Source organism: Pagrus pagrus (assembly GCF_965226575.1).
Source record: "Pagrus pagrus genome assembly, chromosome: 14".
Classification (NCBI taxonomy): Eukaryota; Metazoa; Chordata; class Actinopteri; order Spariformes; family Sparidae; genus Pagrus; species Pagrus pagrus.
The window spans coordinates 25,330,547-25,391,494 of record NC_140198.1 but is presented as its reverse complement, the minus strand read 5'-3'; the positions used below and the strand labels follow the sequence as shown (position 1 = coordinate 25,391,494).

The following is a 60,948-nucleotide window of genomic DNA, read 5'->3' as shown; positions in this document are numbered from 1 at the left end:
TACTCAACTGTAAGCTCCACTGCAGCTACACTGTGAGGTGTCATTGAAGTAAAAAACACAAATAGCAAAATCATAGGAAAGATTTAAATACTTACACCCAGAATTTGATAATGTATATAATAGTCATTATACGTTAGTAATTACACACACACTTTCACAAAGATACCATTTAGCCCCAGAAACCGCCCCACCCCCGACCCCCACCTTCAGGAATCCCACCCCCTCCCTTCCTTCTCAGTTCATGACGGTGCAGTTTGATTGACATGCAAGACCAGGCCCACATCAGGTGAGGACGCAGCTGACGGCTGCTGCTCTAAGACTTTCCATCCTGCTTCTTTTTCTGGAATTTCCTGAACTGCGACTGGATGGCCACGGCTGCCTTCTCCGTCTCCGGGTTCTCCATGTCGATGTCGAAGTCCGGGGGGAGGTTGTTCTTCTTGTCATCTAGACAGAAGAGAGGCAGAATGGTGAGAATATAGAAGGATTAATGTTTCTCAGTCACTGTATGAATCTCCAGGAGGTGGGATTTTTTTGAATTTCTCGTTCATAATCAATGTACAATCTGTTCATGATGAACACAGTCTGAACAGATTGTAGATGTTCCTCAAGTTGCCCAGATGGCACATCTAATGCCCATTGGCTGATGGTGTATTGTTTTCATCCCAGTGCTGTACAACACAGCCGCAGTCTGTTCACCCAGTACAGAAGTGTCTGCTGCCAGACCACCAGACTACAGAGCAGCTTCACTCCTCAGGCTGTGAGACTCCTGAACTCATCCTCAACACTCCACTGTATGAAATATTTAGATTTTCTGTCCTTTTATTCTCTTATGTCTCATAAAGGGAATAAACTCAGTCTCGTTTTACAACCCCAGTGTTGTAAAAAGACAATAAATGGTAATCACGGATACTGGTGGGACTCCAGGATGCGATAAGGATGGAACACGATCACACAAACACTCGTCCACGGTTGCTTCAATAACGCCTTGGAAAAGTGGGTTTCAGGCAAAGAAGCATGTCGTGCCTGAGGAGCAGCGCTGCATGCACGATGGGTCAGTCAAGTTAAATTCATGGAGAAAGCGATGTGACTCCACGCACAGCGCTGAAAAGTTACGAATGTATCAGCTCCTAGAAGCTGTTAGAAAAACAAAACGCGTGGTGCAAGAGAGAAGTGCGTGCCAGGTGCACCATGCCATTGCAACGCCTCTGATATTCTTACACTAACCCTAACCATCTCTGTCCTCATGCCTAAACCTGGCCAACCCAACCAATGAAGGCAACGAGTACTAGCCAATCAGAGGCAGAGTAGGGCTGGTCATGACTTACCAACCCTGGGGGGAAAAAAAACTGCATGTTACACAGCTGCGGGTGATTCCCACAGAACAGCTCAGGGGCACAGTTTAACGTTAACAGAAGGGGTGGTCAGAAGAAACGACCTCAAGGATGAAGACTAACTGGTTGGTTTAGTAAATGCATATCCTTACTTCTGTTAAAAAGCAGAACACCGCTGGTTCCCTGATCCTTACCCTGGGAACCCTCCGGTCTCCTACACAGTGGCCGATCATAACTAATATTTTATGCTGGAGTGTGGGACTGTTCTGCAGTTCCTCCTTGATTTCAATCCTTGTCAGGGTGCAGAAGCCTCATAAACTGAGAGTAGACCATTATTTCACCCAAAAACTCCAAGGATGCCATCTGACAAAGGGTTAGTTCTGGGAAGGGAACAATTAGTTCACATAATCATAATTAAACAAATAAATTGAGTCATAAAATGTACACAGAAAATATGATTTCATTGCAGCTTTAACAGGCAGTTTTTCTCTCTGTTGCAGTGTTAACTGAGTGACATGTCATGAGTCGTGTCAGACGTAAACGTCATTACAGACCTTCAATAAAAGGACAGTACAGAAGCCCACACATCAGACACACCACCTGTCTGATAGAGAAGACGGTGGTCTTTTATGGCAGAGGACAAACTCCTCTAATAACCCACCTATAAATAAGGTGCCATGTTTTCCAGACTTATAATCAAACTTCTTTTTTAATATCCATACAGTATACCATCCTTTTTACCCTCCTGTGAGAGGAGAATGAGACATGCTTCAGTGAAAGCAAACAAAACGCTGCTGATTTAAATATTTGATATCACAAAGACATTTTCATACAAAGCAAAGCCACATTCTCTGTGCTGAGGAGCCCAAATAAAGAAAACAGTGAAGACTGAGGTCAGCGCTGAATGCTCAAACTCGCATAAAGCAGATGTGTCATTAAAGCAAGTGAACAGGTTCAGGTTTATGGGATGTGGCACAGTCGGTTGTTAATTCAAGCAGCATAGTTGTCATGCAGGGAGGTGCTCCGTGCGCGACCTGCAGTGAAAGGTGTGCACGCTGGCATAAATGGAGACTTTTCCAAATGGCCTACTTACGTTTAGCTGGAACCTTTTGTTGACCTTGGAGCCCTTGGATGACACATGTGACAACGAAAACAAATTCATATTTCATGATTGCAGAGGCCACACAAACCTCTCCACACACACACACACACACACACACACACACACACACACGCACACACACACGGCTTCCTTCTCTGAAATCACACCTGCTCCACGGGGTCGATGCCCTTTACACCACAGAGGACGTAAGACTCTATAAGCCGAGCACATCACAGTCTCAGTAATGTGTTGTGCTGCTGCATGAATGAATCAAATTGACACAATGGATGATGGGATTATTTCCATAAAAGGGTTTGTGAAAGGTCACGTTCAAATTGGTTCCTGTGAGATTTAAAGCAACCTAAGAGTATATGGACAATGATTGATGAAGGCACAGTCTAAAGAACACTGAGCAACCAAATCTCCTAAAGGTGACCTGTGAAAACTGAACCACAGCTCAGACGCTAATATATGAGCAAAGTATGGAAAAAGAAGACATTTCTCCCTCAGAGGGAGTGTGTGTAAGGTACTGTGTCTATAGGAAAAGGTGGAGGTAATGATTTTCATACAGACATGATGCCCTTTCGGTCAATCCCACCAGGTCATGACAGCCTTATTCAGTATCAAGTCACTGTTAGCTTGTGAGCTAGTTGGCAGCTGGATGGAAGATCAGCCATCCAGTCAGCACTGAAACAACCCTGAGTTTACTCCGCGGCAGGGATTTTGCATTTACACAACAACTGGTCTACCTGCTTGAAGGTGTGTCTTAAAATAATGACGTTCTTGTCTAAATGGACTAAAAGGACTACTGCTAACAAAGTGGCTAACATGTTTAATTTCCTATAACTTCTTCACAATAAAAGCCCCCGTTATTTTGTCATTTAAAAGCTTTTATCATGAAGCTACATTACAGGAAACGTTGTGCTTTCACCAGCAGTCACTAAACATGACTCCAAAAATGTTTGAAAGTGCAGACAGGACGAGAAAAAACTAAATAGATTCAGTTAGAAGCTATTAAAGGGACCCGAACACAGACTTAAAAACGTCTTTCTCTCAGGTTTCCTGCATCGACATGAGTTGAGTATCGATTTAAGGGGGAGACGGTGCTTGTTACAGGTTTGCCCAACTGTGGAGCAGGAAAAGTTAATCCACGTGGCTCGGTTTGACTTGGAAAAACGGCTTTAGTCTTGCATAGTCAGATCCATCTCCACAGCAGTGTCAGCGCTGGAGAAAGGTCTGGCTGCACCAATTATCCCTCTGGTGTAGGGGAAAGAAAAGCTCTGGCTTGTTTGTATGTCTTTAAACCAAATGGGATAACTAGGTTATCAGTGTTGATATTGCAATAACATCATTTCTGTTATCATTTATTGTATTTTTACTTTGTGAAGTGACATTGTAAAGTTTTTAAATAAGGAATCATCGTTATGAACATGATGTACAGTGTTATTGCTGGAAGAGGACAAAACATTAGGCTTGTTCTGGGCGAGTGTGATTATATAGAAAAATTGAATGAAATAGTGGATGACGGGTGTGCTTTCAGTCCCAGTCTCAGACACACAACTACCTCGTCATCTTGTTTGGTATTAAGACTCTTTTTTTGCTGTTTTATAACCTGCCCAATGAGACAAAGCAGGACCACTGTCTCCGTTTTGACAGCCGTCTGTATTGAATGACGTGACTGTTTACTCCGAGCTGCGAGGAGGTGAAAACAGGTCGGTTTGAGCTCCACCTCCACTGTTACTTTATGCTGTTTACAAGATTCATTATTAGAATGTAGGTCAGCTCAATTCATGTGTATTACTAACATTAAAACAGCCTCTGCTCCTAGCTGTCTGTCGAGTGGACAGACTGTTAAACCAAACTCCTTATAAAAGCAGGTGTTTTATGGTCAGGCCTTATTTCTTCATGGTAAAAACTGTAGTTTAAACTTTACAAAGGCTCTTTTTTGATTTGTGCGATCTACAGTCACATGTCATTTACTCAGTAACGTCATGAACTAACCTGTGATGAGGTGTTTGACACAGACGGGCATGTATGGACTGGCCGGGTCTCACAGTTTACCATTTTCCTCCTCACTGTGGATGGCCTAAAGCCACAGATCTCTTCTCTTTCTACTGACTTTCATTCTTTTGGGAAGTCAATAAAATCATAACCTTTGGGATTTTTTATTGTTTGACATGAAAAATGCATCAGAGTGGCTTTTAGGCATGTCGCTACTCGCTGTTTTCTATTTGGTGGCAGCACTTTCACAGTGTTTGTTTTCACCCAAAGGGAGGCGTGGTCGTTCTGGCGACAGGAAAGTGTCATGTGGCTGCCCTCATCTATCCTTGGCCCCAACAGTAGGTACCAAATGTTTCATTCAGCAGCATGGGTACACCATATATTTACACAAAATATAATTTGTTACTATACAGTTTTGAAACACAATATTTTTAATTGGAAAGACTAAGTGCCAAAACAGGGCAAGTTGCCTAATCCAAAGAAATGTTTCTGTGTATTACAGACACTAAATGTGGCCTTTTTAACATCTGTATTGTACAAGGGATACATTTTCCCATCACCCACTTCTTCCCCTTTTCCTCTTATATTCTAAGCTATGAGGTTTGATAATGAGACAATGCATAAAGCACTATATGAATAGAATATGAATAGAATTAAGGTCTTTCCTAAACCGTCCATTCATTAGAGTGACTCAGACTTCAGTAACTCTCCTAAATCAAAAACAATGGCGTGAAGAAAAAAGTGTAAAAAATGGACAAATGTCAAATGAATGCAATTCACGCTGGATCAAATTCAATTAAGCTGCTAAAATCCCCCCGATCACTGGCGGGATGTTTCCCTCCGGACTGAGCTGAGCTGCAGTGCACTTCATCATCCCACAAGTTGGGACAGAAATCCATTTCAACACGGGGAAACAGTGTTATCAGCGGCCCCAGAGACGGAGCAGAGGTGACACATGGTCTCCAGGTACACAGGGCTGCTTTCTGCCCTGAATGGCACTGTGGAGCCATTTAGCACTGAATGGGCTTCTATTAACCTGCTGCATCCATTGTGTTAGGAGAAGGTTGACTTCAAGCAGTGGGGGAGATTTTATTCAGTGATTCCTCTGTGTATTGTATCATCTGCCATGAAACCTAATTTTGTAAATGTGCAAAAAGCACTTACAAGATCTGCAGTATCTGCTTGCATGTTGAAACTAGTGAACCCAGTAACACGATACAACCTGCTAAACGTATATTCATGATGACATATCAGCTCTTTTCAAAGCTCAGTTAGCATCTGTTAATTCTGCAGAGCAGAGTGGAAATGTCAGACTCATTCACATTCACATTCGTCTCACCTGAGCTGAGGTCATGAAAAAATCTGAGCTTGATTAGAAACAGGCCTTTGTTCTTGCACACTCTCATTTTGCCAAGATGACAGTTCTGCACTTAACACCATTTATGAATTTCAAAGGATCCTGCTAAGTACTGCGAGCCCAATTTTACCATTTATAACTCAAGGGATTTGAATTACATTATTATGCCAACAATACCATGGCCCAGTTTGCAAAGTAGGTCTTCCTGTGAATTGTTACCATGGCAGAGGAAACCTTTTTATTGCCAGAAACAATGTGGTGTGTTGCAAACGCAAACGCAAAAGCAGAAAAGAGACATACACAAATCAACGATTGTGTTAAATTCTCTGTGATACAGAAAATCTTGGCATATTAAGACATTTTGGGAAATGTAAGCGTGGAAAGTGGACTGTTTCAACAAACTGAACAAACAAGCTGATGCATCATCTCAGTTTCAAGAGGGTCCTGAAACGTCAAGACTGTTTACCAAATATTAGATGGTGCACACAAAACACAACAAAATAACACACAAAAAAACATTATAAATAGTAAACAAAACAATTACAAAATTGTTGTGATATATACATTCATAATCAAAACATGTTTTTAATTGTAATCATTATAAGCAGGAGCAGCCTAATTAAATCAATGGCTGTTTAAAATAGTCCAAAAGATCTTATGGATTTAATGTGTGAACTTTAATCCAATCAGTTCAATCAATGGAACCAAGCCTTTTTCTTTCTTTTCTTTCTTTCTTTCTTTCTTTCTTTCTTTCTTTCTTTTTTACAAGTTTCTGTCAAGACAGAAACAGACAAAGTGGTTTAGAGTGAATTAAAAACTGCTTCAAATAAACTTGATAATTAAAATGTATTTATTTAAAAGGTCTTTTAAACCAAAGCAAATTTCCTCTGATATCTAGAGCCTGATGAGAGGGAGGAATGTGAAATTTAGATTCAAAATAGATCCTATTATATTACAATCGTTTGGTGCGTAGGTAGACAGACAGCCGAGTAAGATGACTGGATGGGCTTATTAGAGGCCTGGAACAGCCACAGTTACTGAATTTTCTTCTTTTATTTGTTACAGCATTTGAATTATTGATTGCTGTTGGGATGTTGAGAGATTTTCTGCAATATAACAAAAAGTGCTTCCAGAGTAACTTACCAACCCTAGATTTAACATCTAAAATGGGTCCTTAGCTGTGAAATCAACTGATCTGTGGAACATTTTAAATACATCTGAAACAATCATGATGGTAACTGAAAATCACACTTTCCATTGTAACCGAATAGCACAACTGTCTTTGTCCTGTTACTGTGTCATCTAAATGCTGTACGCGCCACACAAGCTTTAGTGAAAACAACACATCAGTAAGATTCTGCATTGTACTTCTGCTTTTGTACTTTTCAGACTGATCATGATGCTGAGTAAATACCTTGGCCAGCAGATGGTTTGCTGCTTCCAGTCGTTGCTCCAGATGCTTGTCTCTGCAAAGAAAACACAGAAAAACCCTCATTGAATTACTGAATCATTAATCGTTGTTACACACCACATGTGATTATGGGAATTCTGAAAACTTTCCTCCTATTTTTATAGAATATTTGCTCTTCACTCCACAAAATGCTCATTTGGAAGTTAAACATTTTAATTTCCAAGATCTTTAATTGCGAGTGAAGGCGTCATACAGCAGGAAGTCGTCCTCACAGTGAACATGTTCGAGGACAGCCTCTGCTCTGTGTGAGGGCAGCTGGGATGAGATGCGTTGATCTATAATCCATGTTTCTGCAGAAGAGGCATGCTCGCTCCGCCTGCTCTAACAGCTCCCGACTGTTCGCCCCATGACAGGCTGCTGCTGCTCCGCAACATTACAAGATGCTCTCAGCTCTGAGAAGAAGAGCCTCCACATGCAAAGACGTTACGCTTGTGTGAGAAGGTTTGCTGCAGTTTCGTCACTGAGATCTTAAATTTGTTTGCTTGAAGAAAGATCGTTTTGCACACTGAGCTTTAGTCTGTGGATCACATTAACCAATTATGTATTTAGCCTCCTGTTTTTTCAGATCAATGTGTTTAACAATACAAGAATATGATTCATACAACTGAAGGTTGCCAGTGTGAAGTGATTGTATTTCACAGCAGAGACATCTCTCCATCTTCCAAAGCTCAGCCTGAATTATTCATCCTGTGCTTTTATTGAATTTTTAAATGCCGGAGCAGTTTTGATGTATGGGAACAAAGCAACATAAAACTGGCAGAAGAAATCCTCCGTCTTCCTCCCATGTCCCCATGTGCCGTCACGAGAGCCAGTGGAAGAGAAACTTGTTTGGCAGCGTGGCCATCTGTCTTTCTGTTTACACACAGAACTCAAAGTGAGTCAATGCCGCTGGGATTCCCAGCGCCACGCTGACTCTCATCTGCTTGGCTGTGCTGTGGTATTCAGAGGGGCAGGACCGGTGCCACACAGTGATGGCACCATACATCACACCTCCACCCACCAGGACTCAAGCGAGCATTCAGTGGCAGCCAGAGCGGACGTCTGTGAGCAGGGCAGCAATAACGTTTGAGTGATCGTCTCGGCGCAGTTGGAAGATGCAGTGTAATATGGAGAAATCAAGACAAATGCGCTACAAGCTCAAATCAATAACCAGCTGCAGGCTGAACTTTCTGATGCTTGATTCTGCCTTTTCACTCTTTTTTCTTCTCTCGTTTATCGAGTTTCTCTTCTCCTTTTCCTCCCTTGTCGCCTCTCCTGCTTTAGCCTTTGGCCTCAACTGCCCTTCTTACACTCTGAGCAGATGGACCACGGCTGTGGAGCCACCGACAGATGTGAGAGGAGCTAGTCCGAGTTCAAAGAGTGACACTTCTTCCATATTAGGTCACATTACAGCGAGAAAATATTCATAGACTTCAGGAGAGAGTTAAAAAATCTCCCTGATCGCACTAAGAGGAGGTGTGGGTGCTATTTGTGTCTGCGGTGGGTGGCTGCGTTGTGATAAAAGTATCCTGAGTAAGATTATTTTTGTCTCTAGCTGTGACTAAAAGTCATATGGAGTCTTAGGAGGAACATTTGGTCTGTATTTATGCAGCGTTCATGTAATAAAGCCTGTAAAACGCCTGTTGTTGATGCAGTAAAATACGTTGGTGTTTGCAAGTCTAATCTCCTCTAATCTTTGATTTTCAGATTACAGTGAGGACTGAGGTCGGGAGTCAGCGACTGGACAGCAGCCCTGCAGCTGGCAGGGACTCATGAACCACTGTTGCCACCTGTAATGGTGTAATGCTTTCTTTCTTTACCCAGTCTTTCAGAAGAGCCAACAGATGCGATGAGGGTGGAGGTGATGGAGGGGCAACAACAATGTGACTACATTCTTATATAAACACAGAGGAAGTGAATCCTCTGCTTGTCTTCCTTTCTCCTCTCTACAGTACTTAGATCATCACCACCCTCCTCCCTCCCTCTCCTTCTCTCTCTCTTTCTGCCTGGATACAGTCGGAGCTTGCATAACAAGTCCAGTACTAAAGTGCACGGGGATAACTCTCCATGCTTTCTCACTACTCCCTCTTCGGCTCAATTTTTCCCCCCAGTGGAGGTTCCATCTCACTGATTTCAGCACATTCTTTGTCTCTCAACTAGGAGCAGGCAGAGAAGAAGAACAGAGTATTTGCATAGAAATTCATATGAGGAATTTCAAAAGCAATAAGTGACTTTCAAATGAGATGTTTGTCACAGCCCATCTCAGTCTTTGCTCAAGCTTGACGCTGCTTGATTCCCATCACTTGCTCACTTTTAGCAGCTGAGGAGTTACTGACGCTCTGTTTGCCGGCGGCATTTTTTAACAAAGGGCGAGGAATTCTGAGCGACAAGAGAGAAAACAGTAGTGGAGCGTGTGCAGCGATGCCGATGTTTGCCTCTTCACTTCAAATCAAACTGTAGGAAGACAAATCTTCACCGTGTTTGAGGTGTTTCCTCCTGGCAGGGAGGTTTTTCACTGTCCAGTCAGCAATATTATCTATGTTATGCAATAAAATGTAAAACAATGCTGCAGTATACGTACTGTGGATGCTATTTCTTCCTATGTTTATTATTCAAAAGAAAAAGTTGAATTCAAAACAATAAAATGTACCCTTGCACAGTACACTCGGGGGTTTTGCTGTTTCAGCCTTACCTGTCTGGTGTGAACAGAAGCTATGCTGAGTTAGCTCTACTGTCGCTGTTCACAAACATTTTGTTCAAACTTCTTGGGGAAGGAACTTAATTGAATCACTTTCTGAAAAGATCTGTTCATTAGTCTGTTCAGATGAGCTCTTAGTCAGTTGTTAGAGAACATGAGATGTACGCTCAGCTACTGTTTTTCGCTCACAGGTGGAATGGGGTGTGTACATGTCAGCAAATACACAACTGATACAGGCTTGCTAACCTTTAGCTGTAATGATTCAACAACGTTGGTCGTGGATTGCACTCCAGATGGCATTATCTAGACTGATATTATATGCATAGGCTAGCAGTTAACGTAGCGTGCACACACATATGTTCCTGTTTTGAAAAGTTGACAGTTACAAGGGTACACTGATTGAACTCACTGAATGCAGTATCACAGTTTACAATATGTGCAGTATAAAAAAAAGAAGGAGAACAAGGAGAATCCTTATTAATGTCACATATCACACAATGTACAACACGGTGAAAGTGGTACTCTGCATTTAACCCATCCTGCGGGAGCAGCAGGCACCGTACAGCGGCTGGGGAGCAACTCCAAATCTCAGCCAGTGCCATGATTGAGGGCACTGACTGGAGAATCAACCTTAGGTTCATGTTTTGATGGTGGGGGAAACCAGAGTACCCAGAGGAAACCCAAGCAAGCACGGACAGAAAGGCCACACAGGAAGGCCCTGCCCTAGCAAAGGATTTGAACGCAGGACGTTGTTGCTGTGAGTCAACAGTGATACACTGTACCTGAGACTGTCTCAGATACTTTCACTCTGAAGGAACACTGCATGTTCTTACTGAACGTACTACACAGTACACATACCCACCTCCCCCCCAAGTATCAAGTAATATTCAGAACCAGATACGTAATAGGTCAGGACTTCAGCGTTCAGTTTGCAAACGCTATCTTTATCCAGCTAAATTCTCTGCTCTCAGTTCACTCGTTAGTGAGATGAACTGGACGTTCAGCCATGTTTCAGTTCAGTAAGTGGGATTACGCACTGTGAGGGAACAGTGCATGTTCAGTGCATTCACTGGACATACTACGCAGTGAACATGAGCCCTTAATAAGATGCTGAGTCACTCAAGCCAGCCCCTCTCCCACTCGTGTCTGTAAGTCTTGGAGTATGAACATCATTTTTATCCAACTAAGTTCTCCTTTCTCAGTTCACTCGTTCGTGAGCTGAACAGAGTTTTAATACGCCGTACTTCAGCTCAGTGAGTTGGACTATGCAGTCTGTGCTTTGGTCCAGTGCTGAATGATTTGGAAGCCTTTGAAGAAAGATTTTCAATGATTGGATATAGGGATGGTAAGATTCACCGATTCGTATCGGTACATCAGTATGAACATTTAAGATGCGGTTGCATTGATGACAAAAGTGTGCATCGGTTAAAAATCGTGTATATCGTGTATAAAATCTCTGCATCAATAAAAACCGACTCGTATCTATACTTAAAATAAACTAATTTAGAAGTAGGACCAAGTGCTTGTTTGCGTTCTCATCACCACGGCCGTCAATCAGCCAATTCAGCCAATTCAGCCAGAGTCGTGTCCCGGTTATGTACGACAAAGTAAGACGAGAAGTGGCCGAGTCTCTGAGCAAAGCATGGAGAGTTGTGATTACAGCTGATGGTGGACATCTCGCGCGACTGACTACTACATCACTGTAACAGTATACTACATTGATGACGAGTGGGACTTGCAAAGTCACATTTTACAAACAAGAGTTTTCAACCAGTCTCACACAGGAATTCATCTAGCAGCTTTACTGCAGGATGTTTGCTCTGAGTGGAACATCAGAGATAAGAATCCAGCGTTAGTCACAGATAATGCAAAAAATATGATACTGGCTGGAACTGGTGCACAGCTAGAGCCCCACATACGGTGCGTCGCGCACACACTAAATTTGGCTGCGTAAAAATCCATGAAGTTGGACAGAGTGTCTGAGCTTTTAGTGAAAGTAAGGAAGGTGGTTACTTTTTTTCACAAAAGCCCACAAGCAACTGAAATCTTGCGTGAGATACAAGCCCAGTTACACCTGCCCAACCACAAGCTGATCCATGATGTTTCCACAAGATGGAATAGCTCCTTGGACATGTTGGAGCGTTTCTGGGAACAACAACTGAGGAGGACATGACACTGATCCAAGAACTAATCAAACTTCTGTCCCTTCTTAGAGTGGCCACCACACTCCTCAGTGTGGAAAAACACCCAACCATCTCAATGATCGCCCCATTACAGGCCAAACTCCACCAACATTTTGTTGTTTGTTGTGGTTGTTTCATATGAATCTTTAATGTATCGCCTCAGTGTTGAAGATGCACATCCCTAATTGGATACTAGTGATTCAGTTAACTCAATCACTTCAGTGGAACTAGCTAGTTCACGAGTGCAGGGGCATACATGTTGTTAAGTTGAGTATGTTAAGTTTAGTCTACCTGGCTCATTGATCTCTTATCTGACTGAAGTTTGTGAAGTTAGAATCCATGGCCCCGATCATGGCTCTGAAACATCAGTAGTAGTAAGGTGTTGAGGTAGCAGACAGACTTGTTATTTAAGTCCCACCCTCGTGTCAGTTTTATCTTGTATCTATAATATTCTCTAAACTATTTATCATACACAATTCTATACTATACTGAAGTCAATGTGCCACCGACCTTACATTGCAGATTATAACAGACTTACTTATCTAATCTGGTGCCTGCAAAACTCCAGTACAAGTGAAGACGCAGGAGTGTTTGGGTGAGTAAGAACAGGTCGAACAACTGAGAGAATGACTCAGACTGATACACTCACACATGAACTGCCGGTGTAGCACATCTGTAACTCCTCCCTGTCTGCGACTGTCCACTTTTCATTAACCCTCACACCTGTCAGCCGTGACCTTGACTTCAACCCATCTCTGCCTCATTTAATGGATCACACGTAACACAGAAGCTGGCGAGGGACGCCCAGCTGAGAGGCCTGCTATCATCATGATTAACACTGGCAAAGGAGCAGGTGCCACAGGAGCTTTGTCGGTATATAATTAGACAGACTGAAGAAAAGAAGAAGGGGAAGAAAGTTTAGAGCGCTTTTAGAGACACCACAATATAGAAACTTTGTGAAAATGCTTTACAAAGCAGCGGTTAGAAGAAGTTTGGTGAAACTAAGCGATTACACAGAAGTGCGCCCCTATAAAAGAGTTGTGAAGGGTGATTTGCAAGATGAGATTTGGCCAGGCTAAGCCTCTCAGGCAGGTCACCGATGGCAGGGGACTTTTTTTAATCTACATTTGGGAGCAGCCAATTGGGTGCCAAATATTTTTAATCTGGGCTTTGGAACAGCCAGTAGGAGCCCGCTGGGTTCACACAGGGTTAAAAGATGTGTGATGTAATGACCTGCCAGAACTATCCATGTGTTGAAGCTGCACTGAGGAGCATTTTATGTAAAAACATCACCATTGTAGCAACCTCAATCAACCAGTGGGACTCCAACAGATTCACATCCATCAAGGCTTCCTCCAAATTATTTCCAGGGTATGGCAGTAAATCTTCTCAGTGCTGCAGATGTGATGAATGACGGTATAAATCTGTCTCTGAGAGCAAAGTTACTAGTGTGGTGATCATCAGTGTCACAGCAAGCTACACCCACAGGGAGGCCATCTTAAAGTTCAGTATTCAGCTATGGTTAGCTAGGTTAGATTTTATTTGGGCCATGTCTCCGGTCACGTCTTTAGCCAGAGCAGTGGATGAGTGCTGAATCCAGAGACATGTCAACGCACCAACAATCTAAAAATAACTGAACTTTCATTTAGACCACATACATACATCTGCCATTCAGAATAACTTTACAGACTTTGACACATGATTTCTGGGTATTCTGGGTCCTTGAACCTCGTGCCGTCATTTGGGGTCAGCTGAATGGAAATTGGCCTCAAGCAAAAGCGTTCATCCATCCTTTCTATAGAAGCTTTTGCTGTGCAGCATTGCAGTAAAATCCTGTGTCTATGAATGGGTTATCCATACAAAGACACTAATATCAGAGTGGTATTGTATTTTTGTTCCAGTTTGAATCCGAGCAGCTGCTACTTATAATACAGGCTGCTGATAACACACAGGCAATCAAAGCGTTTGGTCACACTGAGAGTGTAAAAGGTGGACCCAATGGCAGAACTTTTAGGCTGCAGTCACATACGCTAATCAAACATTCCTCCTGTTCACTCCTATTCCGTGCATGTGAAGGGACAAAAAACCTTTGCATTCAAATGTTAAACTAAACTTTGACGGAGGAATTGCAGCCACAACCAATAGCACAGATGTGTGTGTGCTTGACCCACAGAGTTCTGTGTGTCTCACATCCTGCACTGCCCACACTCAGCAACGGCAGCCACCTGCATTTGCATATGTGTGACCGCAGCCTTATTCAAAATGAATGTCAGATTGACGAAGGGATGATGTGCAGGTGAACGGAACGAGGTGAAGAAACAGGAGAACAGGACAGGAGCTGATAGGCTGGGGAACAGTGGGAACAGGGCAGGGCTAATGAGGCTGATACAGGGCAGGTGTGGAGGTAAATCAGGCTGGGAGCTTGCAGTCCTGCAGGGGCTGTCCTGGGTGACAACTAGACAGAGAAAGGTAGAGACACTTTCATGTTGTAGGCAGCAACATTAAGAAAACAAACATACCGAACAACACCAGGCAGGAAGAACAGAAAATATGTCTCCTGTTGAATGAAGTTGTGTTTTTGTTTGATGAACGCAGTTGGAAGATGGAGTGTGATGGACTTCACAAGACAATGTTCAACTTGGATTTATTTGATGAAACCTCCTCTTTGATTCTTATGAGTGGACTCTTGTGGACTAAAGGAATATAAATGTTCGAGAAATGGATGTTCTGACCTCTTCAAAGGTAGGAGCCACCACTGTTTTTGTCTTTTGTTTACCATGCTGGCAAATCTAAATGAATTATTTGTCGGTTCTTATGGTTTCTGTTTAATGAACTTCACTACTGAATTCATGTATAGCATGTCCATATTGACGAAGGTTAAAACATAAACATCTTTATGAGACACTTACTGAGCTAGTTTAAATGGGTTGCAGACGGCTTACTATCGTATAACTGTAATGTGTTACTTTAGTAGTGTGTTAACCCTGGATCATCCATATGTTCCCCGCTTTGTATGTGACCGGGGAACGTAGGACCCTTTTTCTAAAAAAAGGGTCCTATGTTCCCCGCTGTTGCCAGTTGATGAACAAACCGGGGAACGTAGGACCTTTTTTGGGAAAAACGGGGAACATAGGACCCCGGGAACATAGGTACGCTCCCATTAACCCATAATGAGATATTGTAGAAAGCGAGAATTAAAGAGATATATCTTGCTTTGACTCTTTCCCTTGTGGTGAGTTGGGCTCACTGACAGGGTGTATGTCCCTGTCTACAGTTTACTTTCTGACATTTACTGTAACACTGATTATACGTTCATATTATTTCTTTTCTCTTTCAGCCATGCCTGACAGCACAGCTCCTCATTAGGAAGCTGGACGAAAGGAGATCATGAGTCTCACATGCCTTCAGTGCCAGTAATGTGGCGAACTGAACCGAACCTAGCAGTGTTGCTGGCTGGTGTTTGAGCAGGGCTTGTGTGCAGCTTGTGCAGAGATGGCGTGCTCTCACAGTCCCCGAGGACGAGCTGCAGTGTTTGCCTGCTCTCAGTCCCATATGCTGGAGACAGACAGAGCTTGACAAATGGATGGCAATGATGATAATTACATCACTAATGATGATGTCCTTCTGCACAGAGTATGTGCCACATATGGCTCTGGTCTGTTACGGTTGACTAACAATGTACAAAGCTTGATAAACACTCAAAATTATTATGTTGTTCTCCCTTGAGCTACTGGATCAGAATCCAGGAATGCATTAGAGTAATTTCTTTCTAATGGCGGCATGTTCAGATATATGACTGTCACAGTGTCAAAAACATCAGTACCAGCCCTTAAAGCCCATATTGATCTGGACCCAGAAACACAAGAAAACAGGACAAATGTTATTGCCAAACCTCATAGTGACAGACATTTGAAATACTTTTTGTTCAACTATAAACTGCTAAATTGATCCATATAACCAGTTTGCTACATGTGGGTATAGCTCACTACTACTGGTGCTCATTGCCTCCATACAAATGAATTATATACAGCTGTCAGTCTGTGGCAGCTGATTTTCAGTATCAGCACATTTACACCCACAGTCAAGATGAGTTGTATTGGTGCAGTTTCTAAAGATGTATTGTGTTCATCACTTCTTTCTGATGTGCTTCTCTCATTGACTGAGTTTAGGAAACACTAAGTTGGCACGAAGGCTTGGCGTGGCCAAGGAGGGAATTGGTAAAATAAATAAATCACCTTCTCAGTGTGTGGGGGGCTATTTTTGGTTCTTATGGCAGCTTGGGCTCCCCAGAGAGACTCCATGCTGCACTCAGGATCTATTAACAATTTAACGAGGAGACAGCAAAACTAGGTCACAGACAGCTCATCGCAGCGCCATTACAACTCCTGAGCAGCTTCCCCACCACCACACTGTAAACGGGATGACAGCATGCAAGAGTGACACCGCTGAGGAATGATTGACTGAACAAGCAACATGATGCAACAATGATGGACTACACACTGTGTTCAAAATGAGTTTTCCATGAAAACAACCTAATGATTTCAAAACAGCTAAACAACATCGTTTGGATATGAACAGCAACTTGCTTTTCTTTGATGATGTAACAAGGTAAAAGATGTGACATCACAGTGAGATATTTACAGCACAACCAAGTTCAAAATAGAGCTTTTTTAATTTGTTAAAAAAAAAAGCCCTTGTTCAAACACATGCAAACTTTGAAAAAATGAAGTGCTTTCATGTATTTGAATGGAGCCAGTCTAGTGGTACAGCATGGGCTTCAACCTAAGTCCTTCCAAACAGGGTAAGGTCACACAGCAAGAAGTTGAAACTGGCTCAGCTTTTACCACAACCAGTAACATCTCCAGCAAGGCACTGCACTGGACAACATACATGCAAGTGTACCTTCATGGACTACTTTGTAACATGAATGCTCCATTTCTACTGTTTACCCAGTCATCACCAGACAAATGGTAATACAGACCCTTTCCAAAAAATAAGAATATCATGGAAAAGTTTATTTATTTCCATAATTCCTTTCAAAAAGTTAAACTTTCATAGATTATAGATTCAGGGCCCACAATTTAAACGATTTCAAGTATTTATTTGTTTATTTGTACATAATTTGGGCTTCCAGCTCATAAAACCCACGAAAACAGGAATTCAAAAAATTAGAATACTGTGAAGAAATCAGCCCAAATTTTGCAGGGCACGAATGTTTTAAACTTAGTGTCACACACTAATCATCTACTAAACTCAAAGCACCTGCACAGGTTTCCCCAGGTGTCATTAAATCACTTTGGTTCAATTATCTCAGTTCGGTTCAATATGGGGAAGACTGCAGATTTGACAACTGGCCAGAAGACCATCATTGATACCCTCCATAGGATGGGTAAGCCACAAAAGTTCATAGCTAAGGAGGCTGGCTGTTCACAGAGTGCTGTGTCCAAGCATATCAATGGAAAGTCTAGTGGAAGGGCAAAATGTGGCAGGAGAAGATGCACCAGCAGAAGAGATGATGAGAGCTTCAGCCGATTATCAAACAGAGAAGATTCAAGAATCTGGCAGAGATCCAGAAAGAGTGGAATGAGGCGGGAGTCACAGCTTCAAAAACCACCACATTCAGACGCATCCGGGAGATGGGCTACAACTGTCGGGTTCCTCGAGTCAAGCCACTCCTGAGCCTGAGCCAACGTAGGAGGCGTCTTAACTGGGCCAAGGAGAAGAAGGACTGGACTGTTGGCCAGTGGTCCAAGGTCCTCTTTTCCGATGAAAGTAAAGTGTGCCTTTCATTCGGGAATCAAGGTCCAAGGGTTTGGAGGAAGACGGGTGAGGAACAGAACCCAAGCTGCTTGAGGTCCAGTGTGAAATATCCACAGTCAGTCATGATTTGGGGTGCAATGTCCGGTGCAGGTGTTGGTAAACTCTGCTTTCTTAAATCCAAGGTCACCGCAACAGTCTACCAGAATGTTTTAGAGGACTTCATGATTCCTTCTGCTGAGGATCTGTATGGAGATGCAGATTTCATCTTCCAGCAGGACCTGGCCCTGCCCATACCGCCAGAAGCACCATGACCTGGTTTGATGCCCATGCCATCACAGTGCTTGACTAGCCAGCCAACTCGCCGGACCTGAACCCCATTGAGAATCTATGGGGTGTTATCAGGAGGAAGATGAGGGGCACCAGACCCAAAAACAAAGAAGAGCTGACAGCAAGCATCAAGGAAATCTGGGCTTCCATAACTCCCAGACAATGCCACAGGCTGATTGCCTCAATGCCACAGGCTGATTGCCTCAATGCCACGGCGCATCGAGGCAGTGATTAAGGCAAAGGGATTCCCAACCAAGTATTGAAGATTGACATGTCGTTTTGAAAGTAGCATATTTTGATTGATTTGATGTGATCCTAATTTCTTTGTTTTTTTTCTGCAAAAGCTGAGAAGTAAATGGTGATTTCTTCACAGTATTCTAATTTTTTGAATTCCTGTTTTCGTGGGTTTTATGAGCTGGAAACCCAAATTATGTACAAATAAACAAATAAATACTTGAAATCGTTTAAATTGTGGGCCCTGAATCTATAATCTATGAAAGTTTAACTTTTTGAATGGAATTATGGAAATAAATAAACTTTTCCATGATATTCAAATTTTTTGGTAAGGGTCTGTATATATATGGATGTAACAATACCAAAAACTCATGGTATCATTTCAAAACAATATGTCAATCTTCAATACTTGGTTGGGAATCAGTTTGCCTTAATCACTGCCTCGATGCACCGTGGCATTGAGGCAATCAGCCTGTGGCATTGTCTGGGAGTTATGGAAGCCCAGATTTCCTTGATGCTTGCTGTCAGCTCTTCTTTGTTTTTGGGTCTGGTGCCCCTCATTTTCCTCTTGATAATACCCCATAGATTTTCAATGGGGTTTAGGTCCAGTGAGTTGGCTGGCCAGTCAAGCACTGTGATGGTATGGGCATCAAACCAGGTTTTGGTGCTTCTGGCGGTATGGGCAGGGGCCAGGTCCTGCTGGAAGATGAAATCTGCATCTCCATACAGATCCTCAGCAGAAGGAATCATGAAGTCCTCTAAAACATTCTGGTAGACTGTTGCGGTGACCTTGGATTTAAGAAAGCAGAGTTTACCAACACCTGCACCGGACATTGCACCCCAAATCATGACTGACTGTGGATATTTCACACTGGACCTCAAGCAGCTTGGGTTCTGTTCCTCACCCGTCTTCCTCCAAACCCTTGGACCTTGATTCCCGAATGAAAGGCACACTTTACTTTCATCGGAAAAGAGGACCTTGGACCACTGGCCAACAGTCCAGTCCTTCTTCCCCTTGGCCCAGTTGAGACGCTTTCTACGTTGGCTCAGGCTCAGAAGTGGCTTGACTCGAGGAACCCGACAGTTGTAGCCCATCTCCCGGATGCGTCTGAATGTGGTGGTTTTCAAAGCTGTGACTCCCGCCTCATTCCACTCTTTCTGGATCTCTGCCAGATTCTTGAATCTTCTCTGTTTGATAATCCGCTGAAGCCCACGGTCATCTCTTCTGCTGGTGCATCTTCTCCTGCCACATTTTGCCCTTCCACTAGACTTTCCAATGATATGCTTGGACACAGCACTCTGTGAACAGCCAGCCTCCTTAGCTATGAACTTTTGTGGCTTACCCATCCTATGGAGGGTATCAATGATGGTCTTCTGGCCAGTTGTCAAGTCTGCAGTCTTCCCCATATTGAACCGAACTGAGACAATTGAACTAAAGTGAAGCAATTTAAATTTTGGGCTGATTTCTTCACAGTTTTCTAATTTTTTGAATTCCTGTTTTCATGGGTTTTATGAGCTGGATGCTCAAATTATGTACAAATAAACAAATAAATACTTGAAATCATTTAAATTGTGGGCCCTGAATCTATAATCTATGAACGTTTAACTCTTTGAATGGAATTATGGAAATACATTAAAAAAAAAAAAAAAAATGGAAATAATTTTCCAGAATATTGTACTAATTTTAAGAAAAAGATGACTTGAACAATGTCCTTTAATAATAAATGTGATGTATTCAGCAATTATTATTGTTGCATAATTTGTTTTTACTTTTTACTTGATGCACTTCTGCTTTCCTTCCACAGTAAAATAAAAGTAGCCGCAAATTGTCTTTGGCAATGAACGTCGAGGCAGATGGCCGCCCACCATTGAGTCCAGCTCTGCTCCAAGGTTTCTGCCTGTTAAAAGGCAGTTTCTTCTTGCCACTGTTGCCAAGTGCTTGCTCATGGGGCAAATGTTGGGTCTCGATAAAGAAATTAACCAAGTATTTAACCTGCTCAATTTGGAAAGTGTCATGAGATGACTTTTGTTGTGAATTGGCCTTATACAAATAATGATTGATTGATATATTGATTGATTGATTGATTGATGTTTTGACTATATACAGTTGCGAAACAATACAGTAACCCCTCCTTCCCTCTGGTCGTACAGCGGGACTACCAGGGCACCCAGGGGGGTGTGATATGGGACGACAGCTGAGAACACACACTTAGTCATGGGTCCCATTGATCTGCCTCCCCCTTGTTGTCCAGCAGATGACCAGGGCCACAAAAACCCTATGTCACTGACACGTTATTATTTCCTAACTGTATGTCAGCAGTGGAGCTTTTACAGCGGATTGTGAGTGGTAGTTTCCCTGCTAGTAAACACACCAACGTGTTGGCTGTCGCAGCTGCAGTGTCTCTGGGCAGCTAACAGCCGGCCTGTTTGCTCCACCTAACAAGCCTAGAGACACACACAAAAAGTGACCCCGACACAGCAGCAGAAGACCGGGAGAGAACCTGAAGATGTTGGTGTGTCGGTGTGAAGAGGTCGAAGTGCTACTACTGCTTAAACAGTGCTGAAAAGGGACATTACAAGAGCTACTGTGCGAGTTAACAGTTTGAGTCAAGCATAGAGAACGCAACCAACAAAGTTAACCAATCACAGGTGGAGTAGGGTGGGTCATTAGCACATGGCTGTTTTCAGTCTCTTTGCTGCTAAAGGACTAAAGACATGCTAGTGACTCTGAGAAGCTGTATTTAGGCACAGCAGTGCTTTAAGCGTAATGCTAACATCAGCATGCTGGCATACTCACAATGACAATGCTGGCAGCTACTATCAAAATGCCCACATGCTGGGGCTTAGAAGGTATTATAAAGTTCACTATGTTTAAGATCTTAGTTTAGCGTGTTAGCATTCAAACTTAATTTAGAACAAAGTAAAGCTAAGGGTGATGTAATGTCACTAATTTTGCAGGTATGTGGTCATAAAGTAGAGAATTAATCACAATGTTTGTTCACAATACCTTCTGGGTAGAAAACCTCTGCATCATGCACTAGCTTTTTTCATGACGCAATTACAAAATGTATACATCTCATTCATCTAAAATGCATATTTGATGATTTCATACCTCATTAAAAACAACAAATTGACTAACTAATTAGTTTGGGGACCTAATTTACCTGTTGGGCCGCAGACTAAAGAAAATGACAGCTTGAGTTTACCCCAAAGTAGCAGTTAGTCCGAGATGTCGCTTTTGGTTACATTAGATATCAAAGATGCTGGCAAAGCAATACACTGCATGAAATCAGCACAGCAGAAACGTCAGATAGGTCGGACCATGTTGTTAAACTGTGTATCTAAACATTACAGTTACGGCTGAAAGGACATCAATGCAAATCAACCGCTAGTTGTCACCTGGAAGTGACTGTTGATGTTAGTATAACATCACATTGATTCGATCCATGGCACAAATGAAAAGCTTTACCTGACTGATGTCACTTTGGCTAAAAAAACAAACAAGATGGCGTCGCGACAGCTGTAATGTTGAAGTTGAAGTTCTGTAACGTCACAATGGATTGATACCCTCTTCTGTTTCCAACTCATTAATTCACAACAAAGCAGTTAATTCTTTCATCTACTGCGTTAATGCCAATATCATAGAAAACAAAGAAAGCAAAGTCCAACTCACTGGACTGAATTCATCAAACACTCTCAATGTGACATGTGTCATGTCATGCATTTTAAGCTTTTCACGTGTCATTTAACACTGTTAGCATGTTATGACTTGTGGACGTGCTGGAAAAAGAACGAAGGCAGGCATCCTTCAGCATTTGATGCCGTTGTCATCATGGTAACAATAATAAACACATGGTCAATGTTGTGAAATGGTTGCTGTTCGGTAAGGTTTAGGCACCAAATGCACATGGTTAGGTTTTACATACTTGACATAACTTGTGTTACGTGTGTGATGGAAGTTAAATACCTGAATTAACTTTGCATGTCTTGCACCATTTGGTGAGACCAGGCTGACACTTCAGATAATATTTGAGATGTCCAGCTTAAAACTGTTCCCAGCAAAACCTGATAGAAATGTTCATGTGGCAGTTGGATAGTGCCCTTTTCTCATTAAGGCTGTTGTTTTTGACAGAAAAGTTGGCTGACTTCCTTATTCATCTTTATCTGATGCTGACGTGTTCACTAATTAAAGTGAGTCAGTTACTCCCCAGACTTCAGTTTAATTGGTCGTATAAATCAGGAGGACAGTTTTCTAGAAAAGGGGGTAAAAAGGAGTGAAAACAAGGGGAGCAAATATAATGAAGCTGAAATGACTGATAGTTAGCTTTAACATTATCATTACACTCTGCCTCTAGCAGGAAAAATGTCTATGTTTAGATATTGTGAAAAGGGCTATGTACTGATTAAGTTCATTTACAGCCTTTAATATGGTAAGATTAAAATAAGTTTAAGTGTTATAGATGATTACATACTTGCTTTGGCATAGGGATGTAAGAGGATGGGTAGGTGTTGGTCATTTGACCATCATCTTAATTTCTCTAGGCCTTTGCACAATCCTTTAGCAGCAAGATAAACCAGAGTTAAAAAATTTAACAAGACGCTTTTCCCTAGAATTTAATTTAGCTACTTACTGGTGTAGTTCAACTCATGGTTTATTTATTAAATAAAATGATCATGGACTGTATCAAGGATGGAGGATCATTGCAGAAAGCAATGTTTGATCACATCAGCCAAAGTACAAAACACATATTCTCTCACTGACCTTTAATGTATCGGTGTGGAGGTAGAAGTCAAAGAGATGTACAGAATTAAACCAAGACTAACTGCATGGCTAGATACCAATAGGGGCCAGTGATTTTTTCACTTTCACTTTTTCACTTTCACTCACCTAAACATGTACAACAGCATCATTACACTATAAAGAAGGTACAGTTTGCCTTCCAGCTGGAGTTATTCAAGTAGAACTAATGGCAAAGCAGCATGGTTTTCCCAAAGAACATTAGCATGCATTAGGCAGAGTTGGGCCACCCAGCAGCACGCAGCCAACTGTGTAGAATAGTCTTACTTTCAAAAAGCAGCTGTAAACACTCTGAAGGCAAAATGAAAAGAGGGGATAAGCAACATTTTTACTGCTATGCTGCACAAAATAACTATATCTGCAGGGATCTCAGATACAGCTTACATTCCATCCAGGCCCAACAAAACACAGTGAAATTAAAAAACACTGAAACATGCAGCTTCTGTTTGTACCTGCTCACAGATGGAGGACAGTGAGTGACTGAGAGGTGTGGTAAACCATTTCAGTGACAAAGACAGAAACAGATGTCGATTCAAACAGGTAATGATGAGGAGGTCTTTTTATTCAGATACATCGTGTGTAGTTTCTGTTGGATCACTGCTCTCATTAGCTGGCTAGGTTCACCCAAAAATGAAAGTTCTGTCATTACCTACTCATCCCTATGCCGTTGGAAAGTCAGGTGAAGTTTTGCAGTCCACAACACTTTCTGGAGCTTCACAGCAGAAAAGCGTTTTTTTTCAGTATTCTTTTCAACATCAACTGAAAAAAAACCCCAACCACATAAAATGACTCCATACAACTCATCCAGCATGATCTAAGCCATTGGAAGCCCTGAGATTCCACATTGATTTGAAAAGATGTTATTTACACCTATAGCTGCTAAGCTAAAAATGGCTTAAAGTGGGTGCACATGTTCAACCGTGCCTCAAGGATGTAAATAAAATCTTTTCAAAATCGATATTGGGATCTCAGGGCTTCCAGAGTCTTGGATTACACCAGATGAGCTTTATGGAACCATATTGTGTTTATATAAAAATAAATCCCCATCTACTTCAGTTGTTGGAGAATGCTGCAGTGATGTTTTGCTGTGAAGCTCCAGATGTTATTTGTGGACTCCAAAACCGACTTTCCATCATGAGCATGAAGGTAAATACATATCGAGTATATATTTAATATATATATTTGTTTTTATTTATGGATGAACTGTTCCTTTAATACAGCTTTAAAAACATTTTTAAACATTGTTTTAATCATCATGCCTCAGTGCAATAAGAAACAGACTAATTAACAAGAGACACATGTTTTTACTTACTTTACTTATTTTGCTTGTATTCCTTTAAGGTGACTCTATGCTATAGACCATACTGAATCAGGTGCTGGTCTCGGGTGTATTACTGTGTCAGGCATATGTGAATGTTAACAGCTCCCTCTCTGTGAGATATGCAATTCCCCTGGGAAATTATATGTGTGACATATTGAGAGCCTCATGGTAAACCTATCTCTGAGCTTCTATGCAAAAGCTGATAATGCTACTATAGAACTGATCCCGTCTTGGCAGGTTAAGTGTAATCTGCTCTATCTTCTCCTGTGTTGACCATTCATCCCTCACTCACTGATGTTTATCATTTTCTCTCTGCAAAACCCGGCAGAAGCCAGGATTACCCCTGAGGACGGGGCACAGCAAGTGGACGCACCACCACCAAATCCTGCTGACAGTTTAGGTGGATTACAGATTATTTCAATGTAATCTCTATTCATTGTTTAAAGCGGGATTAGGGTCAGTCTACATGCCTCGCAACAAATCACGGAGCATTGAAGATTAAAATGTGTTTATATTTCAGGTCAATAAGTGTGAAAAGAATCACATTATATCGACATGTGTCAAGTGACACTTTTCCTGCAGCGTAGCAGAGGATTTTTCTTTCTAATCACCACTTTGGTCCGGATCTCAATCACTTCATCAGCCTTAAGTCAGCAAAAGGGAGTTTTCAAGAAAATCCATCCCCAGCCACTTTTCTCCAACTCAGCTTGTTGTCCTTTTTACACTGATCAGCAACTTTTAACACTCTTATCTCATTAATTTAATAAAAAGGCCTCTAGTCCACTTTGGATGATGAAACAAATGGCTTTGCCAAGTAGTCACCACAGCCACCACTCTCACTGTAATTAAAGCATGGGCTAGGTGAACACAGCAAGAGACCACTTAAACGTTGATCCATTGATTGAAGGACAGTTCGTCACTAACACCAGATATCCTCTTTAATACTGCCTATGGCAATCCATCAATACTTACATTGAACAGATTTAATTCAGATGACTGAGGCGTTGCCGTTTTATTCTTCATGTGCTGTACAGCCCCATGCACATGCACACATACAACAAAGTGATTCAACGCCATAAAAATGACTTGACATCAAGGGGCCAGTCGAATCCTACTAAATCTAATGTCAAGCAGCACTTAAGCACAGTGTGCTGCAATTAACCTGCAACTGAATTACAGAGAAATTACAAGAAAATCATATTTCCACCCCTGTCCAGAGTGTTATTTGCATCAGCTTTTAGCAGCTGGGGTTGTTCACTAAAAGCTTTCATGTGAAACACAATTTGACACCAAATACTGTCCAATAACACCCAGTTATGCTAATGGAACGGAGGATTCTAAAATGTCAGAAATCTGAAAGTGCAGGGATAACTCCAATTTAACACAACATGAGTCTTATTTTGGTAGTTCTGGCCATCTTCCAATCGGATATGATTGTACATCATAATCCATAAATCATTTATTACTACAAAAACAAGAGAAATTTGAGACAATAAATTGAAGCAATATCATTTAGGGGTGATGAAGGCCAAAACAAACAACAAAAGAATCTGTCCTCAGAAAGCGCTCACACAAACACACAAAAAGACATTCATTAAACTCCCCGGGATAAACAGGACAAAACAGTGCAAAAGAAAATGGCTGCTCACCCTTTCAGGGCTGTAACAGTAACATTTCAAACTCCCTCCTCACCAAATACATTGATATAGATAATCTGGTTAAACTGTTGACTTGTTTACAACCTGACTAATTATCTCACTGATCGCTTCTCTTGCTCTGTCAGGTTTTTCTTTAGGGATGATGCTTTGCTAGATCTAAGAAATTACAATGTTAACATAACTGATGGGAATTATCACCAAACCTACAAAAATAAGACTAATAAATAATAATTATATAGTGCCTGCAAGCACTCTGCCCTATGCACTCATCTTCCACGAGACTTGGCAGGCTTGTCGCATAAGAATGGAAGAAAAAATGCAGCCCAAATGTTGCCACTACATGCTCGCTTGACAGCGGTGAGCCAGGTTTATTGTCTACATTAAATCTGATAATGTTAAGTGTTTCCTCACATGTGAATGAGACACAGTTAGCGATGTGATCAGTGTGATCACAGTACACAGTTAGCACACAGCACACACCAACAACAGTTAGCAGTAACCGCGGGGCCGCGCAGTCTTTTCGGACTGCGGTGCATTCATGATGTTTACTTTGCTCGTGTTTATATGACTGTAGCATTTAATAGAATTGTTAATTTATGTATGTATTAGATTTAAAAAGCTAAGAGAGCTTGTTGAACTTAGTGAACTAGCCGCTAACCCATAGCTCCTCACTGCTGGTCAGCCTGCAGTCTGTCTCTGTGTGGTCGAGTCCTGGAGGAAGGCCTGGAGGGAGGGGGGGATTTTTCAGTTGGATACTTTCAAAATTTTGCTTGCTCTTGCTGGTTTCTTCTCTAATCTTACCAACCCCAGCTTTAATTAATTTCTTGGTGTGGAAACAGGGTCATTGTAAATTCACCACTTTAAACTTGCAACAGTCAGAAGACAAACTTTAACATACAATCTAAATAAGAGGCTAAAAGCCCTGCTAGTGGCCCCTACTGCCTGCACTGCTGCTCACCCTCCCAGGGACCACAGTGATTTGACTACGACTGACCGACAGAGACCTCACAGCCCACTGCTTTCACTGATGGGAACCAAATCTTATTGCCAGGACAGAGTAGTTTATTAAAAATATAAATAACTGAATTCAGAAATTACAAATTGTTGTTGCAACATATTTGCAGTAACCAGTCGCTTCTCTTGCTGTTCGTCACAACTAAGCAACGCCTGTAGCTACCAGTAGTTCCTCATAGGTGGCTGATTGGTCGACCCACTGTGTGGTCGGGCACAACCACATAGCTTGAAGCCTGGCAAGATGGGTCGCGAGATCTTGTGATCCAGCTGCCTGGCAAGGTACATTTTGCATTTGATCAGCACATTTAGTGTTTAACAATTTAGTGTAAACCATGCGAATTATGTTTGTAACAACGTTAAATATCATCAACCACTCAATGTGTCATCATCATGCAAGGTAATCTGAAGACCTATTCACACAGGACTAGTGTCACCAGGGGACCTCATGTGAATTAGAGATGACCTCCCCCTGTTTGTGTTTCATTTGGTGCATTGACACGGTACAAGCAAAGATTGTATTTTATTCATATTTACTGATAATATCTTCTAAATATGGCTCCTTGTAACATCTTCAACATTTCAGAAGTGAAGCAGCTGTTCTTTGGCAGCCACAGTATATCATTTAAAGTCAATTAAAAGATGCTCTGTGGCTGTAGGTGAATACGACAACGTTTTGATGCTCCTAACCTCCTCTGTGATCACTGTCGCCCGAGCCACCAGGCTGCTGTGTGGGTACATCTCCTGGTGTGAAACATCTCCTGGTGTGAAACTAACAGGTAATGGGGTATGGAGGAAATCATTATTGTTTGCAGAAAATCTGAAAAGTGGAACGGATGTATCTTGGCAACTGCGCACAGTTGGCTGAAGCCTCTCCAGTAAGTGCCATCTAATTAAAGTTTTGTTGAACAACCTGAGGCTTAAACAGAGGAGGAGTAAGTCTCCAGATCATCATGTAAGCCCAACAGCACAACTAATGACACTAATGACAGTGGGTTACACTAACATAAGAAAAATGCTTCTTGTCTAAATAAAAACCTCTAAAAATAACTGAAACTGAAGCTTCCACTGATGGAATACTTATTAAAACAACCTGTTTATGAATGGTGATCACAATATATCATTGTAAATCACAGACAGCCAAAAATGTAAAATGATTTGATTTTAAGAAATATCTAGATCAATAGGTCATTTAAGATTAACACGATATATGTGTTAAAATGCAGCCTGCATGAGACCGTTCCTGCTAGAAACTGAGCGCACGCTGCCAAATTTGCTGTTGATTTCGGTCTCCATGCACTGTAGTCATGATTTGCTAGATAGTGCAGCTTCAAAGTGCAGAATTGTTCATCACTATGGTGACAGACCACACGTTTAAGCTACTTTCACCACAGGAACCTCAAACTGCCTGATGTTTATGAGCACAGCTGAGGATGAATCAGCTGCAGCACTAACACTACACACTCTGCTGTGGCATCATTTCTTCACATTAATCCTCCACAATGTCACAATTCATTTGACAATAATGCAGATTTTTAAAATACTGCCAAGCCAAACAATTTCAATGCAGTCTAATGTTTGATTTTTTGTGCCAGCACTCTCTGGCTGATGAATTAAGTGTATTGTTGTAATGCAGTTACGGTGAAACGTGGCTTTATGGGTTTTATTAAAGCGAGTATAAATAATATACTGCCTTAGATGATATTATCGCCCCTGGAGATACAAGCTGCTGTGTATTTATTAGACACAGACACTTTATAATTCCTCAGGCTCTATAGGCAGACGGTGAGCAGTAATTAAGCAAGATTTCTCTCTCTCGTCTATAAAACGGTCCAAACTGGACACATCGTAATGATTCAATAGAAATTTAAATCTCCTCTCCTACTGGTGAGAGTGCCAATTAGAATAGAGAATAAAGGTAAGAGCAGTGGAGTGTGGAGGTAGATGGAGGCTGCCATTGATTTTTATTGAATTATTCATTCAGTCAGCGACGTACCCTCGTCTCGGCCCTGGCTTTTTTATGGGCATGAGATGCAGCTGAATTTCCGGAGTTTTCCTGTGTGTAATGTCTTATTTATAAGACGCTAACTTCACTCTGAGCTGTACACGAGAGGGTAGGAGAGGAGTCGGCAACACGGGTGTATCGTGTGTGTGAGCCTGTACAAAAAGACATCACGAGTTGGTGATAAAAGATTCACAAGGACTGAAGTGGCAGCTGGTGTTCACAGGAGTGTACTGGAGGAGTGCTGATTAAGATTCTTAAGTAATTATTACTAGATATGTGTTTGATATATACAGGCCCGTACATAAATATCAGGATTATTTTACTCCTTAATATCAGTGTTGGCATTAGCCTCAAAAATCCAGTGTGGGTCGGGCTCTAGTAATTACAGCAATTTGTTTTCTTGTATTTCAAAGAGCTCCAACAGCTTGAGGAGACAATATGTACAGTAGCTACCACGACTGGACACCATCCATCAACATGTGCAACAGATTTAAAGCAGCCTTACTACAGTATATGTATGATCAGCCTCGAGTCAGTCCAGTTGCTTTGGATGGACAAACTCATGATAAGGTCTCATTGGAGCCAGTGCTCCCCCGTGCACACTGTGAGAATGTATTATTTCTCCTGGTTAGCAGCAAGAGCTGAATAATTCATTGACTATAGGATGTGCCGGTTGCCAGTGAACCGTCTTCTTCCAGAGAGGACACTTGCAGGGGTCCCTCCTAATCTCCGCTCTGACATTATCACGGACTCATCTCCCCTCTCGAGTCCACTTACAAGTTGTAATGCCTCAGCCTCGTGAAATGATGCATGGACTAACCGTGCAGGTCAACGGTGCCTCTGCCTCATCCAGCATGTGTTCATGCTGGACTGAGCTTTAGTTTGAAATGTCAAAGTTAAGCCACGTTAAGCCATATTTACCAACAAGGGTGTGTTTACAGCCTCATGGACTGTCACACATGCTGTCATCTGAAGTTTGAGATTTGAATCTCAGATGTTGCTGCTCATTTTACACCCTACCCTAAAAACGTCACAGTCTTTAATGTATGTTGGCCAGTCGGCACATCAGTCACATCACAGCCAGACAGACACATGGAAGAATTGTCTTGTGCTCAGCCGGAAACTGTCAGGTTTGATTTTGTGGTCCAGTGTCCATGTGCAGAAAAATATTAGAAAACCTGTTGTTGTTATTATCATTATTATTATTATTATTATTATTATTATCATAAATAAACAGTACATTGAATCCAAAATCAAAGCTCTCACACAGAACCATGCAACATTCAAGCATGAAAAGTCGAAGCTGAAGCTAATTAAAGTTCAGGTTTTTGGACAAAGCGCGACATTTTGAGGCGAATTCATCCAACATTTTTTTAAGCCCACTTGTGCGTCGCAAACGTGTTCACCTCCAGACGCGCACACAGGTCTGTTAACTTTACAGAGCGCCGAGAGATCAGACTTGTTGTCTTAAAGCAGTTGCTGTGGTGCTGACGGATCGCGCGAAGCAGAAAAAGGAGGTTTGCAGCCCGCTTAAGTAGCACCTACCTCACTCATGGCTGCGCTGCGTGCGTCTGTGTGGATCCCGGTGATGTGTGATGCGCGCCGGCCAGCTGGTACACTCCTCTCCACGAGACGCTCCGCTCACACACGCGCCGCTTTTATAGCCCGGGCTCTCCTCAGCACATTTCCATGAAACCAATAGGCACGGGTCTCCTCGTCCTCAGCTCCACACTGAGGACCTGCCTTCATATTTTCAATAATCTGACACGTGTTTGGCTTGTTTTCAGTTGCTGCTGTCAGGTGGACACGGGGGGTGATGAAAATTCAAGCAAAATCACGAAACAGTCTACATCCCCAATAAAAAAACATTTATCTTGACATGTTCACCGCTGGATGTGTAATATATTGTGAACAATCTGCACACACATTAAATGAACAACACATTGGAGCACCACCACGGCCTGAGGCTTTGTGTTTTTGAAAGACATCCTCTTCTATACTAAATGAATCATCTATTGCTGTTTCTGGACATCTACGTACATGCAGACATCCCCCACACTAAAGGCTACAGGTATATATAATTGTATTCACCCTCACTTGGACTTATGTGGATGTTTTAGAGCCGTGAATCACACTGGATATATTTAGCATTGAGCATTGGGACTGAGCAACAAAAAATGATCTAAATTAAGTATAAATATAACTAGGGCTGCAACAGTGTACAGGTTTTAAGGCATACCGTGGTAAATTGATGGTTATTTGCTTGTCTTATTCCACCATATTATTGTTATTAGAAATGTAAATATTTCAAATTTCAAAGTTTCATGTCTGTCAGGACATAATATTTTGTGATATTATGATGAAGCATTTGTTCAAACAAAAAACCCCTTCTGTTTTCATTCTGTATACAACGATACTGTGAAACTGAAATGGTTATCCCCTCCTTAAGAATGTGCGCCTATTTATACTCCTTAAGAATGTAACCTCGAACAGAGAGGATATTCTATTTCTTGTGATCATCAGTTAGTTACCAATGTGAAACCTAACCAGTAGTTTTGTTGCCTAAGCCTAACCAAACTGTGACTGTACTCGTGCTGTGACTGGTTACCTCGTCAGAAGCTTACAGTGAAACAATCAATAACAGCTGCATAGAAGAGCTCCTGCAGATATTTCATCATGGTGGATTTCAACTGTATCTGACTGAATTCTCTGGTTGTGTTTTGGTTGCGTCTGGTTTGTAAAACAAAGCACAGCAGTTCTAACGTTACTTGGTTTCTGCAAGGTGTGGTTTACCACCAGGCTGCCCACGGTTCAGACACACGGCTTGTCCGGTCTCTCCAGTCCAGACACACTCTGGCAGCATCGAGCGGCTCTAAAGGAGAAATAACCCAACAAGACCAACAGCAGGTCGGTTAGGAGGGATTGCGACTGCCGAAGAGGTTGGTGTGTTTACTGGGGAAACTACAGGTCACAATCCCCTGTATTAGCAGAGACTCTAACTTTGTTATTATCTCCCCTGACTTTTTTTTCCTCATGTCCCTTCCAGAGCTCTGTAAAAATTCACAAAGTCGTTAAAAGTCAATAAAAAATCCCAAACCCTGCTTGTTCACGAGATACTCATGTGCAAGATCCATTAATCCAGCACCGATTGCTATGTATGAAGTCTTTCTCCATCTTTATACTCTGTCACCTGACTTACTAAAGACATTCCAGAAGAAAACTTCATAGACTATCACATTCCATGTACATGTGTGATAGATGATAGATAGATGTGAGGCCAAATACACCAATTATTGAAAAACAATGTGAAATCGGCCACAGACCTTGCAGAAGCGTGCAGTGCAACGTCCTGCAAAACCACGCCCATCTGGTTGAAATGCGTTTTTAGTGTGACCCATAAGGTGACAGGTGGATTTAGTACTAGAGGGTCCAACAGGTTGTTAATCCCTGACAAGTGTCAAACACTGTGTTGTGTTGAACAGCTAAATCTTGCTTTTCGTAGAACCCCATATCTTTCAACACATGTGCATGTGTTTGTGAACAGTCATTAATCATTTATCATTGATCATTAATCAAGCTGTGTTTGGCATACTCTAAATCTGTCACATTTTAATCAGAGTGTTCTGCTGCTTAGAGCTCCAACTGAGCCAGTGTCCCTCAGGATCCACATTTGGGTCTAATTGATCACCCGTCACTCTGAGCATTGATTTATTTGGATTGCTCACAGACACAGAATCCCATCAGCTACTTGAGTTACAGCTTCAGTCTTGAGCAGCACTTAAGTTTGGTCAGGAGCTCACATCATTATCGTAGAATTGAAAAAATAAGTTACACCCATTTATCAGTTTTCACATGATACATGTTATACAGCCAACCCTCATTTCATTCTCTAATTAGTGTTGCAGCAGGAAGCTGGGCGGTGGCAGCCAGAAAATTCATTCAAAGTATACCCACAGCAAAAACAAAACAACAACAACAAAAAAAACTGTAATATTATTTTGGTTTTAAATCTTTCAACTTATGGCTTGTCAAAACACATTATTCTATTTAAAGCTGCTCAGGGTATTTTTGTGTAATGCTTCAAAGAGAAGAAAGGATCCAGGATTACTGGATATGACCACACTCACTCTGGAGTTTCTACTGCCTTTAACTGCAAATATTGATACTGCTCATGTCTGCATGCCATAGAGGAATATACTGTTGTTGTTTTCATCAATCACTGCACTGTCTGACTGCAGAGGGATAAAGGAAGTCTGTGTTTTTTGTGTTCCAGTTTATCACTGAGAAGTGTGTTGCCTAGATATCTAAAGCCGCTACAATCCATATTTTTAGAATAACAGTGGATCAAATGACAAACACATCACCTGACTGCAGTTGTCTTTAACTCAGCGGAGCGTTTTAGCATCTTTCAGTTCATTGTTTTGGTTTTTCTGGTGTTTTCTTTCACTACTCTCATAGCGTCACCTGTTTTCAGTGAAAGATCTCTAAAACCCACTGTTCACTACCTACCAACTAACTGGTGAACATAGTGGAGCATGTAGCAGCTAAGTCTTCAAATGTACAGATCTGTTATTTAAAGCTGGACTTCCTGGATTGTATTTCATGTCTTCATATCCACGAAAGATTCCGATATTTCTCTTAGGAGTAAGTGGAGACAAAAACAGGGTCATGAGAAGATTGAATATTGGACTTTCATTTATCAGGAGGCCAGAAACACGACGCCAGATAAATACTAACGTTGTTCTGTGTGTGCTTGATAGGTGCTAACAAGTTTGCCATGTTAACCTAAATGCATTATATGCAGTTCAGATTAGGTGTATAAGACAAACTGGAGTCTGCACAAAAGGCGAATTATGTAGAAGTTATTACTATGACGGTTTAAAACAATATTTCTGGTACCAGTTTTGAATTCCTGAAGAAGAAGACAGAGCGTCTACATGAACATTCAAGTTCTGTTAACATGCTAACATGTTCTGCTGCCCATAAGTGGACAGAAAGTCATTATTGCAGGTTTAAGGTTTTTGAGTGGTGGTACTGTGTTGTATTTACAATTATGAAAATGACTTAAAGTCTTTTTAAAGGAATATTATGCAGGATTTTCAGAAAAAAACTAAGCAAAAAAACAATGTATAGACCCCCTTAAAAATAATCCCTCTCAATCATTACTTTTAACCCACAAGAAGTGTGAAGCAGTGTCTGTATCCACAGAGAGCCTGCCCTCTGCCTGTATTTTCTTATTTTCTTAAGCTGGGCTCAGACTACAGGAGCTTCGCCCCTCCCAACAATCGGAGGATCAATCTGGTCAGAGCGATTGGTTGCTCTTGAAGGTTGGCCCAGATTATCTGCTAATGTGAGGGGTTTATAGATCCAGCCTGAAACCTCCCAAACTACTCTAGACTCATCGGGGCTACTTGATAAACATCAAATGTGTTTGGCTGATATTGTGTTATTAAACGTGATATCAAATGTGTTTGATATTTAGGATTCAAAATCTGGACGACTGCGATTGTATTTTCAAAACGGCCAATGAGAGAGATATCCTGGAGCAGCTGCCAATGTTGCCCAGCAACAGTGAACAACCCTAGCCCTTGAGGCTAATGTTAGCAAGCATACTTCTGTTGACGGCTAATAAAACCGACAATTAAATCTCCCCTCATGTTCTCATTGAAGAATCATTTCTACTGCTTTTTTATTTCTCACTGCAAAGTATTAACGTTAGGCCTACTACTGCAAGTTGTCTCTGTTTGTTTACATTTGAGATCAAGTGAGAGAGATCATGTGAGGTGCTGCATTGTTCCCCTCTGGCACGATATATACTCTTAATAATATCCTGTAGTGTGTGATGCGGCATTACTTTCAAGTCTTGTAGTGTTTGCATGGTGCATGTGAGGATTCTCCTTATGTGCTTGATGCAACCCGATTTCACAGTCGTTTAGGATTTTTAAAAGTCCTGTAGTCTGAGCCCAGTCTTAGTACTATGCTATGTTTGGGATGTTTCTGGGCGTCACCCTGTGGGCATTAGGTGTGTAGCTTCCAGTGCAAGGCTTAAAAATGTAGTGACCAGGTTACATTACTGTCTCATCTCTCTACACTTCTCTGTGTCATTAGCTGTAGACCTCTGTTTGTTTGACCGAGGGCGGGGTGTACACACACACACACACAGGGCAGAAAGGCAATCAGTAGATAGGATGAAGTCACATTTACACAGTAGCTCACTTGACCCCAGCTGCTTTCTTGGTTTAGCTGAGCCAGGAAAGAGGGGCCAGCTTTAAATGGTTTGTTTTTTCAAAATGCAATCAAAAAAATCTGAATAGTATAGGATATCTTTAATGCATCTATTGTGCTGGATGATCAGACATTGTTCGGTCACATCATGAAATGGATGGATACAGTCAATCCTTGATTGTCAGAGAAGATGTGTCCACTGTTACACAGATGTAATTGGTCATTCTAAAGGACGATTAAATGCAGCAGAAGATGGGGTTGGTCATAGAAATATATCTTGCTGAACAGTTTTGTAAAATGACCATGATTAGTAATCCACTCTATAGTATGTAGTTGGCCTGATAATGAGACTGAATTGCTGTTTTCACGTAATTGAAAAAGTCTTGGGTGTGGGCAGTGATTCAAGGTCTGGAACCAGGCTGATATCTATTTTTGCTGCATTGTGAACACAATTATGGTAAACACACATCCAATTCTGCGCGCACAGAGTCATTATTGCTGCTGGCAAGAATCAAAGGCAATCAAAGGACTGCTTTAAACTGCTCGGACACGTTTTCATTTGCAGCTCATTGATCGAGGCGGTCATTAAAAGAGCAGCGATGGATAAGAATACAAAATAATGATGTAAACAAGGGGGCACTGCGAGGCTGACAGGGATCTACTGTAATGAGTCAGGGCTCCAGCCTGTAGATAGGGAACTGAAGAACATTAGTCACTGTTGTCTTATTTTAATAAGTGAGGTCTCATTAAAGTGCCATACACCAGCATTTAATATCACATTCATTTTTGATACATTAATGCAATTACAGTGGCAACAACAAACAAGATCATAGAGTTGCTGTGAAGACTCTGTCTGCCACACTGACATGTCTACATGCACGCTAATCATTCGCTAATCAATCATCCTTCTGAATGTGACAGTGTTTCAGGTCATGTAAACAGCATATTCAGTTTGAATATTCTGAATTAAGCTTTGTGTCATAAATAGCATTTTCAGATTAAGTCATGTGGGATATTCCGATATTAAGTTTTTAGACACCACTCTCGCTAATGTAGCAACTTCGAATCAAGAACGTGTCTGATGTAAATTTGCAAATGGCACTCTGGAGTAGGCAGAGGCAATAAATAGAGAAAAAACATGCTTAATTGGTGAAATCATGGTTACAATATAAGGGGCTTTCCCTTCTTTTCCTGTTTATATTCTTGTGCACTGATTCACAGCCAATCACAGTGATTTCACTCACTGACGATTTTACATGCACAATTAGCCAAAGAGCTGTCTGCAAGGGCCGACTAGTGGCACTGGTGTAGGACACACAGCAACAACGAGGGCCACAGATGCTCACAGACGGCTCCAACATTGGCTGACGGTTCACCATTGGCTTGGTGTGACCCTTCAGGTTAAAAGGAATTTGTGATAAGATGGCGTTTATGCTGCCTAGACTGTGGATCAACGGATCTTGGCCCTGTATGAGCACGTGTGTCATCCTTCTCAAACGTGATCCTGATCTTCAAGGTAGGGGTTTGTTTCCTCGGATTCCCATATTGTAGAGGACACAGGCATACACGATTATCGCATTCATTTCATCCATGTCTGCAATGTCGATGCCCAACCTCAATCCTGGGAACCTTTTCTTCAAGAGACCAAAGGCTCGCTCAATGACCTGATGCTTTGATGCAAGGGTGACGTTATAGCTGGTTATGTTATGGAGCAAGAAGCCAGAGTTGCACTTGATTTGCAGCATCTCCTTAGATCTGAAATTCACCACTCAATGTAAGACCCAAGCCTCTGATGAACAGACTGGACTTGTGGAATGCATCAGCATCATGCATGCATACAAGGCAACCAACACTGATGTTGATGAATTTCAGATTTTCTCTTCATGTTCTCTGTTGGATGAAACTGTGTAACAGCTTCCTGTTTAGATATCATCTGCACCTGGGGGCTTGCAGCTGGGGATATGACTAGGAATAGAATAGAATGAATAGGAAGTCCGAGGTCCCATAATATTGAATGCCTCTGAAATTTGTTGTAATTGCAGAAACTCTGGCCACATGGTCATACACTCAAGGAGGCAATGGAAACAGCACTGCAGATTTGCATCATATCACATCAGTATATAAAGTATGTAAAGTATGTATGATAGTAGGGTTATTATGAAGTACACTCCATTATAGAAAATTACTCAAAACACTTTGACTTGTGTAGACAGCATATTTCCCCAAATAATCCTAAATCATTTAATATTGCGACTACAGTCTTCGCCCTAAGAGTTCAATATATTATGCTTAACTGAATGAGCAAATACCATAAAATGTAGGCAATTTAACAAACAGCAGAGCAGCCAGAAGGTGGTCGCTGGTATAGTTTTTCCTCCGTGGCATCGTTATCTCTTGTTAATGACACAGTAAATCTTGATCGTTCTGACGGATCCATGCGTAGTTTAAGGTTATACCTCCTCCCACTGGCAAGTGTCTCCTCCATCTTACGACATCACCTCTACATTGTGTCATGGCTTTAGGAAGAGGAGCGTGTGAATGCAGACAATAAAGGCAGAGCTGTTGTGGATCAATGATGTATTCACAAAAATAAGGTTAAAGAACAATGAGGCAGGAAGGCAGGTAGAGGTGACAGTGTTTCAGCAAACTGGTAGTCTAAAGGTGCATGTAACAGGCTTGAAAGCAAGCACATGAAACAACAGAGCAACACTGATGAACTGGCAGAAGCACAATGGATCTGGGTCATTATATCTATGAGGGGCAGTTGAGGGAATGAAGTGCAGGGTGGGGAGATGGGCAGGGAAGCTCAGCTGATGGGAATGAGGTGGTTACAGCGCAGAAGGGAGGGTCAGGATCTGGAATGAAAGAAGGAAAGTCAGAGGGCATGAGGTGAATAATAAAATCAAATGGGCTTGGGGAATTGGAAATGTGGTTGAAGTAGGGTTGGGCAATACCATGCGACAATGCAACAGTGAATGAGACAGTTGGCCGAGGTACATGGACGAGACCTTGGAAGGGTCAATTGCTGTATTGTGATAGGAATGTAAACAACTGTGGCAGATATAGTGACATATGAATGTGCTCCCAAACCTTCTTGAAAGCAGATAAAAACAAACACATTTTCAATATAAACTCATCTGATCTGCAGCCGGTTTTATGGGAAATGTGTTTGTTATTTTGTGACGGCTGGAATGTAATGTGAGTTTGGACCGCACCCAGGGCTTCGCAGTCGATGAGCGTATTGGCTTTACAGGGATCAAATCTGCAAACTCTTTCTAAACTCCAAACCTACTCTGTCTCCATCTCATGAAGACATATTGACAATCTGACGGAGTGAGCACTCAGCTATGTTCTCTGTTTGCAGATTTCAGGGTTATCCATTACTAAATGCATGGCAAGCCTCCCTCTGCCTCAGTCTGACAGTCACCAGCCTCTTATGATGTTGCTGAGGCATTTATAGATAATAGCTGCTACCTTAAGACCTTCTATTTTTGGTATTGTTTCTCTGAAGAAGCGTCTTTTAACAATTTCTGTGACAGTTGTGATTAGTGCATCATACTGTACGAGGTACGGTCTAAATCAGTCCCATTTGCATTGCTAATATAATAAATCAGCACAGCCTTGCAGCAGCTTTACATTCCACCTGGAAAAAACATAAATGAAAGAAAGGTATTCAACAGTCTTTCTGATGGTTTTTCACTAACAAACAAAACATGTGTCAGATTCCTATTTGATCAGTGCTGCAGTGCATCCTGATTATATAACAAAGACATTCTCCACACTACATTTCTGCTGGAGCTATGTACATGTATTACTACTGCTAACATTTCACCAGTGCAGCCCTGCAATTCATGCTCCCAGAGACGAATCCTTGAGCAGCCTGAGAAAGTAGAAAAATCACCATAGCAACTTCCACCAACCAACCTTGATGTGTGTTGCACATTGGCATTTCCTAGAAATCATTGCAGCAGTGCGATTTATGAAAAGAAATCCTACAAAATAAAATCCTCATCAGTTCTCAATGTAAAAATATTTTAATCTTTGTTAAACATATGTAACTTCTGCCACTAGGGGGTCTCTCTATAAAAAAAGTAAACTTGTGTGAATTCTTAGACATTATATCTTTACATTTTTGAATAAAGACGAATAATCTAACGTGCATGGAGGAAGAAAAGAACAAGTCTCGCCAAAGAAATGGTGTAAAGCTGTGACACTGGTTTTGAAGGTGCTTTTGCTGCTTTTACTTAGATAAAATAATCAGAAGGCGCCAATGTTTCACAATTTGAGCTTGTCTGGTCACATAAAGCACTTTACTTTCCATTATGTTCTGCCAGGCCGTGGCTTATGCCAGCAGGAGGCATGTGTGCCATCCCCTCTTACTGCACAGAGCCAATTTGAAGATTGAAGTCTGCTTTGGGAGATTAATTTGCTAGACATTACTTATGTAATAGTAAAACTGCTTAGGGAAGGGCCCTGAAAGCCAGCATGACTTGACAAGGCACACTATATATGGCTTATCAATAGTCATTACCACAGCTCTATTAATTAATTTTATTAGTCCTATTCATTAACTCTTTCAGCCACTGCCAGCCTGGTGCTTCAGTAAGTATCTATATTTAGTAGAGCCAAGAGAGAGCTGTTTGTTACAATGCTGTTAGCTGGACTGCCTTCACTTCACATAAAACCTGAACAGCCAACTAAACTAATATTAAACAATTTTAGTCTCTTGGAGGATAGAAAAGAGAGGATCCTATGTGCTGTCAAAGAAGCTAAAGTGAAGCGAACATTACTGGCACTAATGTGATTTCCAATATGGAAACATAAACACAGCAGGTAATTGGATTTAGTGTTGTGTTTCCCAGACGTGAGGGGTTCTTACTGCAGGCTGTAAGAGTGGAGCCTCACCCCCCTTGAAGACACTCTGTCAGCATGTCAGGCTCACACAGCCACGGCACTCTCCCCATCATTCGTCCAAACACAGAGACACTAAACTGAATGACAGTACGACATGTCTGCAGAACAGCTCACTGTATGAGTCTGCTGTTCCTATATCCACTTTCTGCCACTGCTAACACAGCCACAGCAGGTGGCTGTGTTAGTAGGCTACAGTATAAGACAATGGATCAGATGCATGTGCATGTGAAAGAGGTCGCTCATACTGACAAACCTACAGAGAGGTTTTCCCCTCAGCTCTACGACACGTTTCAGGATATACGGTAGTGTATGTTTCTGCAAACCGCGGATACATATCACACATATCACATCAACATTTCTACAATACGTTTCATATCACATACAGTGTATTTGAGCTGGCTTTCATGTCAGCTGGGGGAGGGCATTGTGGTGGTGGTGTGACAGCTGGGCGAGAGGCTGCCAAGTGAGAGATCACGGTTTGAGACTATGTTTCAACATTCAAGAGCTAAAACACGAGACATTAGGACATTTTCCAGTCGTGTTAGTGGCAACAAAGTCAGGTATTTTAAGCCAGGACATTAACTTTTTCTAACCCTAACAAAGTGGCTTTTGTGCCTAAACCTAACCAGGCCAGAAACCTAACCTGAAAATGTAACATAAACACATAAAAAGTTGCAACATCAAGAAAGTTTCAGCATATGAAACTAAAAGCATTACCAACATTTACTGTGGCGACTGGGTTGCATTTATCAGTTCACTGTTTATTGTACACGACCTTTTCATCACCATTGTTTCTGACTGTACACTCCCTACTCAGCACGGAGCAGCCACACAGCAGAAACACAAGTTATATATAGCCAAATACGCTGACTGCAGATACACAGTGCTGCAGGACACGTCTACTACATGGTACCCCTCAAACAGTCACAGTTTGTTCTGGTTTAGGCATCAAAACTACTTGGTTAGGGTTAACTATCTTATGGGGTGTGTCGTGTCTGTCCTAGAGTATTAGCCAATGAGATATCTATGTTTCTATATCTATGTGATAGAGTATGTAAAACACATATATAGTGTATATGTAGATGTAATGTATACTGTATTATGTCCCATCATACACTGTACCTCATCAGACTGCATCCACTGAGAGTTCAAACTTGTTTTGAAAAAATATTTTTTGATTTAAACACAATCTGTTTTTTTCCTGAGCTGATGATGCTGATAAAGTCTGTCAGCCATCTCGCCTCCTCATCTCTGTTTTGAGTTGCACATGCCCAGTAGGGAAGTGATGAGGCAGGATGTACAGATCAGATAACAACAGCACAGATAAAAATATGTTACAAGCCAAAAGAACGTCAAGACAGCAATGTTGCATAAATACAACATAGATACTTTTAGTCCTATTTAGAAGATGTAGTAGTGCTGAACGTCAGCCTCTTGTGGCTGAAATGAGTATTACAACAAACACAAACAATTATACTGATAAATCTAACATGCTAAAACCTTTTTCTCACCCTTTTTCACAGATGAAAAAAAAGGAAATTTTGACTGTTTCCTGAAGTCATAAACACACAGGAGAGAAAACAAATTTACATCAGACTTAAAAAATGGACCATCACAATTTATTTTCTCACTTGCCTCTCAGGGCTGCCATAAAGTTCAGCAGGAACCTGAGTTCATGGTGAGCCTTGGGAAGTTTTCCAGTGCATGAACTTGTCCATGGTTGCAGGGAACTCATGAATCTGCTGACTGGACGAACATGAGCCTCAAGGCTGCTACTTGTTTAACCTGACACATTCATTCACAAAGTCTACTCAGACTTGTCGCATTAAAACCAATCACAAACTAAATTAAACCTTTAATTAGACCTGGGACTCTTGAACTCTGCTGCAGCACAGTGAACATCATGTTATCACCTAATTGATCCGCAGTAAGCAATCACCAGCTTCTATCTGATCTTTAAGCTCAACTCTGGTGCGTTTGCTTCCTTTTGATGCATCCTGGCCAACAAGTCCAGCTTTAGTTTGTTTCCTCGCCAAGTAAAGGTCATCTGAGTTCAGCCAGCTCAGCAGCACAACCATGCTGAGTGGTCAGACTGATCTGACCCACTGAAGTACATTAGAGAGGAAAGAATGCATATCCATGGTGGATATGCTACATCAGTGATTCTCAACCCTCTTGGTTTGTGACTCCTTAAATTGAAGAATTGTCTTTATGTGACCCTGCATTATCAGCTCCACAACTCCACAATTGGTCTGGGAACTCCCAGACCAATTTCCGAGTGTTATCTGAATATTTTAGACTCCTGAAGAATAAAATAATCCAGTTATTCAGATGAAACAAAGACTGGAGGGGGGAAAAAGAGTATTCGAAAAAAGTATTCGAAATATTCTGATTTGATTCTCATACATCTCACCTCTGATCAGAATTAAAATTCTTCAGGGAAATGTCTTAATATTGTCTTCTTGATCTGATTTTATAAATGTGGTTGGAAAAACAGCAAACTTGTTCCTCAGTGCCACCATCAGTTCAGCAGTGTGTTTGGTTCCTCCTCGCTGTCTCAGTCAGTTTAAAAAGGGGAAATCTGAAAAAATGGAGGTAGGTCATACAGTGTTTAATGAAAGTAGCTACATTACCTTTGAGAAAATTACTATTTCCTGGTGTGAAGCTAAGTGTGAACGGCTCAATTCATCTCACTTGATTTGATAGAAACATTCAGTCTCTGGTACATCTCAGGTGGGTCATAAAGGTTTTAAAGTGTCAGGGGAGCAGAGGATTTTCCACAGTGGAAATCCATATATTAGATTTCAGTTTAATGTCCTTCTCACTGTCAAATGCTCCATCCATCATCCGCTCCAGTCCAGCAGGAGAAATAGGTTCCCATGTGCCCGCATGACATTCTTTGGTAACCTGTGTTTTTAGGACTCTAATGGTGTGGAGTTGCTGGTTGCCGATGTCAACTAATTGCCATAGGGTTCGTTTGGAAGCCATCTTGAATTGATGTCCGGAAAAACTTTCATAATTCCTGAACCGCACAATATACAAAGACAGATGAAGCCACTTTTTCCACATAATTTTGATACCAGGAATCAAATCGAAAGGTATTTGACATGATTCAACAACTCTTTATTGGTGAAAAACAGGCAAAAAAAAAAAATGTCTGGCTCATAAAAATATAACTTATGTTGTTGCTAATTGCAATTACATTAAATATAACTACATAAAATATCTCCAGAAAATAAAGAAGAAGAAGAAAATACAAAAAAAGCATGATGACAAGTAAAAACATACAGTATATTTCCATTTCAACACTTTATGGGTGAAATAAATGTGTGAAAAAGATTGTAAAAGTAAAAGTTAGAATATATAGAATATATTTACAAAAGAAAATTATTCTCATGACAGGCTAACAATTTATACATGCAAAATGTATAAATTAACTGTTTCTATATTTGAAAGGGTTAATTGCTCAATTCATTATTTCATCAGGTCATAGGATCAGAGAGCAGCCATCTACAGTCTGAGGAGGATTTAATTCTGTGATATTTACAGATGTAGGAGAACAAACAAGGTTTAAGATGACCCTTATACATATAACATATGGATGACATATGCTTCAATAACAATATATGCACACATAAACACAGCCATTAAACAAAAATATAGTCTATCTCTTGTTAATCTACCATATGAGAACAACCAGAAGAGTTGGTTGCTGTATAGACGTTGTTACTTTTGCTCCCTCTTGGTCTGCTGCTGCAAATACAGCAAATCTTTACTGTAGCCCTTTATAACACATATTCATAAATAACATGCAGTTTTTTTATAGCTAATTAATGGTGTTTTTAATATATTTCCTATAATTTATATTCTGCTGACACAGCTTTATACAACAGGCGGTGAACAAAATGGCCAGTACGTCTCCTCTGCCAACAGCCTCCACGTTACTGCAGCACATCACTCTCTGGCAGATTTACTTTTTCTTCTTCCTCGCACATTTTTTCCAGTCGTCAGAAACCAAAGTGAGGCTTCAAGGTGCCGTGCATGTTTCTCACACACTCATAAACATTAGCACACTTCTTGGCCCTTACACAATGGTGACATGTCTGTGTTTCTTAAAGCCCAGATCCACCGTGTCGGAATAATTTTCTGCCTGGCTGCCGTTCAAAACATCAGGCATCTGAAAATCAAAAGCAAAACAGATTTGACATAAATAATTTTTTAATTTGCTTCTTAATGATAGATACAGATTTACTTAATCTAGACTCATATTTTTCTTGGCTTCCCTGCTATTTCAAAACAAAGTTTATATAACTCATAAACTATTTAACTGCACTGCTCCACTGAAAAGGCAATTATTGTGGAATTACTAGGCTGTAATTGTGGACTTAAATAATACATTTGTCTCAGAGGGACCGCATTTATTACACAAATTAACTAAGTGATCAAGCAATGAATTGTACCATGCCTGATAAATGACACATAAGATGATTAGCATCTTTAAGACGGAAGATAATAAATTCACATGGCTGGTAATGTTTTTATTTCATTTCTAAGAGCCATGCAAAGTGATCTATATAAGTCAGGTGGCAGTAAAACAGTGGACACAGCGGCACTACCCTCAAAAAATGAATTGCTTCACCATCAGAGTTTGATCCATTCCGTCTGGCAACATTTAGAAAGTCTAGAAAGAGCCGCAGGATTAAATAATGTTGTCCCCATTCAAGTTAGCAGGTGGCTAAACTGGAAGTTGCACCCTCAATAGGATGCACAATGTGGAGGCGATGCAAAATCCAGGTAATTTATTACTTGGGAGACAAACTTTTTTGCCTTCATGCACCACTGAGCAACTTTCATAAGGATGAACAGGGCTCTGATGCTGTATCCAGTTCTTATTTTGCATCCATGGATCGTTGCTCTTTGTTTCCTTCACATCAATGTTGAGTCCACCAAACACAACATCTGTGTCACAGAGGTGGCTCTTTATTTTGACCCCCCCGACTTGAAATAGTCTATGCACCACCGCATGCTAACATCTTCTCATGCTTATCATTGTCTACTATTGACCAACATCAAAACCCTACCACAAGAATACTGCAGCCATTTACCTGGGAAAAGCCACTGTCAGTGATATCACTGGGAGCCACACCTGTGAACGGAGACAAGATAATAGCTAGTTACAGCTCGGTAGTATCTGGTGATAGGGTGCTGATTTGTGAAAGATGTTGTTTTTATCAGTCTTACTTGTTTGACCCTCCGGCACATATCCTGTGTTCACCTGACCCTGTCTCTGTCCTGCACCGCTTATCTCGCTCTGTGTCCTCACTCTCCTGCTACAAACAGGGACGATAACAGAGTATATTTAAAACATGCAGCAGTATACGTATACTGTGTGTAGAAACATATGGAAGTACATGCTGTTGTAGTGGTATAAGGTAAGTAAGTAATGAAATATATCTGTGTTTATCATTTCTTACCTCATTTCATCTTGGTAGTTGGATTCTGAAGAGGAATTGTAAGATGAAAAATGCATTAATGTTTAACAACTATTAACCAAGGACGATATATCAGTGGTTTGATTTCTGTACTTGTAAAAAAAAAGGATAACTATAAATTCATCTTTAAAAAATACTATTAAACAGCAACTGTGACTCAAGCTGCTCTCAAAAATCTGTTCCCCGGCTCTACCAGTTTACAAAAGTACTGTACATCACTGAGCTCAACAATTCTGCTCCTTGTCATCTGTTCTAGAGGTCATGTATGAAGGTTGTGTTGGACTGATATGATGGAGAACGTACGTTTCTCTTTCCTGTGTTTGTAGCAGTAGATGATTCCAATGATGAGCAAAACCAGCAGAGCAAAACCTCCAATGGACACGACCACAGCTATCAGCACAGTCCAGTCGGGGGGTATGGGCACTGTCGCAGGAGGAAGGGCCACAATTAAGAGTGGGTGTCTGAAGACCTAAAAGCTCGTTAATGTAAAATGAAACTGTCAAATTAAAAATACTAAACACAACCCAGTGGAGGGGAGAAGCACAATATTGACTTTAAAGTTATAAAAACACAGTGCGAGTACACTAAAAGCACTGGAAAGCCTGAGTTGCACATACAGTAACATTTCTTTTTTCTCTAATACATTTGTTTGAATGGTAAATGTGCGGAGGAGGGTCATTACTCCATCATTACAGCCTGAATAGAGGATGCTAATGAGAGAGAAAAACACATTCAGTCTGACATATCTCACATGGGCCATACTGTGGTTTGCACCTTGCGGTCGCAGAAAAACCGCTGGAGCTGCTTATCCAAAGCTTTCTCTCATCCGCCATAACCCCTTATCATTAACACACAGTATGTCTCCCATCCAGGCTGTGTCCAAATACACCGTAAAACATATTTTTTATATGCATCACAGTTGTCCTTCTCTTTCCTCCCTAGACTGCAGTTTGCTGCAGGACTCTTTTGCTCCCATGTTATCCATGATATATGTGTGTACATCCTGGCTGAAACTGTACACTCAGTGTTAATGCAGTTAATGTCATTTCTATAGAGTGTGTGTTAAATGGGTTTTTTATTCAATTAAAGTCTGATATTATCAGATTATTCTGCAATTATGCAGGACATGGAGACTACAAACAGCCTTAGAGGTGTCCTTTGGGCGGCTGCTGGTTAGCAGTAGTTAGCTGTCAGCTAGCAGCAAGACATCAGAAGAAAACCCAAAAATAGTTTCTCCCTAAACATGATCCAGCTTCAAGAGTTGGGTTTTTGTACAAGCTGTAAAGTTATTTTCTTTTCTTCTTCTTTTCTATATAATTAGTTACAACATTGTATTCTGAAAGTGTTTATTGGACGCAAAATTAGTACACGCCCCTGTGTTTTTTTGCTTTTGCTTGGCCTGATATTGGTGTGTAGGTGAGATATATGTGATTAAGAACATTTAAATATCAATAAACATGAATTAATTTGTAAACAAATGTATTACTTATTTTTTCATTGATTAATTAAATACTTTATCACTATTTCTGTGGCACGTGCAGCCCTCCATAGTTTGATGAATTGCTGTGACTTCTGGAACACTGATTCATGTTCCACTCAAGATGAATAGTTTTGATCGTCCCTTATCTATTGATCTAGCACCATCATCAGGTCGACATTTTCATTTGTCCAATACTCAGTTTACTCAGAGCAGAGAGGCTGGGAATAGGCTGTGCCAGATACATCAAGAGAAAAAGTTGTGAACTTCTTACCAACCACCAGGAACACAGAGCTGGATTGTGGCTGTGGTAAAGTCGACACAGTCGCCAAACACTCCACCGTGGTGTTCCTGACCGCCTGGAAATTCAGAACACTGGTGGAGTTGGAGTAACTTCCATCAGTCATGCTGGTGGTGTTGTACAGGCTGCTGTTCACAGCTTCACCATTGCGAGTCCAGCTGACAATAGGTGTGGGGTACCAAGCAGATGTCACACACTGAAACTCCACCTGCTGGTCCTGCTGCACCGTCATGTTCCCACCCATGATGCTGATCGTACCGACCTCTGTGAATGAGAGACAGAGACGCAGGAGAGGTTAAGTCAAGAATATGGCATGTTTTTAACACTCGGACCTGGTCGTCAGCTTATTGGTCGTTAACTTATTTGGTTCCTAGCCTCAGTGCTCCATGCTAACATTGGGAAATGATAGACAGTTGCTGAAAATAAAAAAATCTTGAAGCACATGGTAAGCTCATCTTAATTTGTTAGAGAGAAACTTGAATTTAGATGGTATATGGTCACATTTTTCTTTATAATAAGGAATCTAGGTGTACAAAACATTTCTTTCTTGACCTTGAGTTTATGTTGCTTACTCATTAGACTAACGAGTGTCAACTCCCAGCTGAAACAAGTGGTATTACGAGACAGGCTTGCTGGTTAGCATGCTAAATTCAGTAGACATCTCAACAACACAGTACATTTGATAACGTCAACACTGTTGTCTTTTACACTCTGTTGATAATGTTACTTCATTTTTTTAATCTTTCAAACTAAAATTCTGGCCATATCTTACAAACTGTCCCTTTAAACATGCATTTCCCCTTACGGAGGAGCAATCAATGCGTTCAACTGGCAGGTCGATCAGCTGGATTTATTATCTTTGGCTGTAGGTTTTGTTACATCCAAGGAGAACATGACTGCAATCATGGAAGTCCTAATCAGCAGCATGAGATAGAGATCCAACACTGTAAGAATCAATATCCATTCACAGCCACAGAGTGGAGCCCAGATGCTCACTGTGAGATTAACTTCAGGTTACAGTCACGTTTAGTTGTATAGAGCATTTTGTCAGATTGACTTTATACTGCAGTGTAGGGCTTTGTTTTGAGGCTAGTCAATTAGTGACAAGTATTTATTGGGTATGTCCTCAGGTCTGATCCAGAGGGCGAGGTCGAAGCTACTGATGAATGGAGGTCAGAGTTGAGCTGACAGGGGGAAGTGTTCCTTGTGGCGATTACAACAAAATGTTCCCCAGTTTAGTTTCAGGGGGAGTCGCACTGATCAAAACACTCATGTCAGAGATTTTCTCTCCGGCCCCACATCCCCATTTATGATGTCAAACATGCCCCACTTCTTCTACATTTATAAGCAAGTGTCTGCAAAACAATAAGCACCCCTACAGTCATTTGCATATTCATGACGTTACATGATGTCAACATGTTAACTACAGCATCCTACAACACATCTATGTTCATACTCTGATGCTTCACTACATTTCCACGTTTTGGTGATCCCCTGACTTTTTACATGGTGCCACCAGCTGGTGAAACTTTTCACATATCCAGGGAAGAACATTCAACAGCTAGCGGATGGATTGTCACAAAATCTTGAGCAGACATGTTGCCTGACGAGGAATCCTAATGACTTTGATGATTGTCAGACTTTTCCTTGAATACCAGCAGCATGTTGACATCTGTGGTTTCTCCACCATCAGGTCAAAGTTTTAATTTGTCCAATGATTACAATTAATATTAAATAAATACTTTGAGAGGTAAGATGGATTCCCAAGATCACAAGATCTTGCAAAACTTCAAGCTGTGTGTTTATGGCCGAACACATGCATTGAACTATGCTCAGCATCCTATGAGGAACTACTGGATGTGATTTAAGTGTGACGCCCAGCAAAGACAGGAAGTGAAGTGTAAAGCAAAATATGACACATGAGGAGAGTCTTTCAACATAAAACAGGGAATAACTAAACTAAAACTCAGAACCAAGTTAAGACAAAAACATACTCATGATGAAAAAATTCAAAAAGTTCTTTCGTTATTCTGTATTTGTATGAATTCCACTTCCAGTTGCCCCATTCTCCAGCAGAACAACTTCTCTCTTTGTAGAAGCAACAGTACTTACTCTTTCTCCCTCAACAAAAGGTCGTCAAACTCCGAGCTGGTTGTTTTTCCACACACCCACACATAAAGACCCTCATAAAGTAGTGTTTCCTGCATATTTCCACATCTTGTTTCAGTAACGATGAAAGTCACTGTGAGTTGACAGAAATTAACAACGTCTCTCCATGTAACACAGCTTCCCTTTGTTGATGTGCAGAGATAATGAGCCCTCGACTGGCTATCTGCTAGAATCATGCTACCAGCAGTGGATGGCACATTTAAAATACTGTCATCCGCAGTGTTTGGTGTGACAGTAATAGTATTTTTTCCCTGTTTTATTCCTTCTTGAAAGCATTTTTGGTCATGTTTTTCATCAGATGTCATTAGATGTTGTCACCAGAGGCTGCTGAAAAGACAGATGAATGCCCTCTGCTGCCCTCCAGAGTACACACTTGTCATTACACCTCCCTCACAACCAGACAGTGAGCCTTTTATGGTGTGGATGAAGAAACAGTGAGACGATTTATTAATTTATTTTTAACGATGAGCTATATAAGAAGGATGTTGTACCGCTCAGCAAAACTTAAACCCTCAAGGTGAACTTCCTCTTCTGGGTTTTTCCCTCCACACTGAGGTCAAAGGTCAGAGGACGGCTACAAAGCAGCATGTGTCTTTTCCAAATACCAAACTGTCCATATTCATTAAAAACATATGATAATTACAACCTGATAGATGTTTATCATCTTACCTTGTACATAAAGATCTGCTGTCTTTGATCCAAACAGCCCCTGCACGGTGCATATGATGGTCCCGTTCTGCATGCGGCTGACATTATGGATGGTGAACGCCACACATCTGTTGTCACCAGCGGAGCAGAACCCGGCAGAATAGTTTTTGAATGCCGTTGCGTCACCTTTGTTATTGATAGTGAGGACCAGAATCTCTCCAACAAACCAGATCATGATCTGCCAATCTCCTTCAACAATGGAGTTGAATGTCACGTTAGAACCTTGTAGCACAGTTGAACTCACCGGCTCCAGATTGAACGTTTGTGACACCACTAAACAGAAAAGAGACAACATGTCAGGCTGGTATGAGAGACGAGCTATAACGTTTTGAAGAAGAAATAGAGAAAACAGTCTGAGATTTTGTTATTACCACACGGACCGCTTTATTTCAAGAGGATGCTCAGCTGCAATGTGCCAACTGTCCATGTGTGGAGGAGCTACAGAAGGATTTGATTTGGTTTAAATAAACTCTACTGAGCATTTGGAGCAGCTGTCATTACCTCTGCCAAGGAGGTTATGTTTCATAAGGTTATGTCTGTTTGTTGGTTGGTTGGTTGGTTGGTTGATTTGTTTGCCATCAGAATTACAAAAAATAAAACTGAACAGATTTCCACAAAACTTCTAACGTTGCCAGATAGGGTGATTTAACACATTACACAATTTCTCAAGGAACAATGCATGGATCTTGACAAAAAAAAAAATCTGGTGTTGTAGTTGGCTGGTATCTGTGAGAGTACGATATGCTGTTACTCTTTTTGTTTGATGTATTGTGCCTACTCATGTTCTATTTGAGGAAGTACAGCAAGATGTAAATACACAGGGATATGAATATTAGCTGCTGAATGTTACACATATATTACATATACAAAACATACAGATGAATACATTTATTTAATTTTAACTCATAATAATCAGTGTGCCTTTTATTTTCTATAATTAAAAAATTGAAAGAAGGAATAATGGACATGGATCATGTAGTTTTTAATTTAGTTGTGGAATAGTTGTTTGATCGTGTGATATTCTATTGTTGATCGTTGTTGGTCACAGTATATAAGGACTTTAAAGGATAAATTCACAAAATGAACATTTTCATCAACTCACCCTCATGCTGATGGGAAATGTTTGTAGTTTCTGGGACTTCACAGCAAAACAGCATTGCAACATTCTCTTAAACAACCGAGGGAGACAGGGACGTGTTTGGTTTTTTTTGTCTCAAATTGATTCGAAAAGACGTTATTTAGACCCTCGGAGTGCAGTCGAGCTTGTGCACCCACTTCAGACGGGATGCGAGCTAACGCTTTTACCTTAGCAGTTACAGTGAAGATTTCATCCTAAAGTAGGGTGTAAATAATGTCTTTTCAAATCAGTTATGGTTTCCAGAGAAATGAGTGACACCAGATGAGACATTTTATGTTTTTTTATGTTTTTTTTTAGCATTTTGTTAAGGTTTTAACAAGTCCCCATTTGCTTCAGTTGTTTAGGAGAATGCTGCCACACTGTTTTGGTGTGAAGCTCGAGAAATGTTTTGTGGACTATGGAACTTAACCTGACTTTACATCACTATGGGGGCGAGTGGATGATGTCCGAATTTTCATTTTTGGGTGAACTGTTCCTTGAATGTCAGTGAATTTGTGGTGAGAATTTTACATTCAGACAGTTGTACATTAAATAAGCATTATGTATACAATTACTGGATTGAATTGCTTAAAAAAATTACTTAAAGAAAGTAATTGAAAATACTTTTTAGTGCCATCAAAGTTAGATTTCAGTTAGCTACTTCAGATGTTTGTGTGATCATTTTACATCATTACAAATGTGAAGCAACAGCATTGGGAAATCATGCAATGGAATGCGATGTGAGAAAATAAAGTAAAAATGTGCACATAAAGCTCTTTGTTCAAATCAGTGCTTGAGACATGTTCCAGTTTGCTCAGGGTACATACGCATCACAAAGGACACTGGTTTTGTTTTGTTGGTTTTTGACAAGACTGAAACTCAAACACAACATTTATCTGGACTGATCCTTCAGGTCGAGCATTAAAGTTGAGGCAGAGTTCGTGAACATTTACTTGGATGTTATCCTGCCATTGTTGCATTCTTGAGGAGTGGGCAGACGGTAAAAGTGTTCCTCTGTCTCTCAAACAGTTAATTGTCTGAAATGGGCAAGACTGTTTACATCTTGATTAGAATGACTGATTAGATGTGCGACAGTTTGGATAAGTTCAGCTTTTTTTCTTCAACGCACACCCTGGTAATGATTAATCACCATTAAAAGAAAACCTGTCTGACCTGCTGGGCTTTTCAGAAAGTATTACTCTACCCTGAGGTCACAGTCACAGCTGATTTGATGAGTCATATAAAATCATTCACATTAGTATAAGTTGAAAAATAAGTGGGGCTGACAAAATGCTTTAAAAGTAGCCGATGTTGCTGAAATCACACTTGGATTTCATTTATTGGTTCAGTTGATTCTTTCACATCAGTCATGGATACAAGAGATTTCAGCAATTTAATTTCCCCCGTGAGGCTTATTAAAGCTTAATCCAGTCTATCACACCATTTCCTCAGAGGTATTTTAAAAGCTGTTATCATTAAAGGTAATACATTCTGGAGAAAGATCGTTGATTGTTGAGCCGCCAAATCTCCGTGCTCTGGGTTGGTACTCGGACCAAACCACCGGAACAGTTGGGACAGACTCAGCAGTCAACTATCTTTGTCCAGAATGGTCGGCTTCACCTTTAAGACCCTGAAACAACTCATCAACAAATTAAAAATTTGTCTCAACAACAAATTAAAGGTGCAGTATGCAGTTTGGGGGCAGAAAAGAGAGTCAAACAATGTGTTTGTGACCTTATTCCCCTTGAGGAAATATATCAACTAAGTTTGTATTATTACCTCATTAATATTGTAAATATAAACTTTCTGCGGTTGACTTTTTCTCCAAACTACATAGTGCACCTTTAAATACATGCATTCAATTTTCATAAACACTACATAGGAAAAAGGCTAACCAGCACAGCCTGCTTTAAGCCAAAAGTTCAGTATTTGACAACACACAGAAACAACCCAGAGAAATATTACTCTGATGTTCAGTTTCCTGTCCTTACAGTTCAGCATGCTTATTCAGACTTAAAATGATTATTTGAAAAATGAATACTGACCTCCAGTTGCACAGAGCGATAAACAGATGAAGAAGAGGTCAGCCCATGCTTTCCAGGAAACAGTCATGCTAGTGTTGTTCTCCTGAAAGATGAGAGAGAGACAACTGTGGGAATTTGCAGCAAATGAATTGTCCTCTAAAATGTTCAGAACAGGTTCAATGCATTTGGTCTGTGAAGTGAAAACAATATTTGTATACATGCTGTATATCTTGGTTTGAATTAAAGCAGTCGGTAGGCATTTGATATTAGACTTTATGATGATTTTGCAGGTACAAGACTAAATGTCAAAATAAATTAAAGTTGGAGAGTGCATTGCATTTACATTTAGGGCATTTAGCAGATGCTGTTGACCAAAGCGACTTATAGTAATTCATACATTCATAGAGTGATGGCGGTGGCTGCCATGCAAGGTGCCGACCAGCACATCAGGAGCAGTTTTGGGGTTCAGTATCTTGCCCAAGGACACTTCGACATGCAGACCAGGGGAATCAAACCGGTGACCTTCCGATAACAAGACGCTGGCTCTACCCCTGAGCCACAGCCCCCCCTTTCATCCTCAAATAGATGACACAACACCACATTTCTGACGGGGCATGAACAGTGTTAATGACTGACTGTAGAGGTTTTTAACACTCCATCATTAAAGGTGCACTATGTAGTTTTTGAGAAGACATTTTAATCAAAAGAGAAAAATCTTCATTGCTTAAACAAACCAAATAATCAGACTGTTTTCGTTTTCAGGATACACAAATTGTACTCTGTTTTTATATTGTTTTACTTTGTTTATATTTGCTGGACCCTGCCATCTTTCTAGCTTATTTTCCTTATTATCCTCTTATTTTCCTTTATTCCGTTGTGGAAATAATACATATTTCTGTTATTACATTATCAATTTTGTAAATATTACCTTTCTAAGTTTCAGATTTTTTTTCCAAAACTACATCGTGCCCCTTTAATTGACACTAAATGAATCACAAGGATTAGGAAAGTCTACATTCTCTACTTTTATGCCTTCTCCTTTCGTTACTTCCTGTTTTAATACCGTCCATACTTTTATAGCTTTTCCATACTTTTCCAAAGTTAATACCAAAACATATGACTCTTTCAAATTGTCTCAGTGGATCAAATCCCTGCCTTCATAGCTAAATAATCTTCAGAGGTAGGAGCATCTTCAGTGAAATAAACTTACTGTGTGAGAGCTCCCGCTGTGCTGTGTGGAACAGATCAGAGCTTCATTTCCTGAAACAGCAGGTGAGCAGCAGGACTCCACCTGAGGCTGCGAAACCCTCACAGGGAGCAAAGTTCAGGTGTGCTCATTGAAGCCCAGCCCTTAGTTATCACCTCAGTGTACAGCCAGTCAGTAATAATGTCCCAGGCAGCCGCTCGGCTGTGGGTGTGAGGCTGACGTCTGAGGTAGTTGTGTCTTATCAAGATGTGATGACACATTGTGTTGTTTGTGAGTCAGTCAGTTTTTATTGCCTGATGTTCTTGGTGAATTACTCTTATCTATTTTGATTTTTATGCCTTGGAGAAGAAAAATGTCCTTGATCCTCCTTCTTCACTTGATTATTCCATAATTTCTGATCAGATAAACAGTCCACTCCAGTTTGCTGTTGAGAGAGCAAGTAAACAAGAAGAGAAACTAAACCATCTAAAATGTGAACTAAAGGACAAAACGACATCTGAAAAGAGCAGAAAAAGATCTCTATCACAGACTTAACTGGCCTGAACACATATTTCTCAACCAGCTTCTTACTATGAGCGATGGGGTCCTACACGAACATGATGATTTCCATCAAAGTCAACAGTTTGGGTCGTTTCACATCAGATATGCTTGTTCTTCTTTGTGCTTATCTCACTGGTTTGAAGTTAATGAGGCTCAGTTAGGAAAAGGTGATGTCATCTCAGTCTGTGCACCAATCAGAGTTGAACATAGTTTGAATCAGAATCCGATGACAGCCACATAGTATCTCAGTGTTAAAGGTTCTCAATATTAGATTTAAAACATGACTACAGCAACAAACGACTGTTTTCTGTGTAAAGATATAGTGAAGTGAAGACGTCCTGAGCAGAGAATGAAGTCACACTGCCACTGTGTGTATGATGTACTCTGAACTTCTCTGGTCTTTGTTTTGCTAGCCGGGCCATGCATGTTAGTGCATGTGAGCTGTGAGCTACGGGTTGCTGAAAGGATCCAACTTGACTATGAGCTTTTCTTCTCCACTATGTGTAAGCAATGTTACATGATGTCCTAGATGTCGTTGTATAGCACCTTTACACTCTAAATAAATAATATCTTAGGTGTTTCTTTTAATACTTTGCCTGTTGCTCATTTGGTCATAAAACCTACCCCTGTGAGGTTTATTAGCACTTGTAGTGCAATGAAGCAGGAGCAATGTTTTTATATGTGAGTCCCCTTTTGGTCAGTACATGTGAGCACACAGGCGACAAATAGGCCTACAGACTTGTGCCGATTGTTTCATGCTATTCCACTGGTCAACAGGTAATGGCAGTTACGCACACACAAAAAACCCCCAGAGTAATGTGCCTGTGAAGGCAGTGATGTTTTATGACGTGTGACAGGCCTCAAAGACACACACAATGTCTTTTAGTGCCAATCCAGCCCAGTCACCAGGCAGCTAACGTTTCTGATACGTTCACATTTGTACTTGACATAGCCTGCACACCATAATGTGTCATATCACATTCACATTACATGTTTATTACCTGACTTTCATATTGGAAGGTGGAGGGGGTGGTGGTGGAGTTGCAGCCACAGAGAAGGCTGCTGGTGACCGGGGTTTGAGACTGTGTTCAAACATTTAAACGTTTTTAAGGAGACCTCAGGACAGTTTTCAGTTTTGTTTGTAATGACAAAAAAACAGATATTTTGAAATAAAAGTCAGGTCATCTCCTGCTGTGATGGTGGCAACCAAACTGGTATTTTAAGCCAAACATGATCTTTTCAGAGATCTGACAGCTGTAGTTTATTAAATATATTTACTGCTTGAATACTACATTTAAACATTTAAGTATTGATACTTCACTTGAATATTCTAATTTAATGCTATTTTATCACTCTAAATATCAGACCTTTTACTCCACTACATTTGTTCAACAGCTATAGTTACTAGTTACTTTGCAGATTAATATTTTCCACATAAAACAGGTGATGATGCATTCTTACAGATGAAACCACCAAACAATACAGTTAAAATTAGCTCCAGTTTGACCTACAATGTTAGAATCCTGCTCAGATATTAATGTAAGCCTGAAAATGATTTAATAATATGATATAGAATTGTCGCACGGTAACTATTTTTAAGGAACTCTCAGTAACATCCTTGTCTCAGCCGTTATCAGATGACTTTCAGGGAATTCACTCAACCTTTAGAGGAGCACGTAATCCTCCAGCTGACCCAAAAGGATAAAAAATCCCCACCCACAAGTAAACTGACCTCTTCTCCACAGAGTTCTTTAAAGAGCTCTTTAAAATTTGACACCTGCAACGTTTCACTGCTCACACTTGAGGGAAATGTAGTTTGCAGGGTGTTTATTTGTTCTGAAGGATTTGTCCACAGTTGTATTTAACAGCAGGTAAACACACATCAGTCATGTTCATGGAGGTGATTTGACACTGACTTAAGCTTCTCACACGAGAGAAAAACCTTTCACCTTTCTAGCTCCCGGGAAAGAAGCCTCAAATCAGGCTTATTTATAGTGTCAAGGCATAATCACTATAAGGGAATCCTGTCAGTGACCTGACCTTTGACCTCCTTGTGGAGAGGAAAGAGAGAAGAGGGTGTATCTTGGTTTCTCATGTATTCAGAAAGTATCTAGAATGTGATTATTATGCGTTTCATTCATTGTTTCAGTATCCTCCATCCGCACCTTAAATACAGAACTTTCTACCAAACTGGAGAACGTTTTGTAAACAGAAAAAACAGCCCTTATTTAAAAATACTTTTAATTATTTATAATATACTAGTATTATCTGCCATATGATGAGCAGATAGTCAATCTACTGCAAATAATTTTAGTTGGTGGAAAAAGGGGGGCTTAAAAAACTCTCTGAAAATATAATTGTCTTTTCTTTCTGTTTATTCCCCTTTTTACTTCAACATCATTGCCAATCGACTGGAATTGCAGGTCTCCAGGTCGTCCTCTGGCCCTGCAGCAGGTTGATGAATGAAGGTTTATGTGTGACAAGGGTTCACACTCCTACTGGGGAGTGGCCTGTGGACCTGTGATAAATTTTGATGAGTGTCAGTGGGATGGCTCCACCCAAGGTCATCTGGAGTGTGTAACTCAAGCTGCTGGTCTATTTAAAGAATATAGCTGGAGGTCTGACACAGTTTGCAAGTTGAGCTGCATAAAACCTTCTCATAAGAAGCTGCTACTGATTAAGTGATGTTTTCCACCTTGACCACTAGAGGTCACTGTAAGATCATGATCTACTTACACAAAATGCATCGCTTAATTCGTGCAGAAATGTAAATTTTACAATTTTACACTTTTGCATTTTCATTGTATTGAACCCTAACAAGTTGACCATGTGATGGTTTTGTGAAACTTAATGGTTGTATGGTGCCAAAGTAAATTACATTGACACATTTAGATTGAAATACATTTAACAAATGTTTCAACATTGCTGAATCTCTGTGTTGCTGCCATTCTTGGCCTGGGCTCCCTTGAAGAAGACATATGTGATCTTAACGGGACTTACCATAAAGGCTACATAAAAATAAATAAATAACATGAGAATAATAATGAATTACCTGCACAGTAAAAAAAAAAAAAAAGATTAATGACGTCTCAGGATGTCTTCTCTTCATATAAAAATTATTATGTGCATGAAGATCAATTAGCCACAATGTACACACATAATGTATGTAGTGCTGGAAAAGGTATTGTGTTATAATGATTCCACACCAATTAAAATTGTATAAAAGTCCTGAATTCAAAATTTCACTTGTACAAAATATAGAATTATCAACAAAAAATGAATTTAGTATCAAAATAGACATTTCAAAGGAGCATTAAAGGTGCATTATGTAGTTTTGGTGAAGAAGTGTTAATGGGAAGACAAAGATCACTGACTGATTTGTTCTGCTTTAACAAACTAAATAAACAAACTCTCTTTGTTTTCAGGGCTGAATTAACTGAATAAACAAACTGACCTTAAAGGACAACACAATTTATACTGTTTAACTTTGTTTATATGGGGTGGACCCTGCCACCTTTCTCGCTTCAAACAGTGTTCTGGGACCTTAATTTCCTCTGAGAACAGCTTGTTTATTCAGTTATGGGAAAATATATATTTCTGAGTTTGTATTATAACCTCATTATTATTGTAGATAGTTTAAATTGAAATTTCTTCTGCAAAACTTTCATAGTGCCCCTTTAAGTGAAAATACTCAAGTAAAATACAATGCTTAAACAAATGTATTTTGCTACTTTCTGCTTCTTACTGTATGTTTGAATTATACAGTAAGTAGCAGAATGTGTCTTGTCAATCAAAATAAATGTATTATTTTCTTGTTTTACCTGATGTTTCCAAATAAATAAAAAAAACCTTAAGAGTTAATATATATTTTGAATATGTAGCTCTATAACAACTTGCTGTATGGGAGACCTTTTCAGCTACTTTTATAGAAGGGCCAGATTTGATAAGAAGTGAAGCTCACAGGGGCCAGACGTTTTAATTTAAATTCAATTTAAATTTTATTAATTTATTTTTTTTATTTAAGTGTGTTAAAAAAGCACTTCATTATTTTTTCTGATTTTTTTTAAATAAGTTCTATGATTGATAAAGAAACATATTTACAAAAGTACAGGAAATAAATGATGAAGCCATTTAATCTCCGAAGTAGGTTTGTGGATTGTTTGATTCTCATAAATTCCCTCTGCTTAAACAGCCTGGGTTAAAATAAAAAAAATTAAAAATTGTACCAAGCAAAAGACACAACTAATGAGTGTGGTAATTAGCCCACAGGTCTGCTCTATGGTACACTGTAACGTTGCTAAAACACATTTTATATCGCACATTTTTACGTGACTAGTTTGCAATATCTATTTTCCTGGTGTCACAAAAAAAACAATATATGTACTGCATACAGCCTGGTATAACAAAAAGCCTACTGAGTCTGTAGAACTAATTGAAATCTAAAGCTTTCAAAAGGCCTTTAGTGAAACGCCTCCTGATTAGCACATCTCATATGATGCAGCGGAGAAGATGCAATGCGATCTGTCTCTCCACCAACAGTCATGGTTTTATGAGAGCAGCCGTATAGTAGGAGCTGGAATGTCTCCAGACACAGCTGGTATTGTATAGGCAGAAGCGAGCAGACAACCATGAAAAACAGGAAGTAGATAGTGGGGGAGGGTCAGCCACAGCAGCCCCTCTGATCCCCTGCATATGGCCTGCAATTGGAAGTTATTGGGAGGCCTCTTCTGCCACCAGAGTCACCGTGTCAGAGATCATCAGCAAATAACTCATTACACGTGCTCATCTTCTCGGGGATCTAACCATCCTATTGTTTCATCTCATTGTTTGCACCAACACATTAGTTCCATTCAATTGCCCCCTTTTATGAAAGAATAAGATACTACCCTACAATGCAATGCAAGTCCTAAGAAAAAAGGGCCCGCCTTCAGAGCATGCATTAATTGCTATTATGGGATTTGTTTGTGTTGTGTCAGCTGTTGGCTAATCAATGGTTCAAGCCGACTAAGGTTTATTGTTACTGAGCTTATTAGGCCGTGTTGCCACTGGGGCGAGCCTCCGCCCTCTCTCACATGTAAACGAGTGTGTTAAAGGCAGGTCATGGGCACTCCCCTCCTCGGGCTGCAACACATTCCTTTCACTGCTGAGTGGACAAACAAACACACAATCTTATTTTTAGAAAGATTTGCTCCTCAGACAATGTGATTAATGCTGTATTTCATTTCTTGTTTAAACTCATCAGTTTGAATATTTTTTCTTAAACATGTCCGAGAGGTTACGACTGTTCAACTGACACAGTTGCTGTGTAGAGCTGGGCTAGTGTTCGTCTGAGTCCATACTGTGAACTGTGGTCGTGCTGGAGCCCCTCTCACAAATACACGGGTGTAATCTGGCTTTAGCTGCCGCTCCATATGGGAAGGCTACATTCACTGCATGGGAGAAATCCACTTAGCAAGAGAGAGGGGGAGAGGGAGAGACACTCAGACTTTCCTTACATCCATCTGATCCATTCACAGCCATCACCATCTACCTGCCCAC

General features: G+C 40.7%; 2 protein-coding genes across 3 annotated transcripts; both read right to left on the bottom strand.

Annotated features, from left to right (window-relative positions):
- Positions 1-212: 212 nt before the first annotated feature.
- pcp4a (Purkinje cell protein 4a) lies at positions 213-30,962 on the bottom strand. Of its 2 annotated transcripts, XM_084373534.1 has the most exons (4): positions 30,782-30,962; positions 7,206-7,257; positions 2,425-2,457; positions 213-444 (listed from the first exon to the last, which is right to left on the bottom strand). In XM_084373534.1, exons 1-4 carry the CDS (start codon positions 30,788-30,790, stop codon positions 314-316), a joined length of 225 nt encoding a protein of 74 aa, XP_084229660.1. In that variant the 5' UTR covers positions 30,791-30,962; the 3' UTR covers positions 213-313. The 2 variants fall into 2 exon arrangements, with proteins under 2 accessions (XP_084229660.1, XP_084229661.1); XM_084373535.1 differs by lacking the exon at positions 2,425-2,457 and having other exon boundaries at positions 30,782-30,959.
- A 13,359-nt stretch (positions 30,963-44,321) lies between these two features.
- Positions 44,322-50,697, bottom strand: igsf5a (immunoglobulin superfamily, member 5a; the record flags this gene model as incomplete). Its single annotated transcript, XM_084373061.1, has 7 exons — positions 44,322-44,552; positions 45,481-45,521; positions 45,617-45,705; positions 45,850-45,874; positions 46,171-46,290; positions 47,619-47,909; positions 50,484-50,697. 7 exons carry the CDS (start codon positions 50,695-50,697, stop codon positions 44,460-44,462), a joined length of 873 nt encoding a protein of 290 aa, XP_084229187.1. The 3' UTR covers positions 44,322-44,459.
- Between the last annotated feature and the right edge of the window lie 10,251 nt (positions 50,698-60,948).

Bases quoted from the DNA above. Each gene is read 5' to 3' on its own strand.
- pcp4a (XM_084373534.1), bottom strand. The intron at 2,458-7,205 runs GTATTTACTCAG...GTGTCATCCAAG, and splicing joins CAAACCATCTGCTGGCCAAG to GGCTCCAAGGTCAACAAAAG. The intron at 445-2,424 runs GTAAGTAGGCCA...TCTTCTGTCTAG, and splicing joins ACAAAAGGTTCCAGCTAAAC to ATGACAAGAAGAACAACCTC.